The 72,089-nt window shown below is 40.3% G+C and overlaps 2 protein-coding genes across 2 annotated transcripts; one reads left to right on the top strand and one right to left on the bottom strand.

Moving 5' to 3' along the window:
* Positions 1 to 12,010: 12,010 nt before the first annotated feature.
* slc40a1 (solute carrier family 40 member 1) lies at positions 12,011 to 25,754 on the top strand. The gene is made up of 8 exons (XM_042336147.1): positions 12,011 to 12,650; positions 12,894 to 12,961; positions 15,093 to 15,252; positions 17,576 to 17,691; positions 19,648 to 19,774; positions 20,994 to 21,239; positions 21,826 to 22,494; positions 22,993 to 25,754. The coding sequence occupies exons 1-8, from the start codon at positions 12,635 to 12,637 to the stop codon at positions 23,316 to 23,318; spliced, it is 1,728 nt and encodes a 575-aa protein (XP_042192081.1). The 5' UTR covers positions 12,011 to 12,634; the 3' UTR covers positions 23,319 to 25,754.
* Positions 25,755 to 37,541: 11,787 nt separating this feature from the next.
* wdr75 (WD repeat domain 75) lies at positions 37,542 to 50,443 on the bottom strand. Its single transcript, XM_042336427.1, has 21 exons — positions 50,347 to 50,443; positions 47,105 to 47,234; positions 46,915 to 46,980; positions 46,728 to 46,827; positions 46,443 to 46,567; positions 45,822 to 45,892; positions 45,533 to 45,649; positions 44,855 to 44,943; positions 44,252 to 44,410; positions 44,067 to 44,126; positions 43,866 to 43,981; positions 43,347 to 43,522; positions 42,551 to 42,714; positions 42,026 to 42,206; positions 41,402 to 41,496; positions 41,194 to 41,289; positions 40,368 to 40,537; positions 40,210 to 40,269; positions 39,179 to 39,307; positions 38,986 to 39,077; positions 37,542 to 38,322 (listed from the first exon to the last, which is right to left on the bottom strand). The coding sequence occupies exons 1-21, from the start codon at positions 50,421 to 50,423 to the stop codon at positions 38,118 to 38,120; spliced, it is 2,478 nt and encodes an 825-aa protein (XP_042192361.1). The 5' UTR covers positions 50,424 to 50,443; the 3' UTR covers positions 37,542 to 38,117.
* Positions 50,444 to 72,089: the final 21,646 nt, after the last annotated feature.

Consider the following 72,089-nt stretch of genomic DNA (forward strand, 5'->3'; position numbering starts at 1 on the left):
ACGTATTGATTCTAAAGGTGACTTTGCTCTGAATGTTTCTGCCGTGTTTATAAACTCATTAGACATTCTCTTTTAGTGTTTTAAATCCGATTGAAGTTTGGCATTAGCAAAGCTCAGAAAACTGGTCATCTGCTTTTCTTATCATCTGGGAAATGGTGTTTATGAATAGAGGGGAAAGTAAAACTGATTTCTATTTTATTAAGGAAATGTGTAATTTGATCTTTATTTCTTTACTTTAATTGAACAAGTTGGCTATAGTTTCAAGAAGCATTTATTTCATAAATTATCTCCTGAGTGCTAAAATATTTATAATAGTGATTTCAAAGGAAGTCTCAGGCTTGATTCTTCAGGGTGAGTCTTACACAGGAAATGGCGATATTTCTAATAATAATAATAATCCTTGGATTTAATATAGTGCCTCATCATGTCTTTGAGATGTCTCAAAACACTTCACACAACATACTGTAAAGTCAATTGACTGTATATTTTGTGGGCGAAACACTGCAGCCAATTGCACACAGCAGTGTCCCCCAAACAGTCATGGATTGAGTAATCAATTTATTATTTTTTTAAGGAATTATTACCCCCGGAAAAGTGATCTGCCAATGAACTAACAACCGGGTTCCAACTTACTGCTAGGTAAACAGAGGCGTATGGAGTAAGGAAACTTTCCCAATGTTTTGCCCTGCTGGGAATTGAACCCAGGTCTCTCGCTTGCGAAATGAGTGCTCTAACCACTGAGCTACAGCACTTATTTATCATTTGTACCATTACTACCATTTGTATCAAAAACCAGCATTGAGATCTAGGAAAGAAGAGCTCAGTGTCCAAATCATATGACATGGCCATAGCTATCATGTTGAGGAGAGGAGCACTGAGGAAGCAGCTTGTGTGATGTCTTCACACACTCGGCGTAAGATGGTTGTATTTTAACCCAAAGCTAGTTAACATTAGCGGTGTCAAAGGATCAATAAAAAGCCAAATTCATCCATGAATCATGAATTTATGGGTGGCCCGAAGCTGAATCTATTTATTGTATTTTATTTTTAATTGCAAGGAAATCATTCGAAGCTCATAAGCTTGTGTTTATTCATTAGTTACCTTTTCTAAGTGAAGCCGGGAAGGAAGGAGTGCTCCTTTAAAGCCACGGGGAGATCAATGCAGCTGTGGAATTGAAGTACAGCATTTTCGTTTCTGACATATTCTGTACACTTGTCAGTGCTATTAACTTTATCTTTATAAAATCAGTTTTCAGATGTGAATGTTTCCAAGCTGTCTGACTCTGCCGGGCTGCAATCCTTTTGGCCTCTGATATTTCATAACAAAAGAAGGAAATGAGTGCAGCACAATTTTCTCATGACAAAGGAATGTAAATCTTGGATTTGTGAAATTGTTAGCAGAAGCTAGTGTCAATAGTGTAACATATTTAGAGAATTTAATTTTTCCCTAACTTAAATTGTTCATTGCTTTTGGAGGATTCATGATATAATAGGCTTCCCGCACAAGACTCAGACTATGTTAGTTCTGTTAGATCACTCTCAGTGATAAAGTTTAAAAATTCAGCTTTACACTACACTTGTTGCACTCCCTCAATGGATCAAATCACCTGTTTTTATTTCATACTTTCTAATAAATGTGTCCGCTTTTCCCTCCAACTATTAAGCTTTCGTTGCAATTCTACATCCCAGATGAGGTTTCCGTTTTTGGGGGAAATGTTTTAATAAAACTGATGGCACTAATTACAGGATAGATAAGTGTTTTGGCACAGTGGTTTATTATGTTCCAGGTGAAGGTCCCTGGGTTTTAAATATCCACCAGTAAAATAATTTAAATGGGTCAAAGTCATGTTCAAAGTCCCAATTTCAAATATGATGAAAAAGAATAAGATGTGACGATTGCACAATGATTACAATTAAATCTAGATAAACATTATCAAGATATCAACAATGATCTCCTAAAGCAAATTCAAGCCTAATCTATAACCTGAATATTCATTCATAGTGATAAGTTTGCAAGATGTGAAAGAATGTAGGATTTGGATTTGTACATTTCGATTTGTAAAATGCAAAAGATTTTAGAAGTTAAAGTCATGTTGCACTTTAGATAATTTAATGTCTTCTTAACTCAAACAACTCTGGCCATTTAAAAGAACTTCATCACCAAGTATGTATTGCTTGATAGCTCCTGATTCCCATGTGAAACTGCTGACAGATTGTAGTCTCAATGGGACAGTGACTATGTCAACTTCGAAACAATCCACTGAGATTAAAAATAATAATTTGATCACTCAATTCTGTGAAGCGCTTTGAGACGTCTCGAAGACGTGATAAGGCGCTGTATCAAATGCAAGGATTATTATTATAATTTGTAATATTTCTCAGTGAGATTCATTAATAAAGAATCTAAGGCAAGCAAATTGTAACTCTCCCATTAACCAGAAATGCTGGTCATCACACCAGAAACTCTCCTCCAACACAATCTACAGTACATGCAGAGCAGAGAATTCAATGAGAATTACAAGGACAGTGGCACCTTTGCTATTGCAGTTATACTATAGATATTCTTTCCTACAGTAGACAGTATGTTGTTCATTTTGAACTGAGCTTTAGTCTGAGCTGAACAAGCCGAGATTTATTCAATTCAGAATGCAGCTTTCAAAGCTCCAAGCAACAGGTGGTTTCGGATTCTTTTATACGTCCAGGATTCCTGCGGTTAAAGAGAGTTAACTTCTATTAAGTTAAATGTTCTTGGGCGGTCAACTCAAAAACCTTTGAGGTTTTCAACATCATTAAAAAGCTAGATGCAGGCCCAGCTTTATAACCACTTAAAAAAATGCATTGTCATTGAGTAATAATAATAACAATAATCCTTGCATTTGGTATAGCACCTTATCATGTGACAGAAGTACTGTAAAGTGTTGAATTGACTGTATATTTTGTAGGCAAAAGTGTTGGGTAAGGAAAGTCACGTGTACAGAGCTCTCATTTCCTTGAACTTAGTGCTGACTGGTAGTGATTCAGCAATAGTGAATCAAATCACTAGTTGTAATATGATTACCACACTCAAGGGGTAAAATTCCACCAGGATCTAGATTTACTTTAATGATGTAGCATTTTAGAATGTCCAGAATTTTGCAAAATCTTAGCTTTAATTTTGAAGCTGGTTTTCTGTAATTTAATACAGTCGTCCTGAAGCTCAGTTGTTAGAGCACTCGCCTTGCAAGCGAGAGACCTAGGTTCAATTCCCATCAGGGCGAAACGTTGGGCAAGTTTCCTTACTCCACACGTCTCAGTTCACCTAGCTATAAGTAGGAACCTGATTGTTAGTCGATTGGTGGATCGCTTTTCCGGGGGTAATAATCCCTTCAAAAATAAATAAAATAATAATTTGGTCACTCAATCCACCACTGTTTGTGGGACAAAAACAGACTTCACATTTACAACTGAATTCAACAATTTGCTAAAATTTGGATGGTCTAAAATGCTACATAAAGTAAGTCTAAGCCTAGGTGGAATTTCTCCCCATATCTGCATAAAGTCACAGTCAAATGTGCAAACCATATGACCCAATAAATATCGACCACTACAACCAACAGTATAATACAACTTGTACATTTCTTAAAACTGCTATATGAACATGTGAATTAAACAGAGGCTGTGTCCTTTTTAGTGCAGAATGTAAAATTAGTGCTCATTTCATAATACCTATTGTTCAAGTAGATTGTAATGTTTTAACTTATTTCTGAACTCTGGAAAATCTCAAAAATTGTTTGACAAGTCATTTAGAACTGCTTCTCTGAGTAAATATAGTAGCAGGTGTCTCAAATCCACGCCTGTCTCTGTCTCACAGGCCTGGTAAACCATTACCCAGCAATTTTATTCTCCTGCATTGAGCTGCTTCCTTCCTGTGCCTCAAGAAAGAATTATTCAAAGACTTATAAAAATTACAGATTTCACAAAAATGTATTAAATTATTTGAATGTTTAATGTTAAGCTTTCAGTTTCAATGATGCCTAAGTTATTAGAAAATTGTGACATTTCTGGTTGTATTGCATATCTGCTGTTCAGTGAAATAAAACTATCAAGGGATTTGTTTCTTGCTTCTCCCAGTAATGCTCTCCCCTCATCCCCTGAAAGCATTGATTCTCACTGCGATATACTTCCACAGGTGCTGTTCACAAGCCATAACCCACTCTTGTCCTTTTGTGCGAGTCAAAACTCAAGACTATTTGACTATTCATAGGCGCTTAACAGACAAACTCAATTCTATCCTCATCTACTAATGCTCAAATACATCCACTTTTCAGTAGGTATCACCAGATTGTAATCCCGATGAGAAAACCCTGAGTGAATCAAGCGCTGGAGATGCTATGCCACGCGAAGGATGCTATATAAATACAAGTTGTTGTTGTTGAATGTTCACTCCCTAGCCCAGAGATGCTGAGTACCCTCCCTACTACTGTATTAACTCAGATCAACTAACTCAGGTTAGAGGTTTTTTTTGGGTCAGCCGGGGTCTGACACATACGGAAACCTCACACCATGCTTAGGAATATCCAAACCAAACTGAAATTTCCATGCATCCCACTTGCACATGGGAATTCCAGAGTTAGATTGTTGGAATGGAATGCGCACTCTCTCTCTGGAGGGACACATCCCGCTTATCTAATTCCAGGAAGTATTAGGCGCAGGTTGGCCAGAGGTCAGAGCGTGTGTTGCGGTATTACGGGAGTTTAACCAGCTAAAACTGCACAGCTTGCCATCGATAGCACTGTCTGGCAAGCTTTCCAGCTGCTTGTCCAGCTCATACCATTAGGGCTTTGGCTTTACGTGTTAACAGGAGCTGAGCGGGAAGATTCCCTGCCCCCAGTTACTGGTCTGCCCCTCCCAAGTCCTGCGGATGAGCCAGACTGGCTGTGCTGTCATCACCAGTGGTATGAACAACCCTGGACCGGCCTGGCTCAGGAAACAAACTACTCATAGGATAAAGCTGAGATCTAGGTCTGGGGGCCTGATTCACTTTTGGCAATAGATTTACTGAGTGATTAAGGTGCCTGTAAGAACCCCTTGAAATGGAAACTTGTTCATAAAAAATATAAAATCCAATGATTTAAATTGCATTAAGCTGTATCATTGTATGTGATATTGTGATACAAAATGAAGCACTCCTCTCCCGGATCTTCTTCCTCCACAAACAAAATGTTTGGCAAAGGAAACTGTGGCTCAGCACCAAGTAAGCCACAGCTTAAAGTTCGTCGCACGTGATCAGGTCTGCATATGGTTTCAATGTGCATTTCTGAAAGGTCCAAAGAGATACAACAGTCATAAAATGCTGTTGCATTACTGAGATAACAATTTACATTGTAAATGTACACTTTCCGATAAGGCAATTTTCCACATGAAGAGCTTATTGTCAATGATGCAGGAAGACATTTTCACTAACAGCAGATATTGCTATTACAGGCAGGTCTGAAATAGGCACTGTTGACGACAGACCACCCAACTTGGTTTGTTGGTAGATCTGGGAGGGGCAGAAAGGTCACTGGGAATAGCAATGCTTAACACTTGGCTCCTTTTAATTTTGCAAGCCAAAGCTCTAATGGGATAGCTGGATAAGCAGCAGAAAGCTTGCCAGACAATGCTTGCAATGGCAAGTTCTGCTGGTTTAGCTGGATCTGAAGTTCCGTCTGCCTGTTTAAGTACATAATAACAATCCATGGCACCATTTCAAAGGTTGTCCCACTCTCCTGGTTCAAATCTCCCAGAAGAAAATATTCATTTCACAGTTATTTGTTGGACAGTGCTGTGCTCAATTTGGCTGTCATGCTGGACTGGAAATTTATAATCAGTTCACTTTACAGAAAACTCTGTCAAGTGTTTTGAGATGTTTCAACGGGGCAAAGCACTATGTCAAATGCAGTGATTATTATTATTATTATTATCCCAGATCTGCTCAGAAAGCAAATCCAATTTTCTGCGGAGGCAAACAAACCACAGGGTTGTTGAACAGAGACTGCAAACAAAATGTCTTAGTAGCTGGCCTCTTGACACTGTTAGACATTACTGCCAAATCTGCTCTCTTAAGCAATCAACTTTCACCTACTTAACTCTTTGAGAGCTAGTATTAAACTCCTTTTGGAAGAAAACATCATTTTGAAAATAAGAAGTGGAGAAAGGGAATGTACAGACTTCACCAGCAAAAGCTGTTGACTTCATTTGAGGTCTATCGTTGTATATTTACAGGAAAATAAATCAGGACAGAAGTTAAAGTTTTTTTTAAAATGCGGAGATTAATTTAATCAGAAAATGTTCTGTACATTTCTGTCATTCTATTCTGTAATCCAAATTGTGGTGAACCCTCTCAAGAATGTGGGAGCCACATATAAAATATGTTGTGGCATAATCCAGATCATAGAGCTGTTATATTGGTACAAGAAGCACAAACAATGAGTTATAAAACAAAATATTTCAGGAAGATGATACCGTATCAGAAACTTATATCAATACATTTAAAATTGTTACATATTATACTACTTCAGAGATCAATATGTTTCAAAATACAAAAACTGACTGACAATTCTGAGCACTCAATTTTGAAAAATAAATTGAGTAAAATATATTTTTCCAAGAAATGTAGAAAATGTTTGTTTAAAAGTGCTGTAGAAATAAGGTAAATGGTTCAAATGCATTATATGCATTGCTAGCTTTCTGTTGTGTACCATGTGTCCGTAGAACTGGAAACGAGTTGTGGACTGTGTTTTGTACACAAGTTGTTGTCCAATGTCCTTCAGCAGTAAAAGAGGTTTTAGTTTATTTTTAAGTTGATGCATTTTTATCATACAACATGATGACAGTACGTTCTGATCTTCAATTAAAGGACAACACAGATTGATGGAATGTTCTTAACAAAATGAGGCCAAAGTGGTTTTAAACAACTGTCTGTCACCCTTTGGGGCACATCTCCTTTGGGGATACACTGTCAGGATATGGTACAAAGAATAGAAGGGTAATAGAGAATAGAAGTTAAACCCCGATTTTGGAGTAAACAAAGAAATAAATCACATCCAGTCTGTTTTTTTGTGAGGACTGTAATGTGAACCTAGTACTGAGCTGTAAGGAAAGGACTCAGACTTCAGGCATGTTGAAAAACACATACCTCAGCAAATCAAAACCACAGAGTCTGGCTAGTGCACTCACTGCCTATCTATAGGATGTATGTGTATCAAATACTATATGAACATAAAGAAAACTGACTGAATCCTATATGTAAATGCTTGTTAAAATTAATTTTAAAAAGCTGTTTTCTTACCTTATCTGATGATACCTTATCTGTACCAAGAAAACAACAAAACCACAGTATCACTGAGTGACATATTAAGGAATTTTTTTTCATTCTTATTCTATATTCCCCTCCTCTTCTCTTTGAGTGACTAACTCTTGCTGGATACAACTGTAAGGGAAGCTGGAAGAAGTCGGCCGAATGTCACCTTGGCCAAATGTCGTTCTTCATGAGTTAGCCAATGTTGACAAATTGTTTCACTGTGAAGTATATCACATTTGAAGCCAAAGATGCCCTTATTGGCATTGTAATCAGCAACCAACACTGGCTGATTTTTCCTTTACTTGCCCAGCGTCAATAAGGTCAGTTGAAGCTTCCCAATTGCTGCCGAGGTTGAGAAAATGTCACAATATGCGAAAGAAATCGCACACAGTTTAAAACGTATACTATGTCTAATTTCCATTCAAATACCCCTAAATAATGGATGAAATTAGCAGAAATAATATCGAAAAGTGGTGTCTATGTCACAACCCAGGCTAAAATATATTTTAGATTTAAAAGTTGTTTTTTTATTCCCAGGAGTGTGTCTAAAGGTAATGCCAACTTCTTCATTTCTTTAGTTTTATTTGCATTTTATTACAGATTCTAATTATGACTTATTCTTTATTTTCTCTACCATGGCAATTCTATAATCCATCCAGATCATTAGAAATTATGAACAAAGATGTTCATATCTTTGTGGTATAATGGGTTAGAACATTAAAATGATGATTTGAAATTGAATCTTATCAATAACTACATAAATTAAAATGCAACAGTGTGTTATTCCCTTCTCATACTGAAGTATTGGAACCAATAATAATAGATGTGCCTTTGGGCTATCAACACATTGCACTTAGCAGAGAACTGTTTAACCCTGGAACCCATTTAACAATTACATATTAAGAAACACACAATACATAAATCAGATGCAATGCTAATCACATGCTCTTTGATTTAGTCACTTTGATATCGGAAGCAACTAAAGCTTGTATTCATCGCAAGTGTGTTCAGCAAAGTGCACTTCAGCTAACAATGCCAGACACTTTATATCTGCTCCTGCTACGGAATAACAGGCAAAAAATGTGCTCATGAACATTAGGTGACCCTTCATCAATGTAATACAAAATGACACACTTCCCACAGAGAAGGGATAAATGAGACAGTAAATCAGACAATTTACACATCTCTCAGTAACAGTTTATTTATTCGATAGCTTTGGGGGCACTTGCCTGCAAAGCATTGCATTCAAGAAAACGTGCTAGGAGGAGAATAATGGGAAGAGAATCCGCTGAACAAGGTATAGAATACATCCAGTAGCGTTTCTTAGTACAATAAACTCCTGATAATTTGTCACCCCCAAGGGAAAAGTGATGAGTTATCAGGAGTGATGAGTTAGGCATATGAATCAATACAATATATGTTTAAACGTGGCTGGGATATTGACAGTGTGATGATTTAAGTGGTGGTGATAAGTTAAGACACGGTCTTGTTTCAGGAATTTACTATATGTTTAATTGTTGTTAAATGACAAGCCCCACGTGGATGTATAGCAATGGCTGACATCTTGCACAGATGTACATCACTGTAAAAAAATACAGTAAATCAAAGGCAGGGGAAAGCACACCATTAAACTGACATTATTTCTTGTTATTTACAGTGTGAGCTGGTAAAGAAGTGTTTCATAATTTTGAGATGCAGGTCAATTGAGATATTGATTCCTCTCTAGGCAATGAGGTGCACAGTTGAGTGAAGTAATGACATTAGATGGTTACGTTGGATTTCAAGAGAAAAATCAATGTTATCTTAGCCTCAAAGACCAGATGACCTTAAAATGTGTGAGCTTTTTGTTTTGAATCTGCTAAAGTATTTCCCACAAAACAAGGGTATTTACTGACTGTGCTAACCGTGATTTGCAGTATTAGGAGAGGAGAGAAGATGCAGATTAATCGATCATTTTCATCCTGTGCCTAAGCAGTGAGTGGCAGACTGTTAACCTTCAAGAGATGCGGTTTCTCACATGTTTAGAGCAGTGAAGTCAGATTCCCCCCCACCCCATCCAATCAATGCCTCCGTCTTTCATCAAGTTGACTATTTGAACCTCCCTCGAGTCCAAATGAATTGATGTAATATTGAACCTCTTCAGTTTGTATTGGTAAAACATGCTGACAGGGCAGTGGGAACTGATATGGTCAAGAAATAAACATGGGAACATTTTAATTTTTCCACCTGCAGCTGTGTCCACCATGTGCGTCAATATTTGCTGTGACATCCACTTTGGACAGCAGTGACAGATTGTCAATCCTCATTCTAGCACTTGGAGCTGTGTTCTTTGCGCTGAATGAACTCACATCGAAATAAGATTAAACTAAGATCAATGCCCTCAATAAGTTACACTTGCTGAATAAGTTCAATAAGTGACAGTATTTATGTCATGAATGACATCTTTAATTTTTTTACACGTAACAATTCACAAAATAATGAATTATTGATAATACAGCACTGCAATCAGCAGAACAATATTAAAGATTCAGTACCACATTTTTGTAACATACATGCAACAGATAATTTGTTAGATTCACCTACAGTATAGATGGCCGGGAGTAATTTATTTCATATTATTTCAATCGGCCGGCCGCGTTTCGCTCCCAAAAAATAAGAACAACGATAACCAACAATAACCCTTGCATTCGACGGAGCGCGCTTTTCGCGTCTCCTCGGCGTCTCAGAGCGCTTCGCGGACACAGACTGTAAAGCGAGCTGACCGCGCACTTAATAATAGTAATAATAATAATCCTTGCATTTGATATAGCGCTTTTCACGTCGGGAGGACGTCCCAAAGCGCTTCACAGAACACACTGTAAAGTGAATTGACTGTATATTTGTGGGCGAACGCGGCAGCCAATTGCGCACAGCAATGTCCCACAAACAGTCGTAGATTGAAAATGACCAATTTCTTATTGTTTTTGGTTTTGGAGGGATTATTATTAGGCTCTGTGTGGAGTAAGGAAACTTGCCCAAGGTTTCGCCCTCTGCCTGGAATTAAACTCAGGTCTCTCACCTGCGGGCGAAAAGCACGACGGATGGGCTTTACGGCACGTTTACGCGAAAGGCTTCGAGACACCCCACTCCCACTCCCCACTCCCCTCTCCCACTCCCCACTCCCCACTCCCCTCTCCCCACTCCCCACTCCCCTCTCTCCCACTCCCCACTCCCCTCTCCCACTCCCCACTCCCCACACCCCACTCCCATTCCCCTCTCCCACTCCCCTCTCCCACTCCCCACTCCCCTCTCCCACTCCCCTCTCCCACTCCCCACTCCCCTCTCCCCACTCCCTCTCCCACTCCCCCACTCCCTCTCCCACTCCCCACTCCCCTCTCCCACTCCCACTCCCCACTCCCACTCCCCACTCCCCTCTCCCCACTCCCACTCCCACTCCCACTCCCACTCCCCTCTCCCACTCCCCACTCCCACTCCCCACTCCCCTCTCCCCTCTCCCACTCCCCTCTCCCACTCCCCACTCCCCACTCCCACTCCCCTCTCCCCACTCCCCTCTCCCCTCTCCCACTCCCCACTCCCCACTCCCCACTCCCTACTCCCTCTCCCACTCCCATTCCCACTCCCCACTCCCACTCCCCTCTCCCACTCCCCTCTCCCTCTCCCACTCCCCTCTCCCACTCCCTCCCCTCTCCCTCTCCCCACTCCACTCCCACTCCCCACTCCCTCTCCCACTCTCCCACTCCCTCTCCCTCTCCCACTCCCTCTCCCACACCCCTCTCCCACTCCCCACTCCCACTCCCCACTCCCCTCTCCCACTCCCAACTCCCACTCCCCTCTCCCACTCCCCACACCCCACTCCCACTCCCCTCTCCCACTCCCCACTCCCCTCTCCCACTCCCACTCCCCACTCCCCTCTCCCACTCCCCTCTCCCACTCCCCACTCCCCTCTCCCCTCTCCCACTCCCCTCTCCCCTCTCCCACTCCCCTCTCCCACTCCCCACTCCCCTCTCCCCCACTCCCCTCTCCCACACCCCTCTCCCACTCCCCACTCCCCTCTCCCACTCCCCTCTCCCACTCCCCACTCCCCTCTCCCACTCCCCACTCCCTCTCCCCCACTCCCCTCTCCCACACCCCTCTCCCACTCCCCACTCCCCTCTCCCACTCCCCACTCCCCTCTCCCACTCCCCTCTCCCACTCCCCTCTCCCCTCTCCCCCTCTCCCACTCCCCTCTCCCACTCCCCTCTCCCCTCTCCCTCTCCCCTCTCCCCTCTCCCACTCCCCACTCCCCTCTCCCCTCTCCCCTCTCCCACTCCCCTCTCCCCTCTCCCCTCTCCCACTCCCCACTCCCCTCTCCCCTCTCCCCCTCTCTCCCTCTCCCTCTCCCCTCTCCCCCTCTCTCTCTCCTCTCCCCCTCTCCCACTCCCCCTCCCCCTCTCCCACTCCCCTCTCCCTCTCCCTCTCCCCTCTCCCACTCCCCTCTCCCCCTCTCCCACTCCCCTCTCCCCCTCTCCCACTCCCCACACCCCTCTCCCACTCCCCACTCCCCTCTCCCTCTCCCACTCCCCTCTCCCCTCTCCCACTCCCCTCTCCCCCTCTCCCACTCCCCTCTCCCCCTCTCCCACTCCCCAAGGCAATATTAACAATTGCAAAGATTGACGTGAGTGCTGTGGGGAAGGAGAAGTGGAAACAGTAGCAACTGATGCAGTTAATTCAGTGTGTGTGTGTGTGTGTGTGTGTGGCTCTGCAGTGACAGGGGGTAGGATTTGGCAAGTCCTGCAGAATTGGTTTCATTTTAAATAGCAGACGATCACGGGGTCGGGCTCTGCCCACCCCTGGAATTACCTTTGAACACCACAAGCCTCACATCTTCCCTCCTCCTCCTCCTCCTCCTCCACCACCACCACCACCACCATCCATCCATCCCACCAAATGATGTGAGCTGCGCTGGTTTAAAGAGCCATGGACGCGTCGGGAAGCCCAGAGCGAAACTTCACCATCGCATTTTAGCGGACAATTCGTTCAGACTTCAGCTACAGTGTTAGCTAAGTCTGGAAAACACCATCCGACCACAGTGCTTGGCATTTTCAGCCACTGTTTCCTTTTTTGGGGTTTTTTTTTCTCTCTCTAATAATATCTAATCATTACCATCGAAGAAAAAGAAACAGAAGAAAAAGAAAAGAAAAAGAAAAGAAAAAAAAAAAACACCTTACAACAAGGACCAGAAGTAAAAATCAGGCGGATCGAAACCCGGACGACGCACACCTGCGCAAAGTAACAAGACCGTACCCCCCACCCCCCACCTTTCTTGACCTACGAGATGGCTGGAATGAGAGGTAATTGGGAGTGAGTTCGCGTGAGTTATTATTTGCACGCCCGCTTCCGTTTCGAACCGTGGACTGGGTAACTTTTCTGGGGCATTATTTTAGCCTCGTTAAAAATATTTGCGATCCGCAAACCGCTCGCCGTGTGTTTCGCCAAATACGTATTTGCCGGTCGGTGCAGGTCTGATGTCTTGTAATTGTTTTCTTCCCCCCCCCACCCCTCCCTCTCTTTCTCTCTCTCTCTCTCTCTGGCAGCCTCTTTCGTGAGAATTAACACCTCCAACAGGTTTCTAATTTACCTGTGTCATGGATTGTCGACCTGGGTAAGTTGGTTTCGCACCTCATAGGTAGGGGACAGCTGTCATTTTGCTTTCTTGCCAACGATAACACTTGCTATTGATGTTCCGCCTTTCGTGACTTATAATGTCGTTTTTTTTTTTTTGGCGTGGTCAGCCGGGTGTCTGACACGTGCGGAAACCCAGCACCGTGCTTAAGAGTATCCAGACCAAGCTGAGAATTTCAATGCATCCCACCTACACACGGAAATCTCAAAGGTAGATTGTCGGAATGGAATGCTCCCCTTCTCCCTGGAGGGACACATCCTGCTTACCTAATTCTGGAAAGTGTTAGGCGCAGGTTGGCAAGAGCGTCGGAGGTCAGAATGTGTGTTGGTCTAACCATTTTATAATATAAGTGAACCTGAAGGTGACTACTTCCCAAGCTGCATTGTTTTTTTGTGGAGCAGACTGTCACCAAATGGTTGAAGCACCCAGAAGTGGCCAGGCCCCTGACTCCACAGGAGGTACCGTACAGGAATTGAGCATTGACTTCATTGGCAAGGATTAATACTGTATATGGGTTTGGTGCGAAAGCAGGAGAGAGGTGAAAATGGTCAGGGGGCTTGTCCTGCATATGAGCTCAAGCAAAAGGTTGCAAACAGTGGACTTTTCGTATTAGTTCCTGATAAAAACAGCGAATGATCTATCAATACAATGTCGGTAGTCTGTAGAGGTGTAGTGAGTGGAAGGTGAAAGGTGGGAAAAATAATGAATTCAGAGGGAAACAGGACTGGACAACTGTGGTGGAACAAAAAGAATATCAGCCAGTGTGTTGATTCGTGGAACTTGTTCACCTGACTAGATATGGCTCCAGTTCTTTTAGGTACACTGACACAGAACTGTTTACTCCCTGTTTTAAGAGAGCTCGACTCCTAGACAATCTGACATTATTGTGAAGTATACACCACGCATCATTGAAATCAAAAATTCCCTAAAGTATTCAAAACCAAAATCTTTCACTGGAAAACAGTATTAATCTTTTAATATTAACTTACAGGAACTTTCTAACTTCAAATAGCAAATTGGTCAATTCAATTACACAGTTTGACCCAAAAGAGAGTTTATCTTATGTTGATAGTAATAACGGATTCTCCCCCCAGATCTGACACAATCACTCACCTCTGATTGTGTACAGCACAGGATCCTCTGTGATTAAAATTCCTACCCTCCACTAAGTTATGCTAGTTGTCATGGGCACATCGTAACTCAAGGCAAGTCACTAGAAGTAAGCTAACTTTCTGCTAATTGCAGGAGTAAGCTCCTGCTGGAACATGTTTTTAAATAACCAAGTGACATTTAAAAACGGCACAGACCCAAGTGCGTGTCTATTTTATCTCACCTTGATATGCGTGACACCACAAGGTAAAGCAAATTGGTAAACAGATTGTTATCCCACTTTGTGTTAAAGTCCAAGGTGTTGAGGAAACAAGAATCTAATCAAAAAGAAGCTTTTCTGCCACTGTCTAGCAGGAGGTGACCCACTAAAAAGAATTCAGCCAGTGTGTTGAAAGTTTAGATTCTTGGCTCTTGCTGGCCTGACCAGATTTGGCTCCAGCTCCTTTAGGTACACTAACACAGAGCTATTTCGTCCATATTCTACGAGAGCTCGACTCCTAGACAGGCTGACATTATACAAATAGTGCCATGGGATTTTTAACATCCACTTGAAGGCAGACGGGACCGGTTTAAAGTCTCATCCAAAAGGCGGATTGTATATTACAATTTGTATATTCAAATGATACTGTAACAATTGTGCACTCATCCAGTACTTGGAATGCGTGAATACCACTTTAGTTTGCAATCACATTAAAAGTTAACAGCATATTTTCTAGGAGAGGCAGTAGCTATTCCACCATTAATATACCCAACAGTTTAGTCATGTTTCAATAAAATGAAGACAAAAACCTTTTGACAAGATATAGGAACAGGAAAAAAAATATTCACCATTAAGTCGTGTTCTTGTTCATTTTTTTCCTCTTTTTAGGCCTATCATTTTAGTCTGCCGTGGTATGAGGAGGATAAGAGGGTAAAACTCTTCCAGGCTGTTCAGTATCAAATGTATTTTAGTAACCTTTAATTTATAAATTGTGCTAAATGGATATTGTGTTTGTTACAGGGAGACAGGATGTGGCACTTTGCTGTGTCTATGTTTCTCATGAAGCTCTATGGCGATAGTCTCCTTCTGACTGCTGTCTATGGGCTGATAGTTGCAGGATCTGTCCTATTGTTGGGAGCTAGCATTGGAGATTGGGTGGACAAAACTGCAAGGCTTAAAGGTATGGTCTACATCGGTTACGTGTAAAACCTCTGTAGTATTCTTTAATTTTGTGCTGTACTTTTGAAAAATTCCACCTCTAGCTTTATTTCTTTGGAATTGTGTATGTCGCTTGTATAATAAAAAGATCAATTTTCTTTTTTCACTCTTTGTCTCGCTCTCTGGAATATTTAAGCAACAAACCATTCATTGCAAAAACACTGTAGGCTGCCTACATTTCGAAAGCTTTGAGTGGTTCACATGACTTAAAGGGCTTGCAGGAGAGTAGTTCAATTAAAATACTATTCAGATAAATGTATCACTTACCATCTAGCACATTCACGAGGGAGAATTATTAGACTATGTTAAAGGAATGGCAAACTCTGGCAGTGAGAAATGTAGAGGGCAAGAATCTTGGAGACATGGAGCAGACTTGGGGGAGATGTTAGAGAAATAGAGTAAGGCTGAGAAGGCCACTTTGATATAAAGATGTTTCAGGAAGTTATGTAGAGTTGGAAACGGGAACATGGACACAGAGAAGATTGGGCAATGTTAAATGGACATGGAGAATGATGGGGTAATCAAAGAAATACTACAGACTAGACCAGTTAGAGTTTACTGTTCTCTTTGAATTTATTTCATGGGTTATGGATGCTATAAAATCAAAAAAGGCAGTCACACCAAGCTTGCGCATTCCATATACCACAATTTGTGACTGCAAGAGAGAAATGGGAATTAGAAAACATCCAATCAACAGGAATTCCCCATTGTGGATTCAATTGTATAGTTCCATTCACTTGTCATTTCATTTCAGCATTAGTTTGTAAATCGTAGAATCTAATTAGTGCAAATATCAGACTATAGGCTCTTTAAAAGCCCTATTCATCAGAATGTTCTTGTGATTCTCTCAATGACAAGCACAACTCCAAACAAGATCCATATTTACATAACATTGTATTTAGCAATACTAAATGTAGCAGCGGATAGATTGAATTTAACAGTTAACACATATCAGTTAACAGACTGTCACTTGGCAGCTTTAACTTTATGAGGGCATGTCTGGAATATTCTGCCTTTTGGTTAAAAACACTGCAGTATATTTTCCTACTTGTGACCTGTGCTAACGCTGATGCTTATTAAGGGATGCACTGTTCAAATCGCACGTTTTATTCATCGGAATTCACTCGCCATATTATATGCTTGAGTCCTGAGAAAGAATGGCTACATAGTGAAATTATTTACTTAAAATGATCATTTCGCTGGCTAAGATCGGACTGGGAGAAAATTACTCTCTGCTATGGAGACAAATTACACCATGCCCTTTGGCCAATGGTTCACAATGCCCTGTTATTTTCTATTAAACATTTTGAGCAGCAGAGGATATAAATTGCGTTAATGGCTGCGCGTCTCGGAAACAAAATTCATACATTGGGGTCTTTTGTCGATTGACTAAATAAAAGCAATGATTTCCCATTCTGACATTTAGATGTTTTTTCCAGCGATCAGTGAAAAATAATATTGTTGGTGCCATTTTATCAAAGGGAAATCACCTCACCCCCAGCTCCTCCAAGGCTCTGCAGTTCAGCAATCCTGAAACTCTGCTCCTGATCTAGTGATCCAATGGCTCAGATCTAAAGTGCACACATGTGGACATTGGCTGAGGACAGCTTTGGGGTTAGCTGTTTATAGGCCCCATGTACTCCCTAATGTGGTCCAATAATGGTTTAACACTCACTGTCTGGCCTCCCAACTGATGAATGGCCACTTAGGAGCTGCTGCTGCGGCCAGGTCACCATATCCAAGGAAAAGCCAGTGACTTTTGTAAAATAGCTGAGGAGAAGAGAGGAGGAAATGGATGATAATCAATCACTGTTCAACACTGCCAAATGCCTTTTGCTTGGCTTAACTCCCAATTGCACCGTATTTCCTAAAGACACAAAGGGAACAAAATCTTTCCATAAATTTATTGTGTGGCACCACTTTCTTAGTACTTACCACTCAAGCAAACAATGTTCTTGCTTTCATTGTGTTTGCCAAAATTTAATTTCTTTCTTGCAAGCAAGAAAATTGTACCATGCGGCTTAGATAATCTAAAGAATCCAATGGCTGTAACTATAAAACAGTGCTTTTCTAAATAAGTACTTGTTATGTTGCGAGATACTTTATATTTGTTACTATGTGCTTACAATCACAAAAATATACTTACACTTAATAATAATAATGCATTTTCTAATTGAAAGCTTTATTTAGAGGTTCACAAAATTTTGAATTTCCAAACGCTTTGTGAACATTTATATTCCTTTCAGTTTACTGACTTTAATTCTTTTCTCTGGTTCCGGAGACAGTTGCTCAGACATCCCTGATTATCCAGAATGTCTCCGTCATCATTTGTGGCGTGAATCTTATGGTAGTTTTCCATTTTGATTGGGAGATTCGCACCATGTACAACGGCTGGCTACTTGTAAGTCTTTATTTCTTAGTCGTTCTTGGTGACCTGTTTCCTCTTTAAAATTTGCAATTGTGCCAATCCCTCATCAGAATAATAACATACAGTGAATGATACCAAACATTTATGCCCATTATTTCATCTTTCTCATCACTTTTCCTCAAACTGCTGCCTCCTGGTTGGGAACAATCCTACAAGGCCAGTAGCCACTTAGCACTTCACCCAAGCACTTCATTTCATGTGTGATCCCACTTGGGAAATGTCTGACCTTAGAGCTGATCCTGATACTTTTCTCCCCAATGTTCCATACACATGAGCTTCTCGTCAAGGGTCACTGGATAGTAATTGTAAGCAGGGACCCTGGCAGATTTTCCCCCTCTTTAGCAAAAGAGGCGCAATTGTACTCCGATGATTACCTTGAGCCAGGTGCGCGATAGAGGGGATAAGGGGGAGATTGCTAAATGCGCAGTCAAAGAGGGTTTTTAGAAGTGTTTTGAAAATGGCGAAAGAGGACATGAGGTGATATTTCCAGAGACAAAGCGGGGGAAAGTGGCAGAAAGCTCGCCAACGATCTTAGATAAGTGTGGGTGGGAAACGTGGAGGAGGCCTGAGTTAGCATAGTGGAGAGAATGGGCAGAGCAGGAGGATCATAGAAAACCTCAGAGTTAATGTGGAGCAAATACGTGAAAGCATTCGGAGGTCAGAACAAAGGTTAATCAGCTTGGGTATAGTGAGCCAGTGGCAATAATGAAATATCAAGCTTTGTAGTTGAAGTTCTTCAAACATATTAGTGTTTGTCTCAGGGACTTCCAGAGTTCCGAAACCCATGATTCTGATCATTAAAATTGTTTCTGATAATAAATGTATAATTTAAAAAAATGTTTTATTGGGTTGAAACAGCTTCAGTAAGACAATTGCCCTGTTTAATAACGAAGTAGATGTCAGTGTGGATTATAATAACTATGATCTGTCTAATGTTCTTGCAAACTAGCAGTCTCTATGATTATTGCACTGGTTTTAGGAATTCTTTTGTGGGTGGTTTTATTGGGTGATTGGTTTATTGCTGCCAGAAGTTTATTGCTTGCAATCAAGAAATCCGTGCTATGAAACTTTCCGTGTAATTTGGACTGTTAAAGACGGCAACAGGTATACAAATATGCCACGTTTATTTCAGTCACAAGTATAAGGGAGTAGCCCAAAAGGCATCATTGCTATGAATCATGAATCATGATACTTTGACACCGGGTTTGATTGTACATGTTGCTGATGATAACCCATAAGGCTGCCTTAAAACCTGTTATCCTTATCACACCTCTGCTCTCAAGCTGGATCTCATACAGGAGAGATTGCCCCGAGCAAAAGAAATAAAGCCCTGTTAACCCCTTAAAACCATTGATAGCAAATGCCAACCATGTGTGGCTAAGTCAGGTAAAGGCCCAGATTGTTAGTTAAATCCTGGAATAAGCAAATACTAAAGCATAAACTTAAAAAGAAGTACTAGAAAAATAAACTAAATTACATCAAAAGAACTCAGAACACAGTCAGGATACTTTGTTCTTTAAATTGAACATGTGGTTCTATTATCTTCTGTGTCCTCCCATGATATAAACAATGAAATAATATAATGGAAACGCTTACATTTAATGTGGTTCATTGTATCCAAATGTCTCAAATGCTTCACACATGAGTTAGTTTGAAGTGTAATGGCTGTTGCTGTGAACGTAAATACAGCAGCTAATCTGCACCACAAGCAGTAAAAGTTACCTGTTGAATTTAATTGAGGGAGGAATAACGGGTCAGGAAAAAAACTGCATTTCCTTAAAATAGTGTCACAGGATCTATAACAAAATATCAGAACAGGCAAAATGGGTCTATTGTTTTGATGTCTCATCTGAGTCCTCTCCATATCAAAGTGCATAGTCTATTTAATTTATCTGAGAATCTAATCCTTTTTTTTGTCACAATTCACAGACTCTTTCCTACATATCAGTCATATCCATGGCCAACATTGCGAATCTGGCAAGCACTGCTATGTCAATCACCATTCAGAGGGATTGGATCGTAGTAATTGCAGGTGGAGATAGCAACGTCCTCTCAGGTAAAGAGAACATACTTTAATATGCATTATTAGACGAATAGCATGCAACCAGGAGCTGAACAGCACTTGTGACCATTCCTGATGAATCTGGGGACATCTGAGAGATAACAAAGCAATAAAAAAGCGCATCAGCACGTAATAACTCATAGATACCAAATAGTAACTATGGTCAACGGAATCTTGTTAGGTATTAGGTATCCAGTGTTGGTTAGGTATTATTATCTAGCATGCTGGCAATTGTTATAACCTTATATGTCTGATTATCTGTTAATAAGTAAAACAAGCTATTGCTACCAATAACGTTTATTGCAGCACCATTTGATGTTTACTTTGCTTTGGGTCTCTCTTGTTTGTAACTTGCATCATTTTGTGAAATATCAATCAATTATTCTGCAAGTCAAGGCCTCAGTCTTTCACAGTAAATTTGCTTAACTGTAATGGTTGTTGACTTTTCCAGGAAAAGAGTAAAATGAATTATTTTGTTGAATCAGTATATTACATGTGTTGTAATGCCTGATTGATCCCTTTAGCAACATTTTTTAGCTATTATTTTTTGTCTTACTCTTTTAAGCTTCACTTGTAAACCTGGATATTAACATTTGCAGCAGCTTGAAATGGAATTATTCCACTACCCAATCAATTCAATTCAATCTGACAGGAGTTATGAGCTAAAATCTAATTATTACTAGTTGCATAGTGCTTCATAAAATACACCCAGGACACACAGTTACCAAAAGGCGATGCTGAAGTATGCATGTTTCCTTGCACTTGCTTGGATGTTCTGGATAAAACACAAAAGCCTCTTCTGAATCTTGAAATCAGAGTCAAATTCTACAAAATCAAATTGTAACTGTTAACACCATACACATGCTGAGCCTAAGTAACAAAGACCATCATGTCAGTTATGAAAAGCTTACTTATTAAAGGCCTTTATACAGGTGAGGCTAATCACGTGCATTATAACGGCATTTTCAGTTCAATCAACCAAAAATATTGTTTCCGTTGTCTCCCTCTATGGATAAGTTGAATCTAACCTCAGTTCTTCAACAAACTGTGAAGAATTAAGGTTAGATTCAGCTGATGGGAAACCACGAATCTTGTTGCACTCACAATTGTTAAGCACATTACTGCATGTTGGTATTAATGTCAGATGTTTTGTACAAGCAGAAACTCTACCCAACCAATATAAATTTTGTGGCCTGTCTTTCTATCCTCACAGTGATGAATGCCACCATTCGCATCATTGATCAGTTGACAAATATTGCGGCTCCGTTGGCAGTTGGCAATATAATGACATTTGGCTCCATTAAGATCGGCTGTGGTTTTATCGCTGGTTGGAATTTGTTCTCGATGTTCATGGAGTATTTTCTGCTGAGGAACATTTACCAAAAAACTCCTGCGCTGGCCATCAAAGGAGGTCAGAAGGCAGAGGAACAGGAGAAGGATTCACTGAACATACAAAGAGGTACTTGGGAAAGCTCAATAACATATCAATGACTAATGACTAGACAAAATTTGCCACACATGAACATCTCGATTCTTGGGTAGTTCATTGCTGCAAACTCTTCATGATTGTATGAGAGAAGGTTTGGAGGGGTGGAAGCTCATATAACTATATAACTAGCGTGGGCTAGTTGTGCCGAATGGTCTGTTTCCATGCGATATTTGGCTAATTTAACGTTGAGTTTCAATTTGATTCCCTTATTATGTCACACAACATTATGAAGCTTACTCGCTTGAATGCTGACAGTGCATATGTACAGAAGTTTTAAAACCTACACTTCTTAACATCTTAATGGAGAAAATGTTAGCGAAGGCAATTAATTATGTACATAGAATGTGAGAAAATTGTGAAATAATAGTAATAGCTAAACACTTTGAGTAGAAACTTCTTTTCTTAAAATAAGTGGGAAATGATGTCCTGGAATTTATAGCATATTACCGCTGGACTGATAATAGGATGCGCAAAAGGCATATTGTAAAAGGTTTGATCACTCCTTCCACCTAAGATGGTTTGAGAGTTACCGATAGTTATTGATGTGTGTTTCCAGATATTGATTTGAGGCAGATCAACACAGGTGAGAAACCAAAACCCACAAATCCGGCTGAAGCTGTCTATCTGATGAGTGAGAAACCCCAAGAAATTGAAAAACATGCAGAAAAAGAGCAGAGTGCCTGTGGCAAAGTTCGGGAGCATTTCCAGACATTCAAGAATGGTTGGAAGGCATATTACAATCAGTCAGTGTTTTTGGCAGGCCTGGCCCTTTCATTCCTCTACATGACTGTCCTTGGATTCGACTGCATTACCAGTGGATATGCCATCACCCAAGGTTTGAAAGAATATGTTGTCAGCATATTGATGGCAGTCTCTGCTATCGCTGGAATTACTGGATCAATTGGCTTCACGTGGGTTTCCCGAAAATGTGGCTTAATTCGCACAGGATTCATTTCTGGTGTCACTCAGTTATCCTGTCTGATTTTGAGTGTAGTTTCTGTCTTCATGCCTGGCAGTCCTTTGGATTTGTCCATCTCACCCTTTGACGGCTTCACCAATAGGTTTTTGGATGGAAATAATTTGACCAAATCTGTCCTCCCGACCACGGCGTCAGCACTCGGATTTGCCAACACAACAGCCACCCAGAGCGATGAGCACAGCTTCAGGCCAGAGTCTTATATCTCAGTGAGCTTGCTCTTTGCTGGAGTCATTGCAGCAAGAATTGGTAAGTTCAGAATCAGCTGAAAGTTTTAACCAGAGAGACATGTGACTCTTATACAGGCAGTTGCATCTTCAAAGAAAGTAATAAGGGGTTGGATTTTGATATGTTCATTCTTGGCAATAATATTTGTTTGAATGTACGATTTAATTTAATACAATTTAAACATAAATTTCAAATGAATGTGCAATGGGTGTCTTTTTGGTAGAGATTAAGTATTTACTCTTGATTGTCATGGTTCAGTGTACTTCATTCATAGTTTCTCTGTTATATAGTTTCGCCCACAAAATATACAGTCAATTCACTTTACAGTATGTTCTGTGATGCACTTTGAGATGTCTGGAAGACGTGATAAGGCGCTATGTCAAATGCAAGGATTATTATTATGGGTGGAATTGTCAACCGTGCATAACCATTAATCTTACAATACCTTTGTTTTAAGTAACATCAAGCTGTTCCACATACACTGGAAAAGCTGCTGATGACTTTTAATGATCTTTTCAGGCCTCTGGGCGTTCGACCTTACCGTGACACAACTCCTTCAAGAAAACGTGGCTGAATCGGAAAGAGGAATCGTTAACGGAGTCCAGAATTCCTTGAATTACCTCCTGGACCTGATGCATTTCATCATGGTGATATTAGCTCCAAATCCAGAAAGCTTTGGGCTTCTTGTACTCATCTCAGTTTCCTTTGTTGCCATGGGTCATGCAATGTATTTCAAGTTTGCTTATAAATCACTGAGAAGTCAGCTGTTTGCATGCACCTCCAAAGAGCTGACATCCCAGACCCCAAATCCCCAAACACCCGATTGTGAGGCAGTTAGCACCTGAGTAGCAATTAAAGAGATACTATCCCTCCTTATGTTTTGCATTTTATAACCATTAGTCTTGCATAGTCGCAATACCTACTGTTTAAGTAGCTTGTAGCCATCCCTTGTAGGATACATGATGGAGGTCTTCAAGTACTGCATTTACTTTAGTGCTTGTAGATTTATTTTCTGTTACATAGTGTGCTAAGCAATGATTTGCAAATACAGCTCATGAAAATGCCTTTATAATGCATGTTTCATACCTTCGTAGAGTCCTTTTGTAGACTCAGTGGTGTTCAACCTACTGTGAGACGTGCCATTACAAGTGCTCAGGTCTACTGTGGATGATTCTGGCCAGCAATGTTCCAACGCAACTAAATCTGACAAATTAAAGTCTTTGTTGTTGCAGAATTGGATATCGACCAAGTTGGAATATACAGCGTATTAAACCAAAGGGTTAAAGTTGCAGTTATTTTAGGCTGAGCATTTGCATATCTGTATTGTGCCACTAGAAAAATAAAGCTTTAACGTAGATCTTGATAGGACTTACTGCTACAATAGCTTCTCTGTTTTGCTTTCGACATTTAGTATTCTTTTGGTAGATTTTGAAGCATAAAAATCTCTGGACAGAGTTCTGTAGTTTTGGATCCAGCTGTAATTTGCCTTCTTATCTAAGGTGTAATTGGCAAGCAGACAGAGTCATGAAACTTAGCTTATTCCTAGCAATGGAGAGTGACTTAACAACCAGCCTCAACAATTGGCTGGAAACAGCACCGTTGTTTTTTAGGGGGATTCTTATTCTTTGGAATATTGCACAAAATGTTCTTGCCATAAACCACTTACTAACAGTCTGCCCCTTTTCCATCTCAGTTGACCAGACTGACTGTCAGAAGATTGCAGTCTCTAAATCATAGGCGATTCTCATAACATCAAGAAATCCTGCAGTGACAGATTAACACATCGTGTTATTTACTGATTCTGTAAGAAAGCAAAAGGCACTGGTCCCAAAAGCAGACAGGCAATTTGTGAACCAGATTGTGCAAACCTTCAAAATGCTGCAGTATATTAAGTGGATGTGGTATTGGTTTAGCTCAGTGGTGGCCAACGTTTATGGTCGGCCAATAAAATAAATGTTCTTGATTAAATGCTTCTTGATTTATGACATAAAATTCAATCAAGAAAGGCCTGGAAACGCATTGATTAATTGAACCCGGACCTACTCTAAACTAATGCGAATTTCGGGGTGGGATTGCTTCTTGACGATCCCATGGGCCGATTCTAGCCCTCGGGCCAAGGGTTGGCACCACTGGTTTAGCTTTTAAGTTTGGTTTTAAAATAATATTAAAAGGGATACAGTCTCTTTAACATCTATTCTATGCTATGAAACAGTACCTTTAATAGCATTTTTACATACTCGCTACTTCTTGGTGCTAATTTCATTACAAGGAAGTGTTTGGTAAACTGCCAGTAACATACTTCAAAGCAAAGTGGGGTTTTATATGTGATAACCTGTTCAAAACAATCGAAGGGAGACCGGTTTTTCCCAACCAAATTCTTTTTGATACCAAAATTGAAGGAGGTGCTTTAATAAATTTGTGATATTATAGGCAGGCGGGAAATTACTTGTGTCTTTTCTTGAACATTGCAGGGAAATGTGTACCTTAGGAAACAGTTGATGTGTTAAAGCTAAATTTAAATAGAAAAATGTGTTTAAAATCAATTTGTTACATTGTCTTATCTCTTGTTGGAATAAGGTGGATTCCCAAACATTCAAAAGGGATCTTTGCAAAAAAATGATAAACTGTTCTTGATAATCATGCTTCTTGACAATATCGCCTCAAAACAGTTGCCATAAATATGATTTTTTTAATATAAATGAGTACAGCGATACTGTGATTACTTACCCAGTGAACATTCGGGAAGCGCAAATATTTTACATGAGATATTCTTATTTCTCTAGTATCTGTCATAGTGGAACTTGAATGCGCTAGTGTCTAAGTTTGATCCCAGAATGTTAACCGAGTATTATAGCACATACGGTCCGAAATTAGCCAATTTCAAATCAGATAATATCGTATTTTGCGGTGAGCTCAATTGAAAGCCAACTTGGTATAATAACATGTTATGATTTGATTTTGCACAAAACATTGCAGAAACAAAGTGAATATCTAAATTTCCCGATTTGCATTAACAATTTTTTTTGGGCCAGCGTGTGTTTTTGTTTTGACAAGGTTCTGCATCGTGATTCAATTCGAAATTCAATTTCTAGATGAACCAAAGAGATGTATCAGCCAATGTTTTGAAATTGATTTTATCTTTTGCGACATTGTATTAATTTTAATGCCCCTGATACAGACTGAAAATTTTTAACAAAATGTTGTTGTGTGACGGTTGAACACTCCAAAGCTACGGTTCCTGAAATTACAAGCACTGTGGAAATAAATTGTTGCTAAAATAACATGCGTTGATTGTGGCAATGTCTTTCTGTTTGTTTTACTGAAACACCGCGAGCCATTCAAACTGCCTTCACCCTTACGAATTCTCTCCTTCTACCTCCGCGCTCTTTCCCCCTCCCTATTTGTTTTTAAATTCAGCCTAAAAATTTACCTTTTCGACAATGCCTTTGGTCACCTCCTCTCACCCCTTTCTCTTTTGCTCAGAGTCCCACATCGTCATTGGTAAAGTGCTCTGAGATGTTATCTTATATGAAGGGTACCTCATAAATGGACATTGTTGTGTTGGTGCAAAAACATGGTCATTTCATATCAGTCATTCCTTCCTTCGATATTACTGCACCATATGGATACTGACACTTGCATGAAGATTCTTCTGTAAGGCCTAGTTTCTGATCACTGAGATAATTGGGCCACAATGTCATATTTAAAAGAGAAGTAGATTTAGTTTAATTGTTATGTCATTTTAAATGATATGCGGGAAGATCTACTGCTATTTCACCGCTGTCTTTCAGTCCTGCCGTGCTCCTGTGCTATATATTTTTAATGCTGCAGTTTAGATGCAGTTATTTTGAGGGTATAACGCTCTGAATATCAGTTTAACACACTTACAATGGGAAATTCCTTTCATTAAAATGAAGTAAATGTAATGCAATAAAGAGCATCCACTCCCCTGGGGTAAAACCACTTATTTGGTGTCACAAACTGAAATAGTTTTCCAAAAACCTCTATCTCATTCCTAATATTTTTTTGCGCTGTTTCTGATATAATTGTATCATTTCTGCCCACATTTTGTACAATAGTTACTGCTTCTCTTTATATATATATATATGTAAACACTTCTGGTCATCTCAGGGAGGTTCCTTTCAGTATCCTATATTCAGTCACTATCATTTGCCTGTCTGAACTGAATTGTAGAGAGTGTTGTGCCGAGACTAGATCCCTACTTCCAGAGGTAACATTCTGACCCAATGTTCATTCTGAGTACAATTTTTGAAATCATGTAAATAAACTAGAAAGTGCCAACAACAGATACTGGTGCAGGTGCCCAAACAACAAATATTGATTCCCTTTCATTGCAAATATCAAAAAGTCACCGATGATCCGAATCTATCCGAAAGAGTAAAGTAACCCTACACACTGGGGAGAAGCTGACAATTCACTCACATCCTCTGATCACTGCATTCACAAAAACAAATCAACACACAGTCAGGATCCTGCTAACCAGGGCACAAAGCTTATTTTTTTAATAGTTATTAAAGGGTTGGCTCCACAAGGGCTACAATGGCCCTTTACGTCTATTGCAACAACCAGAAACTTTAAATTAAAAAAAACAGAGCTGAGCACCATTAATAACCATAAGAGTTAGGAGACTTGTCCCAGAATTTGAACCCGACTTATAATAATACAATATAATAATCCTTGCATTTGATATAGCACTTTTCACGCCTTCTTGATGTCTCAAAGCGCTTCACAGAATATGCTGTAAAGTGAATTGACTGTATATTTGTGGGCAAAACGCGGCAGCCAATTGCACACAGCAGCGTCCCACAAATAGTCGTGGATTGAAAATGACCAATTTATTATCGTTTTGTTTTTTGGAGGGATTATTATTAGGCGTGTGGAGTAAGGAAACTTGCCCAAGGTTTCGCCCTTCCTGGAATTGAACCAAGGTGTCTCCCTTGCAAGGCGAGTGCTCTGACCACTGAGCTACAGGACTCCACAGTGTCAATGACAATGTCCTCAGTTAATGTGTCCCTCAGACCTTTTTGAGTGTGATCTCTGAAATGGAAACAAAACTAGGAAATGCCAACAGAAAATTGTGGTGCAGGTTTACCAACAACAGACAAATACCAACAACATTGACGCCTGATCCTTTTGAAGTGACCCTGTAACCTTCAGCACACATGCTTCTGAGCAAGCTAACATTGCACCAATCATAAAAGCACACGTTTCGTTAGCTGCTTTGGATCTTCTACTGCACACACATTACCTGTGAGTTTTTTTCTGACGCCGCCTTCANTTTTTTCTCCCCAATTTTTTTTCTCTGCAATTGCAACCTCAATTCAGCTGCTTGGTTATGTCTTACTGAATTCCCAATAATAATAATAATCCTTGCATCTGATATAGTGCCTTATCACGTCGTTGAGACATCTCAAAACGCTTCACAGAATACACTGCAAAGTGGATTGACTGTGTATTTTGTGGGTGAAATAAGATACACCGAAATGGTTAATAAAGCATTTTACAAGGACCAGGAGAGGCATTTTAATAGTGTTGCCATGAAGGAGGCTGAATAAGGCAAATAAATAATTACACTGTGTTTTAAATTGGGAGAAGAATCAGACAGGAGACATAAATTCCTGTAACCAGCATCTCATGCTTAACCTTGGGATTGGAACGGTTGCACAATCGCTCCTGCGCGTTCCACTTGTTCGTGAACTAAAGATGAAAAAAATGTTATTGGTCATTTTTCAATTTTTTAAGAACCAGAACTTAAAGAAATTGCAGCTAGTTGCACTCTCAGTCATCTCTGATACTGCCTGTTCACCGTCACATCCCCTCCCATGTGCTTCTGAAGTCACAAGAGTTGCAGTGCTTCTGCTTCTCATTTTAACTGTTAACTGTTGACCTTTCCTGACCCTTTTGTAAAAAAAACACCATGTTTCATTGATACTACACACATTAAATCATGTGCAATTCATGTGGCATTTTTGTGATCATGGTTATAATACTTACATTACATTCAACCAAAGCAAGTTTGCTCTCATCCAGGACTTGATGTCTCACAGACATTCTGTCAGGACAGCAGTGGTCCTGGAGTTGAGGGTGGAGGCAGAGAGATAGAGTTGGGTGTCATCTGCATACATGTGGAAGTTGACCCCATGTCTGCGGATGATGTCACCAAGAGGGAACATGTAGATATTGAAGAGGAGGGGACCAAGGACAGAGCCCTGAGGAACACTACATAAGACAGTGTGTGGCCTGGAGGAGAAACTGTTTGTGGAGATGATGTGGAGGTGGTGTGAGAGGTACAATCCGAACCAGTCAAGGACAGAGCCGTGAAGGTTGAGGTGAGAGGAGAGGAGGTGGATGAGGATAGAGTGGTCGACGGTATCAGCCTCGTAAGGTGAGATAAAAAGCAAAGGAAACCAATTAAACCCAATAGTTGTATTCCTATTTTGGAGAATTAATTGTAAAAAAAGACAAAATAAAGATAATATTTTCACTTTGCAACAATCCCCAAGAATTTACTCTGAAATCTGAGATTCAGAATTCCAAGTGAGATTACAAACTGGATTTGTGCTAAAGGTTACAGTGTCACTTTATACTAAAGAGCTTGCTTTAGAGTTTCATCCCGTTCATAAGATTCAGACACATTTCACTATTCACAATAAACAGAATAAAACTCCAATATGAGACTTGGTATAATTATTTCACCCACAAAACATACAGTCAGTTCACTTTACAGAATACTCTGTGAACGCTTTGTGACGTCTCGAAGATGCAATAAGACGCTGTATCAAATGCGAGGATTATTATTATTTCTTTGGTGCATAAAACTTATTATTTAGCTTTTAACGTTTTGTGTGAGGGCTTTTTCGTAGCTCATGCACTCCTCTTATCTCCCTATTTTCTATCCGCACAAGTTGTACTGGTACATATACAGATCCACTGCCAATACTTCTCTTGGCTGGTTGCCAAGACTCACTCAACCACTGCCATATCCAACATTCCAGCTTCCTTATGCACAGGTACTTTGTCTCTGTCCAGTGCCTCCTCACAGCAGTGGGGCTAATAATGTTAACATAACGGATTGTCGTTGTCAGCCACCGTTCTATTTTGAAAGTGACATTTTTGCGATAATTTATCAAGGCAATGCAATAAAGAACGATATCTTAGGAAGGTTTTTGAGCATGTGAATAGGGATTCGATAAACTGAAACAAAATACTTACGTGGTTATCTGATTAAAGTATTAAACTTACAATGTAAATTAAATTATTGGAAGCACTGATTATGGACCACAGTGCTCACAAGATGGTGACAGGTTCATGCTAAGAATGCCATTTTTTGCCAATTTCATCAATTTCATAATCCTTACCCCACAGTCCTCTTAGCACAACATCAAGCTGTTTCTTAAATGGCAGTTCTGGAGTTCCAGCAGTCCTTATAGCACAACTTGTCCCTTCATGGTACACTTCAGCTCCACTGTCAATTGAGTAGAGGAAAAATTAAATGGATTGCACTATTTCAGTCCACTTCTCAACAGTAGCCCACAGAGAAAAGCTAGCAGAAGCTTTAATGCAAGGAAAGGAAAGATTTGTGTTTGTGGGATGAGTTAAAGATGCCCAAAAATGTGCATACATTTTATCTTTTATTTCATTTTTTCTGAATCCTTAAGTTCACCAATAAAATAGAACACCGGCAGGGTGAAACCTTGAATAAGTTTCCTTACTCCACACGCCAGATAATAATCCCTCAAGAAAAAAACAATAATAAATTGGTCACTTCAATCCACGACTGTTTGTGGGACACTGCTGTACACAATTGGCTGCCGCTTTTCGTCCAACAAATATACAGTCAATTCACTTTACAGTATATTCTGTGAAGCGCTTTGAGACTTTTAGAAGACGTGAAAAATGCTATATCAAAAATGCAAGGACTATTAGATTTATCCATAAGACATAATCCATGAGCAAGTGAGACCTGATAATTTGCTAATTCCCGTAGTGTTTGGAACAAGGGTTACTGAGAAAAAACTGACTTAAATTGAGGAAATGAACCCAATGCCTGTTTGTTTTTGCAAAATCAATTTTGTGATAAAGCACACATGACCATTCTGCAGTAAAAACGTGCATCTCAGGTTTCAGTACATTTGGAAACAAGAAGTGAACATTGTCAAGCAATGGTATCTTGTGATGGATTACTTGTTTACTCAACCCAGAAACTGTAAACATAGGGTAATGGGGATCGAGATTACGTTAGACTCACATGATCAGCAATCAACAACAACAACTTGCATTTATATAGCGCCCTTCACGCGAGGTAGCGTCCCGGAGAGCTTCAAAATATGCCCACAGCTCCACAGGAATTCCAACTGTGATGTTGTTAAAGGTGTACAGTTTTGCATCCATGTTTGAGAGTTTTCTGGTAGATAATAAAAAGTGCATAAGGGCGGCTACCAAGTTGAAGGCTATTGAGTACTACTACTACTAATAATAGGTGAGGTCTTGCATGGCGAGAAGCTCAAAATAATTCAAATGAAGATACAAATAAGAAATTATATTTTTTATAGGGCCTTTCACATCGGGAAGACGTCCCAAGACACTGGACAGTCAAGGATTTGGAATGTCTGACAGAAGTATCGCCTTAGCACAAACTCTCAGACTGTGACTCGAATAGAGATCTTCCTAAAATAATGAAGTATCCTGGATATTAACTATTTTTGTAATGAGGTTAGCATCAGGAGGATATCTTAAAAGTCTTCTCGGGATCCATTGTAAGGTGTGCTGATTTACAGTGTACTGTTGGCAAACACAGCTGGCAATTTACACAGAGCAATGTCCCACAAACAAAAATGCTCTCCCATTATTTACAAATTGTTCCCAGACTATCTTTGCAAGGGTTTGATTGTTAAGGAAAGTTAGTGATTCTTTCAGAGATATAATCCAATTTTTGTTTCTGACAAATCATTGATGCATGAGATTGTGAAAACAACAGTACTGCCCATTGGATTTTAAGTTTAAAAACACTCAATTGTTTGGATAGACTATCAATTGTAAAACAAAATGTAAAGCAAAATTCCAATTTAAAAATAATAACTAAATCACATTTCTGGCAGTTTAAATCTTTAGCAAATCAGACAGATCATCGGTAAAGCTGTTGAATGTGCAGTTATTTTCCAAACTTTGCTCTACCAAATTAAGTCGTGACCTCCAAACCTATCACAAAGTACTCAAAAACAGGAACTGTAACTAGCTGAGTCATTATGCATTATAGAAAACAAAACCATTAGTGTCCCTAGAAGACCTGTAGGTACTCGAGCAGACGTGTGCAAATAACATTAACTATTCATATGGTTGTTATCAGCTAACTTCTTCAGCAATAGTATTTCAGGAGAAATAAAATAAAAATAAAACTGCCTGAATAAAACTTTTAAACTTGTAGAGGAAACTCGGCAGCAAAATTGTGCACAGTAATGTCCTCAAAGAACCTTGGTGCGAATGACCGGTTTTATCTGGGGGATTATCGACCAGGACACCAGGTGTAACTCCTTTCTCTTTTCGCATATTGCCGTGGGATCCACCTGAAGAGGCAAATGAGACTCGGTTTAAATGGCTTAGACTAGGGTAGACCAATCAGTGGCCCGCATTTGTATGAATTTTTCCGTTGCCTATTTTAAAGTTTGTATTGTTACTAAACTGCAGTGAAGTTGAGTAATAGTTCCACAATTTGTAACAGAGGATTTCTATATGATTCTTACGAGTTATGTTTCTGGAAGGGAAACACAAAAATATTGCTTATGCAAAGGGTTGGACCACCCTAATCTAAACAGTGATTTCAAAAGTCCTCACGTGGGGTTTGAACTCACAATCTCCTGACTCAGAGGTGAGAGTGCTACCAACCAAGCCATGCTGACACCCAAAAAATACACCTTGGCTTATCTCAGATTGTGAGTACTTATTCAACAGCTGTTTTTGCCTTTTCAATTCTAGATCTTTCCGCTTGTTTGCACTGAACAAGCTTTTGTGTCTCTTATTCTATCCAAACAAGTAATGTAGCAGTCATCATGAGGTTTCAATGGAATTCTTTCCCAGCCTAAAATATAGGATGCATTCTTATTTCATCCCTACAAACAGGATTTGTTTCAATTTAAATCAGCTGCTTCCTTTCCCAGCCATTACATCTCTACGTCTGTTGAGTTCTGGGTTTAGATACATGTTTCAGAAGCTATTAAATAAAGCTATAATATAGTCAAATTACAAAATTATAATGGAAATCTTTTGGCGACTGCTTAAACAGCCCTTTTAGAAATTATGGACAATCCTACACGTGTTTAAGTGAGTAATACAATAAAGTGTTCCGTGAATGCTCTGGCCTCTCTCTGCATGAGGTATAAACTAGGCTCGGTCACGCACAGTAGATAGTTTGTATCAAAACAAGCAAACAAACATTGTTCTCTTTATGCTATGAAAGTTCCAGCAAATGCCATTCTTTACCATATTCAATGATGTATTGGCGTAGGTTCTCACTTCAACTGAGGTAGAACAGCTGAAGGCAGCATGTAACAGGATCAGACACGTCAGGTCTGTACTGCTCATCACTACATCTCAAAAAGCTCAAGCAATCTGTAGGACAACTTAACGGCACCAATTATTATTCTGTCAAAATATAAGATATCTGTACCCAAAAGGTTTTAGTGATAAATGTTTTTATTTTCTTTCCGTCGATAGGTTGTATCAAAACAAGCAAACAAACATTGTTCTCGTTATGCTTTGAAAGTTCCAGCAAATGCCATTCTTTACCATATTCAATGATGTATTGGCGTAGGTTCTCACGTCTGCGAGAATGCGAGAAATTCATTTTGCTCCTATGTGCGGCACCATTGGCGGTTGGGCCTTCAGCCTCTCTGCTCCCACCCTTAGGAACTCCATCCCACAGTCCCTTCGCCTTTCTCCCTCCCTTACCTCCTTCAAGCCCAACTCAAAACCCTCCTCTTCGACCATGCCTTCGGTCACCCTCCTACCCCTAATGTTCCTGCCGTCCACCTCTCCTGATCCCAACCCCCTGCTCGGATTAAAATCCCTGACTGTCCAGCGCCTTGGAACGTCCTCCCGATGTGAAAAGCTCCACCCAAACAAAATTTGTTGTTGTTGCTGTTGATGAGATGCACTTAAAATGATTGGTGCATTCTCAAAGTTATTGTTTTTAGCATCAAGAGGAATTTGATCTCTCTTGTATCCCAAGACATGTACCAACTTCAGACAGTAGTAAAGGTGTGATCTCCTCCCAGGATTCCAGTGTGCCCCTCTGAATCAAGCATCAGATGTGTCCCGTGAACAGTCTGGAGATGATTTTATCCTCTGGTGGTTAACTTCTCTTCTGCCATTACAGAAAGTCTCTCTCCACATCAGCATTCTTGGGGAAAATGAAGCTGGATCCTAGTCCTGCTTTGGTGGGGAGGAATAATCCTAATAGGTGTTGCGCCTTATTTAAAAAATGCAATTTCTGACTGGAATGTATTGTGCAATTCTTACTCCTGAAAGAATAGTTGAGAGAGCACAGTTTTTTTCCCGAATGGTCTTGTGTTTTAGTAATACAAACACGTGGTTAATTGATGCAACGTGTCAACACAAATTCATCCCACCAGTCATGCCCTCAGTCACATTTATGGTTCATTCCAGCATCAGAAATACTGTATTGTACAGACCATCGAGCTCTTTGCAGCAAATTTCATCAGCATAAAAGCTACATGTTAGATCTGATACCTGTAATGATGAATGGAAATCTGCTTTATCTCAATCACAAGATTAACAATGAGGATCTGTTAACAAATCACTGAATTGACACTTAAATTATCTTAATACATTTGGTTAAAATGTTAAAATGGAAAACAGTCCTGATGTGAAGCAACATGGCAGAAATGATATTTACTCTTAGAATTAAGATTATTTCTTTCAAACATATTTCAAATTTGTTTATTTTATCACCCTGGTACTTTCAGTGTTTGTTGTAGCATAGTTGGTGAGTAATCTCTAATTTGATTCAGTGGAAACCCTAAATATTCCCGCATAGGGAAAACAGGAAAAGCAGAAGCTGCAGTGGGAAAATCAGCTCAGAAAGATCTTACCTGAGGTTGGAGGCAATACATGTATTATTCATGAGTCGTGCTTAATTAAAATTCCGACCAGTACTCCAAGTAAATGAAAATATTTTTAAAGGGAGTGTGCTTCCGAGTGCTGGAATTACACCAGATGAGAGGCGATTCTCTTCTATTGCTCAGCTCAATCGGTTTTGGGGGAGGCCGGTGAGTTCTCCAATGGACTACTTCCCACATTTATATTCCAATTGTAAACCAGCACACTATGTAATTAGAGCTGGCTTTTGTATAAAACTCTGAATCAGTGTAGCTCAATCTCAGGGTCTGAAGAAAACGAACACAAGGGTTCAAACAAAATGCTAATACGTTCTCAACCAGGACCACTCCATGATTATTTTTCAATAGTGGCAGATCAGCCACTTGGAAAGAAAATGCAAATAAAATCCACGAAGATCAAGATAAACACTCAATCAGTTTTGATTTCACATCATGTTCAGCTAAATAAAGACTAGTAACAAGTGCACAAAGTTTACAGGATATTTTTGGTCAGTGCATTAACCACACCTTGTATATCATATAACTTTAATTCGCCACAGAAACAAAGAAGTGTTTTATGAACTTTGTATTTTTTACAGAAACAAAGAAGTGTTTTATGAACTTTGTTTGTTTTACAACACTGTTGCCATAGTATTCAACTCTGCATTCCTGTATTTGACCACTACCTTTTTCATGAGTTGAATGCTGAGAAATTTGGGGAAAAAAGTGGAACAAAGTAGAGGCCATAAAAAGTCCATTGTTTGAGACCCAAAGTTGCAAATCCAATGCACTACCAGTCTCAAAACACCAGTGAACTTTTCATATATAAAAAGTCCTAACTGGAAACGATAATAAAGTAATGAGGCATACTTTATTGTGATTGTTCTTCAGTTGTAGGGCAAACATGTGTTTATGTGGTGACAGGACATTCAATATGTGAACACCATATGTGATAACTCATGTTCATTTCCGTGGCTTCTGGTGGTGACGCTTAGTCACTGGTTGATTTATTTAAGCGTTTCAAGATGCTACACTGCGTGAAGGGGGCTACATAATTGCAAGGTTTTCTTGTTACCACTACTACTGCCCATTGGACAGTGCTAATGCTTTGTCTATTCATACACATGAATTGCTTAAGAGAATAATGTTGAACACGCACAGTAACTGGTCTACAGATTGTCAATGTGTTAAGGCTGACACTGGGAATCTGATGATGGGGAAGGAAGGGGCAAGGTGGAGGGATAAAGGAAGAGTGTTCCAGAGTTTCAGGGAGTTGGTGGAACGGAGGGCATGAGGGACACGCAGGAGGCCGGAACCAGACGATCAGAGGCAGAGAATAGTGGGTTGGGCAGTAACCAGGTTGGAGAGGTAGGGAGGTGCCAGGGCATGAATATATTCAAACACAAGTGAGTTTCCCCATTTTGAAATCAATCCGTTCGGCAATAGGGAGCCAGTGGAGCATTGCTAAGACTGGTGTGATCGGGTTATGGGGTTTAGTACAAGTGAGTATGTGGGCGGCAGAGTTTTGGATAAGCTAGATTTTTTGCATGGTGGAGCTGGGTAGACCGACGAGATCGGAGGGTATTTGATTAGTCGAGGTGGGAAGTGACAAACGCACGGTGGGTTTCAGCTATGGCCGGGGTAAGAATTTCTCTTGATTCAGCCTCAACGGGCACTGTATTGATGCTAACATGAGGAGAAAACACATCCCGAGGTTTGGTGTGCAGGTGGTGTTCATAGAACACAAATACTTTCAGATACTTTCCATGACAGCAGGACAAGAGGTTATGGGACCCGGACATTCAAGGGCAATTTTTAGAACATACACCCGGTAATATTTCTTTGAACCAGTTTTAATGAATTACCAGGAACGATGGTGAAGCCAGGACAAGACACTCATTAAAATAACACTGTAATGCTATGATGTTAGGGTTGGTATTCTAGAATGAGATCTAGAATGAGATAAAATAGGCATGAGATATTGTGATCTTATTTTCAGGTATTTTTAAACAAATACAACTTAGTGCAAAAACCATCTTGTTTAGTACTGCATCAGTGGGACCATTCCATACTACCCAGGTATTCATAATCTTTTGACTAGACCCAACCAATTTCGCCAAATAGTTCTCTGTATGGTGTATAAATGTTACTGTGTTTACATTAAATATAAGTACTTATATCCGCCATTTGACCACAAAACATTCCACTTACAGAATATCTTGTGAGGTGCTTTTAGATGTCCTCCCAATATGAAGTGTTATACCAAATGTAAGGATTATTATGAAATGTTTTGTGTTTAACATCACACTGGCAATCCGCACAAGATATTCTAAAGCCGAGAATTTTCTGTGCCTGCTTTTCGTTTTGCAAAAGTACTCAGGACGAAAATATAAGTTACAGATAGCCTCGGTTAGAGTCTTAACTCTAAAACTCTTGGAGTCCTGTAGCTCAGTGGTTAGAGCACTCGCTTTGCAAGTGAGAGACCTGAGTTCAATTCCAGGCAGGGAGCGAAACCTTGGGCAAGTTTCCTTACTCCACACACCTAATAATAATCCCTCCAAAACCAAAAACAATAATAAATTGGTCATTTTCAATCTACGACTGTTTGTGGGACAATGCTGTGCGCAATTGGCTTCCACGTTCGCCCACAAATATACAGTCAATTCACTTTACAGTGTGTTCTGTAGGACGTCCTCCCGACGTGAAAAGCGCTATATCAAATGCAAGGATTATTATTAACTATCTGAAGGCTATTTTTGTCACAAAAATTAAAATAAAATATGTAAACATAAGAAGTCATAAAGCAGATTGATATCACATTCCATGGATGTTCCAAGTTAAATCTGCTTACACAAGGCTTACTTCTGCATTCTAAACCGGATGTTGCTCTATCTATTTCAAATATTTTTCAGCAACCAAACCACACATTTGAAAATAGTTATATACAAAAGCTTTAATTTATCATCGACACAAACTTTAAAAAGATTGAACAAGGCAAAGCCGTCTATAGATTTTTCTCCATTTTCAAATGGTAATGTACTGTTATAAGTTATTATTGATATTCCTTTACTATTTGTGAGTCAATGACAAGTAAAAAGATGTATTGTACAAAAACACATCATTTTGAGATTGTGTGGAGTAACAAACAAACATTTGGAGCAATTTTTCAAGAGTTAATATTTCTAATATTTTATATCTTGCTGGTTTATTCCAACAATTCCCATCTTTCCATTAGATTTATTCTTTTACTCTGTACTTCCAGCTAAATATAGATTTCATGTTGCAAACTATATACCAATGTTGAAAACAGTAGAGTTGAGCACACCCAAGCTATTTAAAACACAGATACTATATTCTGAAACTATTTATATAGAAATCCAAGACTGCCAGTTTTTCCGAACCTCAGACATAACTACACAAATCTACATTCCATATTTGCTTGCAAGCGTAGCTGCAACGGGTCGGTATAGCTAGTAAAAAAAAATTCTCTTAATCTCGCAACTTTGCAGCCTACAGAGTGAAGACCCAATTGAAATCAATCTTCCGAATTTTCTTCAGTTCTTTCTCCTCTGATTTGGACAATTTAGGGAGCAGTTCATCCGAAGAGGATGCTGTCCTTGTTTCTGCTTGAGTTTCGTTGGGATGTATCTCGATGTCAGAATCATCTTCCTCTTCCTTGCTCTCCATTTCCACGTCTTCCTTCTCTTCCTCTGAGCTGATATTAAAGAATTTAGGAACATATAAGCATCTTATAATAATTCTTACATTTGATTATGGCACCCTAGATGTCAGAACGTCTCAAAGCTTACACAGGATATGCTATAAAATGTAATGATTTAACTTTTACAAGTGACTATGTTTATTTTCTATTAAATCTTTTGTCCGTACATTTCCTAGTAGCTTCCCTTTACCTCCTATAATTTTATTTATTGTACTTTGGTTTCATCTTATTAATACAAAGCTATCCTCTCATTTTATGTTAAAATTTTATTTTCTCTTAATATACTTTTTCTTATTCACCCATTTTTTACAGACCTCCCTCTGATTATTTTTTTGCTACAATTCAGTTCTCTCTCTCTCTTGTTCCCTTCTCTCACTAATCATCTGACTTCAACCCACCGATCAATCTCTCTATGTGATTTTTTAAGAAACCTAAGGATCCAAGTCAGCTCAACAGTGAAGACTCGTAGTCACTAATTTATTTTATATCTAGTTGAATCAATATTAATTTTATACAACAATGGTCCTTAAGGGCTGTCCTGAACCCTGGATATAGCTCCAAGATGCATCATTTGAATTGAGAGCAATTTGTTCATTTTGACATTTGGACAAATAGTTTAATAAAATGAATCAAAGCCAAATGACACCTCTATCTTACCTTTTTCCTGCCTTGGATATCAGCAACGAATTCATAAACATCGAACAAAGGTAAGTAGCATTTGGTAGAACGTGAGCTGGAGTGTGAAGCATCTAGAGAAGAAAATAATGCATTTATAAAGTTTTCTAACAACCTGTAAAATAGTTAAGCCACTCAGTCCCCACCAAGTTTTTTCTTCACAAGGCTAACTCACCTCTTTTATTGTGACAGATCCTTCGGGCAAAGCAATTTTCTCTGCTTCTGATCCAATTCCTTGCGACTGCCTTTGTTTTCCCACAATCATGTGGAACGGAGTCATAGGAATATATTCGTCTATCACCAGCTGGAAGTTGAATATTGTAAATAACGATATTTTAAAAGGGAGATAAACATGAGCTTCCTATTTCTGAGATGTCAAACTTAACATTAGAAAATAAACATAACCGAGTACAACTTAAATATCTGTAAATTGTTTGTCCCTGAACTCAAGAACTATTACCAATGCTGCAAAATCATTTTAGTTGGTTCTGTGGGTTAATGATTTAACCCCCTGCAAAATCCTGCAGTTTAGGAGTCCTGTAGCTCAGTGGTTAGAACACTTGCCTTGCAAACGAGGGACCTGGGTTGATTCCCAGCAGGGTGAAACCTTGGGCAAGTTTCCTAACTTCTCATGCCTGATAATAATCGCTCAAGAAAAAAAACACAATAATTTGGTGACTCAAACCACGACTGTTTGTGGGACACTGCTGTGTGCAATTGGCTTCTGTGTTTCGCCCATAAAATATACAGTCAATTCACTTTACAGTATATTCTGTGAAGCGCTTTGAGATCTCTAGAAGACGTGAAAAGTGCTATATCAAATACAAGGATTATTATTATTTATTATAAAATCACAATAATGTCTACAAAGACTCTAAATCAAACCAGTTCCAGCATTTCTATCAAGTTACATCAAGAAAGCCGGTATTATACTTCTAGTATTTGTTACTTTAGAGCAAGATAAGGCTGAAATTCACTTCCTTGGGATGTCCTCGCGATGTGCTATACAAATGTCATTTGTTGTTGTTATTGTGGTGATTTAGAGGAGTGGTTCACAGACCATTTTAGCTTGGTCATTTTAGTTTTGAATGTAATAATTTGAACCATCACTCTCCAGTATTCAATTATTTCAAAATACTTTTTATTTATCTGGCAAAATAAAAAAGAAAAACGCCTCCTCTCAAATATGGACAAGAATATAAATACCTGCTTGCTGGATGATGTCAATTTTTCTTCTGGTAATTTTGTACTAAACGTCATGAGGTCCTTTTAAAAAAAGAAAAATAAGCATCAGACAACCAAAAGTGGTTCATACTGACTAGTATTTTTATCGTGGCAAATTCTAACAATGAAATGTGTTTTACCTGTGATTTTGTGATGAAATAGAGCTGAGATTTGCAAAGCCATTGCTTGCTCTCAGTGTTGTACTCCTCAGGCAAGTCTCTGGGAACAAAGAGAGCCCACTGGACCTTGCTATAACACACATTCTTCTGCATGTACAATGGTCTTGGCTCATTTGGCTTGAAAATAAACACTAGCACAAAAACAGATTCAAGGAATTAACAAGGAAATAGGAACTTCAAACCTTAATATTGAAGGAGTAAGGCAACTATAAGGTTGTTACTAAAATACATGCTAAACAAGCTATATAAGATTATAACATCTCACTAATCCCATCAATGGAAAAATGAGTCTTACACCAACATAAACAAAGGGCATTTTTGTGCAAAAGCAATTTTAACTAGACAGATTTAGTGGTAAACTAATTCAGTTTGAATTAAAATGCATTTCATGGAATTTGTTGATTTCAGTAGAAGTGTTACTCAATGCAGTAACCATCCCACTGGCATACACAAGAGTGTGGACAGAAAAGGACTGTTTGCGTATGATGTCCTCATAGTCAAATACTCGGCCGGTACTTGACATGCTATTTGGGCGAGGTACCAGGGGGTAGATAGACCCATGTCCCAGCAAGAGGCAATACCTCCAGAGGTGGAGAGAAAACAAAGCATGGGGAGGGGAGGCGGGGGTGGGAGGGAGAGGAAATGAGAATAACATAGAACAAAAGCCCGATCAAGTACATTTCCATGTTTTAGTTTGTTGTATATGGAAGAAAAGATAAAACATTTGCACACATATGAAATTCGCAAATGCAGATACACTGCTGCTGAATGGAACCGTCACACTTACAATCAACATTGTTAGAGAGTCCAGAAAAGGCAGCAACATTCTCAGAGAGTGGATCCACTTGCAACACCATTATATTCAGCTGTGCACTCCATTCCACTGCAGAAAACACAAGCCATTGAACGCTGAACATATGAAATCAAAACATAAGCGTGAAGTCAACTTTTGAAATCCATGTAATATTCTGATTGCAGGAGATGTTTGCACTTACGCATACAACTTAAAAGGTTCCAGCAGCAGAGAAACCCATTGTCTGTTGTAGCGAGGAGGTACTTGGCACAGCTTAGTCTTCCAAAGGCAAGGTCTCTGAAAGATTACAATGAGCTGCGTTAATTTCAGAGGAATGCTCACACTTGATCGATTATGCTCAGCTAACTAACCAATCATCTGTCTCATTTTTCAGTTGAAGAATGTGGTATCAGAAAGCACAATTATCAGTGGAAATTCCCACCCATCACAGGTCATCTAAACATTCGAGAACAAACACATTTACATCGAAACAGTCTGCTTTCAAAAGTAAAACATGAATTCTGGAGAGTATAAAACAAACTTTTTTTTCCTTGCTCTTATACATCAAACATATTTCTGAATTCTTTTCATTAAAACAAAATATATCTATTCAGCAGAAACTGTTGGGATGCTTGTAAAATTGGTCGTGTTCTGTACCTCAGGTCTGCACAGATACATGAAGTGGTTGGGAACTAACACAATGGGAAATTTGACCTGGATTCTATAAAGAGCAGAATACTAAAAATAAAAGAAACATGCTTAGAAACATCCAAAAGATTAGCAACAAAAATAGTCTTGGCCTATTACTCCCTGTTGAAGGACTCACCGTATTTTACTAGGGGGATGGCAAAAGGTGCACTTGAGATCCCAAGTTTCAGGGTCCCACAGAGTAATAATTTGTTCAAAGCAGACAGCAAGCAGTGAACCATCCTCAGAGAAACTGCACTTTGTGGCCTGGAGGTGGTGGTAGGTGCCAACAAAATCACAGCTCCAGCATACACTCTGTCCTGGACAATGAGGACAGACACATAACATATGTTAAGAGATAAAGTGCCATAATCTTACAAGATTTGCCACTACTCAGGATAGCAAATTGGTTGTCTTACTCAATAAGACAGGCATTCAAGTAGCAATTATGGAAAGCAAAATGCACCCCTTTCTTCCATGATACAGTACACCATCAACACTAAACAAATATCTATGCAACACCATCTCCTATTGGTGAAATTCTTGTACTGCACCCGATCCCAGAGCAGGAAATAGGTCTTTAACAAGTCAAAATAATCAGAGGTACAAATGTGATTACTCAGACTTGTCTGCAAGCCTTGTGCATTAATGGCTGCATACTTACTGTATATATCAGAATTGTCCACTAAAACCCAGACTTTAAACCTGTTGTCCAATCCAGCTGTCACCAATGTTGGTGGCCCATTTCTGCAAATAGACGAACTCTGGAAGCAGAGAGCTGCAATATGGTCGTCATGTGGTGTAGTTATTGTGGTATTGAGAACAAAGCTGTCAAAAACAAACATTCTAATAACTAAACATGGCAAAGCTAAGAAACACAATTGATCTGACACAGATGACTTTACTGCAAGGCGACTATGTGAGACATTATGGGATATATGGGATATTAAGTTATTTTCACATTTGCAGATTGATCTTTCACTTGGGAAAACTATATTTAAAATGATACAAGAGTAAAAAGATCAGCTACAGCTATGCTCCTGTGAAGAGCAGATTGTCTTATTCAAAGCAACTACGAAATAGGTCTGCTTATTAAAGATATCACAGTCAATGGTGCCATATCCTCAGATTTTTCGATAGAAACATTAATAAATTCAGTGATAATAGTGGCAATTCTATTGTAATTAAAAGATTTGTTGATCAATAAAGCAAAGCTTAAACGATTATTAGCATCTTCTACCAGGTAAGATTTCAGTTAGGATCTAATAGCGATGTGAAGCCAACTGATTCCCACAGCTTTAGCAAATATAGACATAACATTTAAAAATTTGACACCAACCGTAAAACATTCAATAGTTAGAAACATTTAAAAGCCATCATTGGAAATTCATTGTCATAGTCTCCAAAATACTTCTTTTGAAACAAAATTATATTTTGGCTTTTGATAGGGAAAATCTCACCTTTGTTTCTCCTCGTCATAGACCCAAAACTTCATTTGCAGCTCAAGTTCGGTTGCTTTGTCCTTCCTTTCTTCTACAGTAACTAACCATTTACCCTCAAAATCAAAGGCTGCCTTGACCAGCTCAGCCTGGTTCAGACCTGACTGATGAATGTACTCCTGTTGCACTATGTCTAGCTGTGAATGAATGCACAACGACAAATAAATTTCACTTTCCGCATCCGTTTCCCGTATCTCACTCATTTGATAAACGTTGGGATAGATTGAAGTTTAATATTGTGGATACTCTGAACGTATCCCAGTCAGAAAGATCTGAGTATTATATACACACTGCGTTCAATACCTTAAAATAAAGTACTCATGAACTACAGCAGAAAACAGGGACTGTAAAGCTCTCCAAGGTTGCAGCTGCAAGGTCCTACTTATGATTATTAAATACAGAACATAGTTTGTTTCAAACAACCTAGACTTGCACAAAAGAAAACAAAGCCATGTCTGATAATGCCATCATTTCACTTACATTATATAACTGCTGATCGTTCTGAAGTGAATAAAACTGCAACTGTCCTGGTTTTCCATTCAGAACCAGAGCTTTGCTTCGTGGGTCAATCATTAAACCAGTCTTAACGTTTTGTCCTTAAAAAGAAGAAAATAGGAATTGGGTAAACCAGCAACCAATATTTTTTACAACACAGTTAGTCCAAGCAAATCAGATACGTACCTTTGACTAAACCCTGAATTATAGCAGAAACGTTCATGCTGCTTTGGATAGTCATGATTTCTGAAAAACATCAGAATAAAACACATAAGTTAACGAGTGATCAAAAGTCTAGAGTGTTTGTTGGTCAATTTACATTGTATGAAGTGTGAAGATATTGTTTGTTCGAGTACAAAATATAGTCTTACTGTTATCACTGTGAGATGTAGAACACAAGAGACCATCAGGTGAAACTGCGATATGTTCAATGGCTGACCCAAGACGAGGTAGGAAGTCCTTCTTTGTTTCAACTCCATAAAGCCACTGAACCAGCACAGACTCCATCCCACCAGTTAACAGGTACGTACCTGGAAATAAAAAAAGGAAAACTGAAAGTCAGCTACAATTACTTTGCGGCTTTCTACAAACAGCTGTAAATACTGTCAAACCGTAAAGCAACAAACAGTTCCATATTCTGCTGTACGTCACAAAATGATAAAACAGATATTAGAGATTCTCTGATTTTCCCTCCCACTTTCTCCTCCTCTTAGCAAACAACTGCATACTTTCTTCAGTCAAGACTTCAGAACAATTTAATTCCTGAATATCTTTACCAATCCTAGTCTTTAGGTCAACTCCACCAAGGCAAGCTACATCAGCAGAAGAGAAAACATTGTTTAAACCTAAAACAAAGTACTATCTATAATTTCCAGTCCACTTAGATTGTTTGAACTCAAAACTCTTCAAAAGCTCGAGGGAAAGTGGATGATTGGCCCAACTGTAAAACCCAAGATTAAACTTTTTCCTTCTACCTTCTGCTGAGAAGATCAGGTCATTGACTGCATCGTGATGCCAATGGTGAGCAGAGTAGGTGTACTCCCTTTCGTGATCAAAATTCCGCCTGCAAAGAAACGAAAAAATAAAAATTGATCCCTCACTCCATCCGTATTTTGCTCGCAACATACACAGTCAATCCACTTCACGCTATATCCTGTGAAGCGCTTTGAGACATCTCACCGACATGATAAGGCGCTAATCAAATGCAAGGATCATTATTTTTTATTAATAAACACAAGTATGTTTATTACTCTTTAATAAGACACCAATGAATACTTTAGTAATGCCGGCTAGTAACACAAAAAAACTCAATGTTTCCAATTAAAATGTGTGAATGAAAATCACCACGGAATCCAGTTATCTATTTTAAATCTCACCTTAACAATGTTATGTTATTGTTCTGAATTTAAAACCCATGGAAACAGTGAAGCATTAACTCAAACACATTAACTTACTTCCATCACATTCTCACTACACAATTACAGTATTAGCATTCAAGGCTTGGATGTACCATGAAAACAAAGATTGTTTTCTTTTCCACTTGTACATTTGTTTATCCATGTAGCAGAACTAAATAAAAAATATTTGAGAATGGTTTCTTGGAAATGAATCGTTTTAAACACAATAAAAGACTGAAGGATAGGGTTCCATACCAAAGTCGCACTTTGCCGTCTTTGTGCCCTGTTGCTATGCAGTCCTCTCGTGGATGACAAGTTACACACTTAAATACATTATTTGCTCCATTACGACTTTTGATACTCAGGGGAAACCTTGAAAAGATCAACAGAAACATTCACTATGTGATTTTCCCCAATTATCAATATGTTGTGTTTGATGGGTTGAATGAAGATGGAATCAGTGAACAGTAAACAATCAGGAATAGTATTATATGGAAAAGTACTAGAAAACTCAATTTAAATAGGACTTTAACCAAAAGTTTACCTGTAATATTTTTTATTTTTGAAGAAATACACACGGAGTTCCAAAGCTTTCACTGAAGCAACATATTCACCCTGTCAACAGAGGTTTGGAAAGTTACCTGTGGCAAATATTTTTACACAATATGTAACAGGATATGCAATTGCTACACATTTCAGCTTAGTTTCTCTATATGTAATTTAGAATCATAAAATGAACAAATAGTTTGGCAACATGGCACTCAAACAAATTAGAGCCAACGACATGGTAACTATGACTTCAGTTTATCTTAAATTCAGAACAATCCTCTTAACACTGCAAATCTAGATCAACGAGGTTAAACCATGTACAATAAAAAGCTCAGTGTTTTCACTAATAAGACAAATTCACCTGTTGGTGTGAAAGTAATGCCATTATTGAACACTTGCCAAAATATATCCTCTCCCCAAAATAGTATTACATGGGAAAATATTAGAGAAGTGAATGCAAATAGGCACTGCATTGAAAATTCCGAGTGGCCATGAGTTACTGTCACTATACACTGTATTTCATGTGAATATCATTGTATAAGTTTCAGACAAGCATTTTTCAATAACATTTATAAATGTGCTAAAATAAAAAGATAAAAAGAATAAAAAGTCTTACCTCTCTGCCGAAAGCTATTGATGTTGGTGACTGATGGACATCTTTGAAAATGACACTCAAGATTTGTGCTTCAACTTCTTGTGCAGACGATTTGGGCAGATCGACCGATACCAATTGGAAATTACCTGGAAGAGAAAAGATTGACGGTAAATCTAAAATGGATTTGAACATTAAAAAGTACCACTTCTCGAAGAGCTCTTCAACAGCAACCTAACATTATTAATAATAAAAAAAACTCTAGTCTCTGTATCTCAGTCTCTATGTCCCCAATGTGATTTGTTTTACCTGAGGATTCATCACTATCTTTTGGAACGATCGCAAAGATGGACGCTCCTTTACTAGCAGAGGTGTACAGTGCAAGCAGCTTCGAACCCACTACGAATGTCTACAGAGAAATAGAATGGTAAGTATAATTATCGCACATATTTAGGAGATTGTAAAGCAATTGCGTAGGCTCCAAATTGCTACTTACCTTCATCAAGATTCCATCTGTGAAGTCCCAGAGTTTAATAGTGCCATCCAATGAGCTGGAATATAGCTGTAAATAAATAATCAAATTCCAAATTAACAATTTTACAAATATCAAACAGAAACAAACATAATCTATGCGACCTTGGTATATAACGCCAAATGGCACAGTATTAATTTAATCATTTGTTTACCTGCAAATTGTTTTTGGGATTGAGATGAATGCCAGTGACAAGATCGTTATGACCATGTAGGACGTGCACACATTCTTCTGTAGCTGTGCTATACACCTTCACTTGGTCCCCTGATGCACATAGCAAATACCTGGAAAAATAAAGTACATTCAATTTGCAGTTACTAGGATAAAAAAGCAAAAACAAAACCACTAAGAAATCAAGGAGATTCAGTTCATCTAGTCTGTACTGTTTCAGTACAGGCTGTAAAAGCAGCAAATATTTCTTACTTTGGATTTTATTGTGAATAAAGAGATTCACTCAGCAAAGACCAGAAATGACTGTACTTAATGTAAACCAATAAAGCTTAAACTTCATTATGATCCACACACCAATTATAACTATACATCATTGCAACATAAAATTGATGTCTTCTCACACCTACTATCAGATCAATTTGGAAAGAATGAACAGTGAAGGGAAAGCAGGATGCATCTATTTCACAGGGATGCTGCAATTTGCCGAGCAGCTCAGACTAAGAATGGTAGGGATGATAGGAGGGAAATGCCCCCTTCTTATCTCTCCTGGGGTTAAGAGTCTCTGACATTTTAGGTCTCTCTGGTGGGAGGACTCAGGTCTAGAGTTATCTGTGACAATTCCATTCTCTCTTGTGGAGGTCTGGGGGAGGTGGGGGTCTCTCTGGTCGGGGAGGGGGGGTGGTATGAGCACTGACAGAACAAGCAAGGGCATTTCAGTCTTGAGAGAAGACGACTCAGAGGGGACCTCATGGAAATGGTCCATTTTTGTACGAGATGGAAAAGGTAAACCCTGATCAATACTTTTATCTCGATAGTAGAACACAATAGGACACAGATTTAAAGTTGTAAACGGCAATTTCAGGGCAGACACCAGGAAGTTTTTTTTCTTTCCGCAGAGAGTGGAACAGGTTGCCAGAAAAAATGGTAGAGGCCAGGAAAACGGACTGATTTACAAAGCAGGGTGATGCAGTGATGGTGGGGATGGTAGGGTGGGTGTTCTGGAGGGATGTGATCGGATGGGCTGAAGGGCTTTTCTTCATCCGATCTTGTACCACGAGTGGGGGGGGGGGGGGGGGGACACATCACTCCATGATTCATTTCAGGGCAGAGCCACCCCCCCACCCACCCACACACCAACTTGGAACATTCGGCAGCAGGAGGGGGAGAGGGAGAAGCTCTCTCATGGGGTGGGGTGGAGAACTCCGGGTGGGGGGAGCTCTCGGGGTGGGGGGGGAGAGGTCTCGGGGTGGGGGGGGAGAGGTCTCGGGGTGGGGGGGAGAGGTCTCGGGGTGGGGGGGGGAGAGGTCTCGGGGTGGGGGGGGGAGAGGTCTCGGGGTGGGGTGGGGGAGGGCTCGGGGTGGGGGAGGGCTCGGGGTGGGGGGGGAGAGGTCGGGGGGGGGGGGGAGGTCTCAGGGGGGGGGGGAGGTCTCGGGGTGGGGGGGGAGAGGGGGGGGGGGGAGAGGTCAGGGTGGGGGGGAGAGGGCTCGGGGTGGGGGGGGAGGGCTCGGGGTGGGGGGGGAGAGGGTGGGGGGGGAGAGGTCAGGGTGGGGGGGAGAGGGCTCGGGGTGGGGGGGGGAGGGCTCGGGGGGGGGGAGGGCTCGGGGTGGGGGAGGGCTCGGGGTGGGGGCAGAGGTCAGGGTGGGGGGGAGAGGGAGAGGTCTCATGGAGGGGGGGGGAGAGGTCTCGGGGTGGGGGGAGGAGAGGGCTCGGGGTGCGGGGGGGGAAGAGGGCTCGGGGTGGGGAGAGGTCAGGGTGGGGGGAGAGGGAGAGGTCTCATGGAGGGGGGGGGGAGAGGTCTCGGGGTGGGGGGGGGAGAGGGCTCGGGGTGGGGGGGGGAGAGGGCTCGGGGTGGGGGGAGAGGTCAGGGTGGGGGAGAGGGGTGGGGGGAGAGGGAGAGGTCTCGGGGTGGGGGGGAGAGGTCTCGGGGTGGGGGGAGAGGGAGATGTCTCGGGGTGGGGGGGGGAGAGGGCTCGGGGTGGGGGGAGAGAGGGCTCGGGGTGGGGTGAGGGGAGAGGGCTCGGGTGGGGTGAGGGGAGAGGGCTCGGGGTGGGGTGAGGGGAGAGGGCTCGGGGTGGAGGGGGGTAGAGGGCTCGGGGTGGGGGGGGGAGAGGTCTCGGGGTGGGGGAGAGGGCTCGGGTGGGGGAGAGGGCTCGGGGTGGGGGGGGGGAGGGTCTCGGGGTGGGGGGGGAGAGGGCTCGGGGTGGGGGGGGAGAGGGCTCGGGGTGGGGGGGGGAGAGGGCTCGGGGTGGGGGGGGAGAGGTCTCGGGGTGGGGGGGGGGAGGGCTCGGGGTGGGGTGAGGGGAGAGGGCTCGGGGTGGGGGGAGAGGGCTCAGGGGGGGAGAGGGCTCCGGGTGGGGGGGAGGGCTCGGGGTGGGGGGGGAGAAGGCTCGGGGTGGGGGGGAGAGGTCTCGGGGTGGGGGGGGAGAGGGCTCGGGGTGGGGTGGGGGGAGAGGGCTCCGGGTGGAGGGAGAGGGCTCGGGGTGGGGGGGGGGGGAGAGGGCTCGGGTGGGGGGGAGAGGGCTCGGGGGGGAGAGGGCTCGGGGTGGGGGGGAGAGGGCTCGGGTGGGGTGGGGAGAGGGCTCGGGGTGGGGGGGGGGAGGGCTCGGGGTGGGGGGAGAGGGCTCGGGTGGGGGGAGAAGGCTCGGGGGGGGGGAGAAGGCTCGGGGTGGGGGGGGAGAGGTCTCGGGGTGGGGGGGAGAGGGCTCGGGGTGGGGGGAGAGGGCTCGGGGTGGGTGGGGGGGAGAGGGCTCGGGGTGGGGGGAGAGGGCTCGGGTGGGGGGAGAGGGCTCGGGTGGGGGAGAGGGGGCGGGAGGGGAGAGGGCTCGGGGTGGGGGGGGAGAGGGCTCGGGGTGGGGTGAGGGGGGAGAGGGCTCGGGGTGGGGTGAGGGGGGGAGGGCTCGGGGTGGGGGGGAGAGGGCTCGGGGTGGGGGGAGGGCTCGGGGTGGGGTGAGGGGGGGAGAGGGCTCGGGTGGGAGAGGTGGGGGGAGAGGGCTCGGGGTGGGGGGGGAGAGGGCTCGGGGTGGGGGGGGAGAGGGCTCGGGGTGGGGTGGGGGGGGAGAGGGCTCGGGGGGTGAGGGGGGGGAGAGGGCTCGGGGTTGGGTGAGGGGGGGGACCTGGGTGTCTGGGGGCCGGATCCTGCCCTCGGCCTCTCTCAGGCCCGGGGGCCGCTGACCACACTCCCGGGCCGAGAGTCCGCACAGTGTCGGGTCTCTCTCTCTCACTGACCTGGAGTCGGTGCTGAAGACGGGCCGCCGAGAGCTGATGCGGCCTCCGCCACTGCGCACCACGCGCACAGCCGCCATCTTACTGTGACCCCTGACCTCGGCACCGCGCCTGCGCACACAGCTCGAGACACAGAGACTGAGACACAGCGACAGAGACTGAGACACTGACCCTGAGACACAGAGACTGAGACACAGCGACAGAGACTGAGACACTGACACTGAGACACAGAGACTGAGAGACTGAGACTGAGAGACTGAGACACAGAGACTGAGAGACTGAGACACAGAGACTGAGACACAGAGACTGAGACTGAGACATAGAGACTGAGAGACTGAGACACAGAGACTGAGAGACTGAGACACAGAGACTGAGACACAGAGACTGAGACACAGAGACTGAGACACTGAGACACAGAGACTGAGACACAGAGACTGAGAGACTGAGACACAGAGACTGAGAGACTGACACAGACTGAGACACAGACTGAGACTGTGACACAGAGACTGAGACACAGACTGACTGAGAGACTGAGACACAGAGACTGAGAGACAGAGACTGAGACAGACACAGAGACTGAGACACTGAGACTGAGACACAGAGACTGAGACCAATTTTATTTATTTTTCTTGAGGGATTATTATCAGGCGCGTGGAGTAAGGAAACTTGCCCAAGGTTTTACTCTGCCGGGAATCGAACCCGGGTCTCTCGCTTGTGAGGCGAGTGCTTTAACCACTGACCTACAGGACTCCATGTAGCGCCTTATCATGTCATCAAAGAGCTTGATGGGATTTTATTGTGAAGTGTAGCGCCTGTGTATTTTGTATGTGAACGCAGCAGCCAATTAGTACACAGCGATGTCCCACAAACAGCTACCAAGTGAATGACTAGTTTTATTTGAGGGTTTGTTGTCCAGGACACCAGGATAAATTCCAACCTTTTCGAATAGTGCCATGGGATCTTTAATGTCCAACTGAGCAAGGCAGTTGGGATCTTGGATTAATGTCTCATCTAGAGGATTGCACCTCTAACAATGCAATATACCTCCAGCGCTGCATTGGTGTGTACTGAGTGTCTAGACTGAGCTTAAGTCCTGATGTGGGGCTTCAACTCACAACCTTCTGAGGAATACAGAGATTCAGAGAGATTGAAATATACAGAGATTCAGTGGTATATAATAATATACTTTGATTTAAAAAATCTCTTAGGGTAATTGTACTGTGGTCATAAATGAAAGGAACACAAGAGGGCAGTAACAGCACAATAAACACTTTTATATTGTAGAATGTACAGTAACTTATTACTTTAAAAAAAAGTTTCATTTGTCATCCCAGTTAACGTATTGAACTGATAAAGTGATTTGGAAATTTATTCTACAGAGTCTTACAAGGGAATGGAAACATTAAATATTTTTGTTTTGTTAAATGTGGGGAGATGTCTTTTCTGATGTGAACAGGCAGAAACACCAAAGCATGTTATCTATTTCATGTCACTCTGTCAACATAAACAAGGTGCCTCATAAGACGTGTTGAAGCAGACCTGAGTTCCATGGTGAAATAGCTGCAAAAATAAGTACTGTACAGCTTATAATAATGACACTTAAACATTGCATCGTTTGATAGATGATTTCCTTATTTGGTTGGGAGGCTTTCTTTTTTTGCAGAGGGATCACCACTGATGCAGAACAGCTGTGGTTGGTATGGATGCCTGTAAACCGATCCTAGTTTGTCAAAGGGAAGATGCAGCAGAATAGTCCCACAACTTTACTCACAACTAGACACCAATTATCGTGGTCGCCCCTACTGCGTACAAACGGGTTGAAGAAGGATATCACAGCAGTGATTTGTTTTGCTTTCAGAGTGATATGATGTTCAGGTCAGAGTTAAGTAAATTATGTCTCATCAACATGTTGAGGATTTTTCATCCATTTCAGAAAATAAATCCATGTGGGATAGATGGACTCTGGTTCGTGAGTTAGACTGCAGGCCACTACTCTTCATCAAAGTCTTTTTAATCCATCCCATATTTATTCTTGTTTGTGGATGTACAGATACATTGTGTGAAAAAAAACAACCAGGCAAGGAAATTCATACATCAATGTGGCTATTGTTAAATCAATTGCCCTTATTCCTCTGTTCAGCAGAAGGTCTAGTTTGTTGTCTCAAGCAGCTGAAACTAGATCAGACTTGAAACGTTTATTGTCTACTTTTTACTATCTACTAGTGTAGGCTGCTGCTCTTGCTGACACTCTGGAGACCACTATAAATAAGGCAGTAACATTTCCTTAAAGCTGCAAAACATAGGGTCAATGTATACATAAAATGTGTATGGTTAGGAAGACATCATGATCATGGAGTCGTGTACCTTATTGGTTAGAGTGCTCGCCTCACGAGCGAGAGGACCTGGGTTTGATTTCCGGCAGGGTGAAACGTTGGCCAAGTTTCCTTACTCCACATACCTCTGTATACCTCGTGTATGTTGAAAAGTAGATATCTTTGTCCGACAGTTAAGCTAGTAGTCTGATGGGTCTGGTGGGATTTGTAAAAGGTTAAAGTCATCTGTTTGGCTTTGCAGTCTGAGGGGTGGAACAGTCCAAATACTGTAATTGTCTCCGTAGTGCACATAAGGCCTTCCAAACTCAGTCCGCGATTGTCTGCTCAGTGTCAGTAACATAGAGAACTCCTACGAGACTGAAGGAAAATGTTGGGAGTTAGTTTTGCAGTAAATGTGTGATCTGCCAAATACTTACGTTTGTGGATTCCTGACTCGTTATTTCCACAGTGTCAAAGTAAATGTCAGCTACGATTGTATTTTTTTTAGAAAAAGTTAATAAAACTTTTCACCCTATTGTTACTGAAGCAATCAATGGGGTCCTGGTCTCTTTAACAACAATTAGTAATTTGTTTAGACTCTTGTGCCCACATCATTCTGAATTGCCTTTCTTCCCCGGGCTGCAGACATTGGTTCTTTGTTGCTCCCTGGATTGTGGTACCCGCGGTACAATTAATGACCTGGAACTTCCGTTGCAGAAATGTTGATTAAATCTTTGGACTACTTGTATCCTAGGTTCAAAACTTCCCCCAGCCACAAACAGTTTGTGTAAAATTCTACTGAACTCCACCAATTATGTTATTGCATGGTTATTTATCCCAACAGCAACTGTACATTTCAACTGCAAGACTGTGAAGAGAGGGGGGAAATTATGTTATCGCCACCTGCAGAAGCAACAACAACAACAAATTAGCACCTTTCAAGTCAGTAGTATGCCCCAAGGCGCTAAAGCCATTGAATGCGGGAGGGAATTCATTTTTTTTTCAATGGCAAAGTACATTCTTACATAATCAAACAAATCAAAGAAACTGTGCTGGCTAAGGGCAAATTATTATTCAGTAACCTGCAGAGTCATTAGTTACACATCCATTAAAGGGCTACTGCCTTGCACGGCTGTACATTAAGCACACTTTGATGATGTTCACATATGAAGAGATGTTCTATTATTCGTACACATCATTGTTGTCTCTCAATGCTGTTGGCCTGGCTCAGTTAGTAGGACTCTTGCTTCTGAGTCAGAAGGTGATGTGCTTAAGCCCCGCATTGGCATATTTGAGCTCACTATCTAGGCTGACACTCCATTGCTAGGGCAATGCTGCATTGTCAGAGTTGCCATACTTTGGATGAGACATTAAACTGAGATCTTGATTGCTTTTCAGATGAATATTAAAAATCCTTTGCACTATTCAAAAAGAGAAGGGAGTTTCTGTTTGTGTCCTGGCCAACAACCTCCCAGATAGAATTAGTCATTCACTCCATGGTTACTTGCGTGGCTTTGGTATGTAAAAATAACTATGTGCACCTCCAACAATGCAGCAATCCCCCACATCACAACCTCATCACCACTTTTGAATTCCTTAACTAGTTAAATAACAGCCAATTTATCCTTCTCATCACTCTGAACAGGCTCCTCCCCACTCCCCCATTACACACTCAGCACAAAGTCCATGACAAACCTAACTGTACATGTTTGTCCTTGAAGCTCTGTTTAGTTTCAGCTTTCAGATCTATCGCCAGAGATACTGTAGGAATGTTTGGTTGTTAAGAAGAGTACAGATGGTGAGAGGGAGTAAAGAGGTCTGTTTCGTTCAGTTGAAGGACTGCTATTTAAAAGGGAAAAGGTGCATTTTTCAAAATACGGCATTTATATACTTCTTAGCTACCTAATAGCAAGCTGATCCTTCTCGGCTGTGCAATTCTAATGTACCCTAAAAGTTCTCTTCTTCACCCACAGAACAATCTTAAAAGATTCAGACGTGCAGTTTAAGCTGAAAAATGTAGGCATGCAGCCAGAACTGAATGCAGTTTTGTCAGGCAGGCATTGACATTTTTTAAAAAAGTGCATACATTTGAAGGCCATTTGAAACAAAGATTCTGTTTAATCTCTTCATGTAAACAAGTTTATTGCTCTGGTTATAAACGAATATAAATAGACTCATAGATATCTGGCAGTTAATGGGTTGATTACAGCTTCATTATATTAAATACACAATGGTCTTTTGTAAGTGGTTTTACTGTACGCAGGATAACTGCAAACCCTGAACGTACTACTAATTTATGGTAACAAATACTAAGGCATGTCTTACTAAATGTTAAACTGCAGTTGGGTGTTAACTGCAGTCATACAAACATATATAAAAATATATTTTAATAAATCTGTTCTTAAGAAGCATGCAATAATTGTTGGTGAAAGTCACTATACAAATGTAATCTTGTTGTTTGTTTTAATTAAGTATTTGCTGCATCAAGGTTATATGGGAAATAGACATACAGTGTCTGAGCTGAACTGTTGAAACAGAATAACTTCCATTTATGCAGCATCGTTCACATTGACTAACATCTTGGAGCGCTTCAAAGAAAGAGGTGACATAGATACGGTTGAAGGTAGGCTTTTAGGTGGCACTTGAAGACAGATTGAAAGAGGAACAAGATGGACAGATTGAGGGAGGAAGTTCCAGAGGATGAGAGCACAGTGCCTGAGGGTGTAGCCCCTGATAGTGGGGTGGATGGGTCATGCAGCAAACCCAAATTTGCCAAGCAGAGAGGGTGAGCAGAAGAGTGGGCTGGAGAAGATCACAGGGATAGGGAAGTGCCCCGGATTGAAGGAATTTATGACTGAGGATGTTGAAGTCTGCCCATTAGGAGACAGAGAGGCAGTGGACCTGGTAACAACAGAGATGATACGCTTGCAGAATTTTGTGTGGGTAAGGACTCAGGCAGTGGAGCTTTGAATGAGCCTTGATAATGGAGTTGAGAAGGCCTGCATTTGAAAAGTCAAGGTGATGAAGGTGTGAATGAGGGTGTTTTTGAAGCTGGAGTCAAATCCTGAGCTTCAGGAAAATCCCTTTCAGTAATGGCAACATTGCCTATAATGCCAGTAAATGTTATTTTATATAATGTAAAAACCTGTGTCAGATTATTACTGACCTCCAAAGTGAAACAAGCACAAAAAACTCATAATATTTCAGCCACTTATTCAATATTCAATTATTTTCCCAGTAGGTATTTCCTTTTCTACTGCCCTGCATAACAAATAACAGGTAAAACAATGTGGAATAGACTAATATTTTGTTCTGATTCTTATGATTGTATAATAAATATTTTGGTCTGGCATGGTATGTTTTAAACGACCTATTAGGACAGAGTGTCATCATGCAGTCAGGACAATAAGAGTTCAGAAGCTTCTGGCCATAAGAAATGGTTAATGGAGAATACACAAGTCTTCTGGTGCTCTGATAGTATTTCTGATCTGAGTGTTGCTCAATGAAACAATGTTATGTCCAGTATTTTGAAACTGAGAGTGAATTGGGCTCCTCATCTAAGAATGTTTCAATGGTATATTTAATGACTTGTTGCTGGAATGCTTGATAACAGATACATTAAATGGGCCTCTGTTAAGTATATATTCACTTGCCATTATCTCTTTTTCAAAGTCCCAGATCATTTAAAGTGATATAATAATAATTTGGTGACAGGTCTCTGTAGCTTTTCCAGGAAAGTCATCGATAACAACTGAATGCAAGTTGAAAAATGTTATGAAAAAAATTATAATGTTATAATTAAAATTATAAATTATAACGTTATGAAAAAAGTTTTTAATGTGAAATATAATATACGTTGCTAAATAATAAATTTAGACACATGTGGAATTTCTCCTAACAAGGAGATAGTAACCCCAGATGTGTACATGGTTTGCCAATGAATGACTTCAATGCATTTCTGTATCGCAGGGAGCGTTGATTAGATTTTATATGATCTGAACAGGACTATTTCTCCATCTTGATGTTCTCCCACCCCTCTGAAAGCAGGAAGGTCTGTAAAAATTGTGGATTGTGATCGCTACCAATCTCTTTTGGTTTATAATGTTATTGTACTTTATAGTTTGTATTTTATACAATAGGTAGAATGCTGAGTCCATTATATAATTCATATATCTGGAATATTTGCTGCAATTTTTATCCTCTACAATGCCTTTACTTTGCACTTGATCAAACTGATTTGCTGTCAAGTTTGCTCTCTTCAACTCCAGCCACAGGATCCCATGCACATTGGAAGAAAATATGGGCACCTATGACAGATGGATGAGCCAGAAAAATTAAATGCAGAGTTGAGTTAAATTGTTAACAGCAGTAAACTGCTGTGATCTACTTTAAGAGGAATGAAGCGTGTCTCAACTTATCTCTGTGTTGAAATCAAAGTCTACCTTGCTTAAAATCTCAAAAATCTACCTGTCTGATAATTTGTCAGTTTTGTGGTTTATCTGTACACTTTTATGTTAACTCTTCGAATCCTAAATGTTGCTTCAAAAAATATTTCTGTAGGTGTAAGTATTTCTGTATAATGCATTCGGCAATGCCCTGCTCTGAAGCACTGCTGTAGCTAACCATTTTGCTTGGGTTTTATTTGGAATAATAATAATCCTTGCATTTGATATGGTGCCTTATTACATCATTGAGACATCCCATGTCCTTCACAGGATATACTGGAAAGTGGATAGACTGTATTGGAAAAGAGAATGGAGTTTCTCCCGGGTAACCTGGCCAACAATCCTGCAGATAAAATTGGCCATTTGTGAGACACTGCTGTGTGCAAATTGGCTGCTGAATTCACCTCCAACAAATTTGGAAGGCAAGTTTAATATGCATTACTTCTTTTATTTTGCTTACTTTAACTTGGAGTTGATGAACTAGCACAGACACAAATCTCCGGCATTTGTATCAGATGCTGTGCTCAAAATATGATCAGCTAAGAGCTGTTTGGAAGCAGATTCAATAGTAGCTTTCATAAGGAATTGGATAGGCATTTGAAAAGGAAAATTTGCAAGGCTACGGGGTAAAAGCAGGAAGAGTGGGACTAGTTGGATAGCTCTTTCAAAGACCCGGCACGATGGGCTGAATTGCCTCCTTCTGTGCTGTAAGATTCTATGATTAGCAGGAAGAGAAATATAGTTTCATCCAGCTTTAGAATATTTGATAACAATGGGTTCTGTGGTAAATTCAGTCAAATCTACTGTTTAATAGAATAATGTTGTTGGGATCTTTAACATCCCCCTGATTAGGCAGTCAGAATAAATATATCAATATAAACGTTTGGAGATGTGTAAGGAGGTGGACAATCCACACAGCTAGGCTCACCAACCTCAAACAACTTAACATTTTAACTTGACGTCAAAGAGCCCTTCTTTAAAATCCATTTAAAATTCAGCAATCAACAATGGATACGATCAAAGAGTATGGGACGTCCGCCCAATATGAAAGGGGCTTCTGATCCACATATCACAACGGCATTCAGAAACCAGTTTGCTGTTATTCTTAACCAAATCTGTATGGATGGAGTTTTGTTCTCTTCACATACGTGGGATTGAAGCAACACCATTTCCAGGTATTTGTGAAGTTCTCCATTTCTGTTTGCTTTGCGTTCAGAATTCTCTTTGGTTCTCCCGAGCACTCACTGAAAGTAATGACTCTATGAGCGCAGAAAGAACTTGCTGCTCAAGATTTATTGCCCTGTTTGGTTCCAAATTCTCAAATGGAGCTAAAAATAACTGGCCTTAAATTGGATGGACTTTTCAGAAATTTACAACCTTTTTTAAAGCCATTAAAAATATCTAAAATATTTAAAGAAAAATATAGAACATCTTGTTGAATCCGAAATGTCAACAATAGAGGCATTGTGTATGACCAGAAAACAGAAGAAGTCTGATTTCACCCTAAATATACACATTAAGCTACCCTCACAGCACTAAGGTGCTTCACAGGATTTACTGCGGAGTGACTGTATATTTTGTCCACTCGGCATAACAATGAAATTATCGGTTGCAGAGTGCAATAGCTCAAGAACGGATTCAAATCGAATCATAATGGAGAACGTTAATACAATTTCTAAAGGTTTCTTGCCTTTAAAATTGCCAGGAAGAAAAATTCTAGGTCTGTAAGATAACTCTGCTTTTGTTTGAATACCGATTCCTGGTATTGCCCATGTGATCAGCGCAAGGGTATGGATATGGGAATAGAGCGAATGGCATTCATCTTAGTAGGAAGTAGAAATTAAGACGAGTGGATAATGTAATTCTGGTGGTAAAGTGAACAGAATGTAAACTTAATTGATATTTCAAATGCATTATGTATAACATTTCTGTGGTTATCATAAAAACTAACCAAGCAATTTTGCTCGCTCTAAGACTTTTATTTGGATACACGAGGGCAAAGCTTAACAATTTAAATGCATGTAAATTGTATAAATAAACTGGGTAATGTATCTACACACAGCTACGGGCAACTGGTAGATTATTACTGGAAGAATAATGGAATCCTTTTCCACAGTACGTGCATTGTAATCTGTGACCACAAAAACTGCCCACTGCATTACTTTATCAGAAATATTATCACATTGAAAAGTACCATGGATCATATTTATTGTTTTTGGTGCAGTACGTGTAACTTAATGCTGACTTTCTTCCCAGAAGCATTTTCTTAGCTGGTTTGAATTAACTCTAGTCCATTTATTTTTCAGGTTTTATGTTTGAATTTATGTCTAACGTTGAACAAAAAACTCGTAAGTCGAGCATTGCGTCATTTTTAAACTCGAGTTTATGAGGTAATAAATATGTTACTTTCCTTTTCTCTGGGGTTTGGTAGGGTGGGGCTGGTAGTTGAGTTTTATGATAATAATTTCTCCAGAATTGATGGAGCAGGTTCCTCCGAGCAGCTGCCCGCAAACAATCCCAATTCTCTCCTCTACTATTTGGTCCACATAGAGTGTGGTGGCAATGAAGCATTCTCCCAATATTACTTTGGAATTCCAGCCTGTACCATGAGCTTAAAATCCTTGGCACATGACTTGAGTCCACACCTTCTGACCCAGAGGCAAGACCACCTGCTGACACCTTGAGCAAGGTCCAAAATGCATTTGATCATCACAAGATTGGTCTGGATGAAGAAGGCCCTTTGGCTCATCTGATCTTATCCCTCTAGAACACTCACCCTAACAACAACAAAATTACATTTGTATAGTGCCTTTCCCATCGGGAGGATGTCCCAAGGCACTAAACAATCAATGTCTCAGACCCGAGCTGGGGTTGGCATCGGGGAGGGTGGAGGGCAGGGAGGAGAAGGAGGATGACCGAAGGCATGGTCGAGGGGTGAGGTGGAGGGACTGCGGGATGGAGTTCCAGAGGGTGGGGACAGAAGGCCCGCCTGCCAATGGTGGTGCAGGCAAGGTGGGGGAAATGAAGCAGACCGGAGCCCGCTGAGCGGAGGGAGTGGGCAGGTTGGTAGGGGGTTATAAAGTTGCAGAGGTAGTGGGGAGCAAGGCGATGGAGAGCTTTGAAGGTGAGGACCAGAATCTTGAACTGTATCCACTGAGTGATGGGAAGCCAGTAGAGTTGGGGGAGGATGGGGGTGATAGGGTCGTGGAGGCTGGTGTAGGAGAAGAAATTAGCTGCATAGTTCTGCATGATCTGCAGCTTATGGAGGGAGGAGTTGCGGAGCCCAACAAGCAGGGAGTTTGCACAGTCGAACCTGAATGCGTGTATGAAGGTCTCATACCACCCCTCATATCGCTGCACCAAGCTGCTTTTTAAATGAATCCTGTGTCCTAACCTCAACCACCTTCCCTAGCAACCTGTTCCACTTGTTGATTACCTTCTGCGTAAAGAAAAAAATTCTGTTTTCATCCTGAAATTGCCCTTTACAACTCTATATGTCCTTTTGTTCTAATGTCTTTAATAGATCCTAAAGTATTGATTTGGGTTTACCTTTTCAATCTCGTTTAAAATTCCTTACACCTCTCTGAGTGACCGAAGACTGAAGAGCCCTAGCTTGATTAATCATTGCTCACATCGCCCATTCCTCAAACACTGGGGATCATCCTTATTGCTGCCCTTTTTTTAAAAACAAAATATACTTTTTTGTTGTTGATATATATATATATATATATATTCCAGGCAGGGCGAAACCTTGGGCAAGTTTCCTTACTCCACACGCCTAATAATAATCCCTCCAAAAAACCCCAAACAATAATAAAATTGGTCATTTTCAATCTACGACTGTTTGTGGGACATTGCTGTGCGCAATTGGCTGCCGCGTTCGCCCACAAATATACAGTCAATTCACTTTACAGTATATTCTGTGAAGCGCTTTGGGACGTCCTCCCGACGTGAAAAGCGCTATATCAAATGCAAGGATTATTATTATTATTATTATTATTATATATATTTACGCTTATCTCAGACAGTATCAATCTGTTACAGAAAAGAAGATGCAACATGTTACTATCCCGTTACAGGATGCAACAGACCTTTGTGGCGATGGGGGCATTTGTACGGCGCAGTTACAAATGGGGTCTTGTACCCCCCCCCCTCCCAATCCCTCCCCTCTTGGTGGGGAGTGCGGACAGGTTCGCAGCACGCAGGTTGTGCACAAATTTATTTTTGGGGGGCGGACGCTCCCTTTAAGACGTCGGGAATCGCCCCTGTGTGCACTACATCCATAAACGCGCCTGCACACACCCTGATAAGGCGCACTTACCGCCATCGGATGGCGCCCCGGTGTGCACTGTATGTGCACATGTTTACCCAAACAGATGCCCGGAAACCTCTCAAACACAAACCCATACACACACACTACATACCCAACCAGTCCCACTCCTGTCACTTCTGCGTCCCCTGCCGGGGTTCTGTTCCCTTTTTCTATAGGGAACAGTTGCATGGGTGGGCTAATCCAGGCTCTGCCTTTACGTTACTCACTGACGCTCCCCCCTTTATGGGGAGTGGGGTGGGCAGACAGACATACATTCGCAACACTCTTTATTACATCTCGAGCGTCCCTCTGTACTTTTACATGGTTACAAACATGTTCATTCACACCTCTAGGGTCTGGGCAGTCCCCTTATGTCACGGCGACCAAAACTGTATGCAATATTCAGCTCTTTAGCATACAGTTCACTTTAAGATGAACATGACTTACTTATTTTTGATGCTGTGACCTCTGTTACTGTTTCAGAACACAGCAATATTCCTCTGATCTCTAAAACTTGAGGGGGGACTTGCTTGCAAGCAAAGAGTCCCATTCCTGTTTGGAAATGACGGAGAAGAGTCCTGCTATATTATCAGCATGGAACAAACGTGTGATAGAACTTGTATAAGAAGACAAGTTAGATCAGAACAGTTGCTCTTTCATGAAATTCTGCATTTTTTTTGATACCTGTTTGTCTTCATGTTTCCAAACACTGCGTTGGTAAAATTATGCAAACCAGTATTGTAAATGTCCAGATGAGACACTTAATTCGTTTTAAAATGCACTGTGTTATATTATATACAGAGCACTGATGAACTATTTTAAAATTGTCCCATCTTGCTCTCTCTTTCTGCCACAAGATGCTATTCCATTTAGACTAATTTTGTGCCAGAGCTATTCAGTACAAGAATGTATGAACCTAAATACCAAATATGGTGGAGTTGTAACTGAGGAAAGGAGTCATTATGGCAAAGCAACAACAATTTTCCATTGTATAGAGATTCAGAAGGACATCTCAAAGCACTTTACAGTGCTGAGGATGGGGATCTTGGATCCAAATCCTTTGATTATTAGTTTGGCAATAAATTCTGAGTATATTATTAAAACTAGAGTTGTTGAGTAAAATTAAATTAAGATTAGAAGTTATAAAATAATAAGGGGTGGAACCTCTTTTCATGTTTCTGCTAGTGATGGTTTATTCCAATTTTGTCTTGTGAATGATGCAGTTGTTTACTTTTAAAGCACTTGGACTCCACAGAATCCACATTTTAACAGTATGTGCTGCTGATTAATATCTTCAGTTCAAATATGCAGTGCATGAAAGACCAAATACTGCACAGAGAGAGTAAGAGAAGGTTCAGTATAATCTTGGAATTTCAGTGATCTTTATGAAACCGTAGCTTTGTAACTCTCTCTCAAGAGTGTGCATTATTTATTATATCATGTATATAATATATTTGCTGCTGTTTAGGTTCATTGTGTACTATTGCAATGGATAGGATTAATGTCTTATTCCATATGTGACGGAAAGCAAAATGAAGGCAGCAATCCAATTTATCATGTAATCTCCAGTGCACAGCAATACTTTCCAACAAATGTGGATAGGGTTTCATCACACACAATCTGATAACATTTCACTCTTCAGGTCTTCCAAAATGAATACTTTAGAAGAGCCCTTAAAGTTGCTGCGATGAATGCGAGTGCAGGGTAATGTGTTTTGTTTTCTAAATGGAAGGGATCTAATTCCAAAGCTCTGGACTGTAGTTTGTGCCCTTGAGCATGTTCTCCGCACAAGCCCACACAGCAGGGAGAGGAAGAGCACTTAAAATCTTGAAAGCGAGCCACACAAGCAAATTGATGTGGCATTTTTTCTAAGCCAATCTTTTTTCTATCCATTTTGGGTTACTCATAGAATCAAAAAGGTTTCATTTGTGACTTTAGATGATAAACGGCAGATAATTAAATAAAAATTGCCAACTCTTATGATTATCGCAGAACAATCCATCCATTTTATTCATGTTGCTTGAATGTCAGGAATTCTGTGCATTATGATAGAATTGCATCTTCATAAATAACGGACCTAAAAAACATGTTTAATTAGTTTCAAAACAAAGTTTGCATTACTACCCAACATTTCTAAATATTTGTGCGAAATGGGATTTAGATGAGCATTAACAGAAAAATAGCAGTGAGTGGCTCAGCACATGCCAGAGGGAGAGACATACATTATCTGAAGCAGGTCGGATAACAGAGTAAACAGAGAGGTTGGCATCCCTCGTGGAATTTTTATCTGCATCATTCGGAGAGCCTGTCAGGAAGTGGGGAAGCAGCTAACTACAGAAGTTAAACAAAAACAACCAAGATAAAGGAGGAGCAATATTGTGCAGTAAGTGGATGGGGAATATCTAGAATGCTAGATGATACTAGCAATTGTATCTGCATGAGGATTGCAGAGGAATAACTGTATAATTGGTTAGTATTGCCACTATTTATTTGGGACCAGTAGAAACTTTAAACTAGGCAGTGAATTCCAACAACACTCTGACCTCAATACTACTATTTATATTTGATATATATAGAGCCTTTTGCTTTACAATGTCAAAGCGCACCAGCAAATTCCCACACATGCAGTCATGAGGTGAACGACCAATGAATCTGGAAGATTGAGGGCCAATACACTGGGACAAGCTCCCTTCTCTTTTTAAATACACTGATTTTTGCTATTGTGTAATTGTATTGCAAATGTGCTCGCGACTTTCGACAAACAGAAATGAGACGACCCGATGAGATTTATTCTTTTTTGGTTAATTTGGGTGAGGAAAATAATTTGGGCCAATACACCAAAACTTGGCATAGGAAAAAAGTATCCAAAGGCGTGTTTTTTTTTTAAACTGAATTAGAGAAGTGCGTCCTTGAACAAAATGAACATCTCTTTATTTCTCAGAAGAGACAAATACAATTAGGTTTTTATTGTAATGTTAAGAGATGACATCCATTTGCTTTGTTGGCTGAGTTCCCCTTTTTTTGTCTCTCTTGCCAAAGCAGGGAGTGGTGGATGGTTGCAAGTTCATCACACTCCCATTTGAGGCCTCAGATCCCTGAATAAAATGCATTAGTTCTTGGTCACACCCACCACATTTTTCAAACACAGACATAGTCCGTTTGCAGCTTGTGAACCATAAGCTTAAAATTTATAATGAATAGATGTGTTCAGTAAGTTGGAAAATGCAATTCTTCTGAGCTTGGCTGATTTGATCCTACAAGGATTGAGCTTGAAAAAGATTTCTCTTCTTCCATGAGAAACTCAAACATAAACTGACCTAAGAAGAAGAAAAAAAACACAATGAAGAGTTTAGCTAATTCTTTACTTACATTCCAGTCAAATTGTAATAAAAGTAATGCTCAGTTTGCCAAAATCTGTTAGGGTTGGATCACAAACTGTAAACCCCATAACAAGAGTCAACTTGCGATCCTTAATACCACATCCTCTCCAGTAAGCTAAATCCGAAACACGAACAGCAGACCCCCTAACAATAACGCAAAGTTGTTTGATAGGTTAGCATTCCCTCTTCGTGGCTTGATTCAGAGTTATCGAATGGCATATGGCAGTAATTCAATTGGAGCTATTTATTTTCCCATGGAAATGTTGGCAAATACGCTGGTTTCTGTATCAGGTTTAGGCAGTTGGTTGCCTGCCTTCTGCTCCCTTTGTTCTCAGATCCATGTACATTTCCACTGTGGAGTCAATTGTGGTTTTAAAAAAAATGCTAGAATGAGGAATGCTAGAATGAAGAGGAATTAGGGATACTTTTACCAACATATTCTCATTGCTCCACTGGTAAATATAAAAATGTAGTAATGTGATGCTATTATTAGGTTATATTACTGGCTGTACAGCAATGATTAGCAGTCATGCAGAGACTTAAAATAGATGATGCATTTACTTTTAACCCCTCCCAGTTCCATGAGGGGGGGTGGGGGAAGACGTGGGTGGATAGTTCTATGGATTTATACCCTTCGTAGAACATTAATAGAGTTCCATTAATGGATTAGCGGAGTCCTGTAGCTGAGTGGTTAGAGCAATTGCCTCGCAAGTGAGAGATCTTGGTTTGATTCCCAGGCAGGGCGAAACATTGGGCAAGTTTTCGTACTCCACATGCCTCTGTTTACCTTGCAGTAAGTAGGAATCCGGCTGTTAGTAGATTGGCGTATCACTTTTCCGGGGGTAATAATTCCTAAAAAAAAAATTGGTCACTTCAATCCATGACTGTTTGTGGGAAACTGCTGTGCGCAATTGGCTGCCATGTTTCACCCATAAGATATACAGTTAAGTCACTTTACAGTATATTCTGTGAAGTGCTTTGGGATGTCTCGAAGATGTGATAAGAAGCCATATCAAATGCAAGGCTTATTATTATTATTATTATTATTATTAATACATCACAAGGTGGGAAAAGATCAGTAAGCCCATAATGCCTGGGCCCATTTTCTAAACTTTCCATTGTTCACCATCTCTGTTACCCCCAATCCTCACTACCATCATACACCTCTTTAATTGCCGCTTCAAAATATAGTGAAATTGGTTCCATGCATTACTCATCCTCTGCAGAAATCTAAACTTGTCCATTCACCCTCCCCTTTTGACATTAATCTATTATTGGAGTCCATCTTATCTCTTTCCTTGAGCTTGTGGAATTTTAAATAAGATCAACTCTTAATTCTTAACACTGGAAGGCACAATATAAGGCCAAGGGTTTCCTTGTGTAGCTCAACTTCCAATTAGGATCAACTAATGTAGTCGGTGGATAAGTACAAAGAAGAGTCCAATTAGCAGTTAGCCTTGAAATCACTCAACGCCGCTTTATACCTATAGAATTTTTCAGCTTATTGAATAATGCTGTTGTTGGGGAAATGTCCCTCTGGTGCATGAGGGCTCCTCCTCCTGATTCTCAACTATTTGTTTGGATTGTATTCATTGGCACAGTCACAGAGGAAGCTGATAGCAGTATATAGCGTCAAGCCTGCCACCATGCTCTCCAAGACAGAGAGAGAGCACTTTCAAGCCACTGAAACTGCAGTAAAGTCTGGCCCGATTCATGCTGCACGAGTGCTCTACTGAACAAGTTTGCCAAAGATTGCAGGAAGCAAATGCTCTTACGTTCAGCAAAGAAGCGTTCAGCTGTTTTGATTGTTTATTTCAACAAACGAGCAAGATCTTCTTCTTTGGTCTCTTTTCAGTACCTCTTGCCAGATGTTCTGCTGCGCTGGAAAATAAATGAGGCCTCATTATACGACTAACTAAGAGGAGTCCTTCTTTTGTCAGATGGCTTTGCAATGAGTCATAATGTCCTATGATCCCAGCTTTTCTAGNTTTTTTTCCATTCCCAGCAAATTGCTCTCCATGGGCTGTGCAGAACCAGTTGCATACATGTAAAAGTTTTGCAGAAGAACAAAATGTTTAAAGCCTGTGTGGTATTTTCTGCTAGTTGCTTGTTACAGTTATTATTATTACGTATACACACAGCTGCTTAATACATTGACTCCCATTTAATCAAACATTTGGAGTCAAGGTCACTCAGGGTCAAGTGAAAGGGAGAGTTCTTGTGGGACACAGTTAATTCAACAAATGCAAGCATAGCAATGCCTTATTTGCCATACGTAATGACGTCACTTCCTAGTGACTGATCAGATTTATATTTCACTTCAACTCTTCTGCAGGCGGATCAGATTTTTCCATGGTGCTACAATCTAACTTTTTCCTGACAACTGACGGAGAACTTTAGTGGCTGGGAAAAGCAAGTCACATTTTGATTGCTTTTACAGCCTTCAACTTTGATCTGAGTGGGTATCAGGCCAAACCGAAAACCAATTGTTGGCCTCAGGGGAAAAGAATGATGTTTCCACTTGTGGACCTACATGATATTGTCAAAAGTTTAACAGATATAGCAGAAGGTAGACGCAGTTTTAAGACAGTTATTCCATTGATAAGTAACCTTTTTCCCTTCCCCCAACTTTTACAAAAGCAACTTTCCATGCGACAAGCATTGATATTGTGAATTTAGTGACAAATAATGCCCAGGTAGTACTTGAAGTTTTCATCAGGGGAACTGAGAAGGCCCATAATTAATTCATGTGGGGTCTTTACAGTCAGCAAATGGAGCAGACCTTCTTCCCATCAATCTCAGATGCCAAATAATACTTGTGCAATGCACACACTGTATTAGATGCTACTTATCTGAATTTAGCTTCCTTAGGTGTAAGACAATAAATAAGCCATTGTAAAGGTTGAAATTGTTCCTGATTATTAATGTTTAGCAGCTTTGATTTACTATGCGCTATGCAGAATTGATGATAGCTGAATCTTTTCAGCACAGACTGTTCCTTTCTCCCATTGGAGGAGGAAGCTGTAAGAAGACTTAAAGAACCACTTATTCAAATGATGTGTAAGAATTTTTGTCTGCAAAGTTAAACATCTGAAACTGTTCAGTGATTGCTTTTATGCTACAGATAGGTGAGATTTGATGTGCTTTAAGTCTAATTTTCAGAAGAAATATAACACCTCATCATATTACATCAGAATGAGACTCCCAGTGCTAATAGCCAGTCACAAAGAACTGTCAAAATCTCTTCACTCTGGAATTAATTTGGATGGAGGTCACGGAAGTATAAAGATGATTTTTCAACCTATTATGCTCCCAGAATTTCATTCGGGTATAACCTTGCAATGTTCCAAATTCATTGTCAGTGAGTGCTTTAACAGCTTAGTCCATCTTCATTTGTAAATGTCTTTAACTGGCAAATCGATAATATGTGAAAGTTGGGTCAATGAATACCAATGGAGAAAATATACATATTAAAATTTTGCCAGATAGAGTAAAACTATGGCTAATTTGCTTGTACTGCTTCTCACATCATAAATGTAGTAAACTAGGAGCCTTTATGACAAGCGGGAGTAGTTGATTTCTCTGGCTCCAGTATTATTCTTCTGAATGATAAGCTACAAAGAACATTGCATGAGCAACACTGCTGCCACCCTTGTGTATTAACCCTAACCCTAACCCTGAACTGGCTGAACAGGGCCTGGAAATATCATGTTTCATCCCAACTCTTTTAACATCACAAAGCTTTGTGCAAGGAACTGTTGAGCATAACGGAAACTATAACGTGACCCTGTATTCAACATTTCAGCAACAATTCAAGAAGGTTTTATTGGGCTGGTTGTAACAAAATGCTCATTCCCCCAGCACATTAGTGTGGCTGCAGTAGAAACCTAAGAATGTTATGACTGTGGAATGGAGCTGTTGGTTTCAATGATAGAGTAGAACGAATTTCCGGTGTACAATTTATATGAAGCAATGTAACATTTACATACCAGTGGTTTCAAATTATTTGCAGTATTTTATTTCTGGAAGCATCTAAAACATATGAGAGATGACTCTACCAAAAATCTTTTACCGAAAATCTATCCATGTTTACTGAATAGATGTTTAAAAATAAGAAGCAAACTCTTACATACTAAAATAGATGATATAGAGGATGCTTTGCTTTATATAAAAGAGGCACTTTTAATCTAATAAAAGGCAATACCACTGCTTAACAATAAAGAACTACAGTGGAGAGTCTGAAGGTGGATTATTTTATGCAAATAAAAGATGTCATCCATCTTTATAACTGAGTACTGGTAAATTCATGACAAGTATACTGGTTGTCAGAAGTGGAAAAATAGTTTGTGGTAAGCAGTTAGTTGCTGATGAATAACTCTGGTATTGGGACATTTTCAAGGTCCAGACAGACATGGAAAAAATGTATTCCAATCATCTGATAACTCCAGACCAGAAGTCACATATTAAGAATGTTCTGCTCACTACAGAAGATGATAGCAATTATCCTTCTCATAAATCTGCAAACCTTTCTTGCCCATAGTTTTACTGAGGAGTTCTTTCTTGCTCAAATCCAAAAAAAACACTGCTGTGAACGTTTTACATATGTGTCTGTGAACACATTCTAAACCCACTGCCTTGAACAGAGAGACTCAGTAACAGCTGCATTACTCAGAGCAGAAACATGCGTGCTCCTGCTACATTGCGCATGTGGGAATGAGCGATTTGTGGAATGATTGTAACATGATCTTATATTTCATATCTGTAAACCACAACTTTCTAAAATATTATCCTTTCTCTTGTGTAAGCACTGCATTTCCAATTGCTTGAAAGAAAATCCAATGTGTCCTTACATTGGTAGACGGTTCATAGCTGGGAAATGTTATTGATGAAAAGCAACAAAGATTTGTCAGGAAACGTAAACCATGGCAATAGGCGAATTAAGATACTGTAATTCCCAATTACAAATGTGAATCATACAGTGTTCAGCTGCAAATAATACAGTCATTTCACTTTACAGTATATCCTGTGAAGTGCTTTGAGACGTCCTCTCAACCTAAAAGGCGCTTATATCAAATGTAAGGATAATTATTATTAATAAATAAAGATGGTGGAAAATGTAGCAATTTAGCATCAGAACACATTTGGTTTCTAGAACAAAGATGTCTGCTACAAAAATAATTAATTTGGGTAATTTTTATTACTTAAGAATTGTATATTTTGATTTATGCTGAATATATTAGTAATGAAATACTTTATCGCCCATAGAATTTGTATTTGACTAATGTAATACCTTCCAGCTTTCTCACTAATCTTTAACCTATATAAGACTCACCACCTGTTCAAGATAAGAACACATTTTGGAATGTGTGGATTTTTGCAGATATTAGTATTTCTGTACAGATTACATCATTTTCATAAGAATCATTTCTTCCTACACTCACGTCATTTTTAGTTCCACAAATTGTGAATTGATTTGCTCATAGACAAATCTTTGGAATTAAACACTGGTCTAGATCTCGACTAATTCCTGCATTTCAGTCAGACATCATCAAATGTAGTGATTATTGCCTTAGTTGCTATCATGTGTATAATCCTCATGATGAGTGGAGGGATAATGTGAGCTCATTATAACATCGTTGGAGCTTATTTCATCTGCAACTGGAAAGTTTTCCAATCTGTTCTCTTCCCATTAACATCAATTATCTGAAGATATACGTCATTCCAAGACGTTAAAGTAAACTGAGCTCCACCAATTTTACAGCCCATCTGTAAAACTAGCCACTAGCTTTAAAAGCAATGATTGTTATAAGTTCCGAGAGGATCTTTAAGTCGAGCCTGCTGAACATATTGTCCACTATCACCGACCCCATGTGTATTCCATTGAAGAGCAGAACAGTTTTTTTTTCTATCAGTTCATTTATACACAGGCAAAATGTGAAACATCTGGACTCTTTTACTGGAGGCAGGAATCAACATTTCAATTTGGTTCTGTTTTGTCTGCGTAGTAAGTAATGAGTTAATCAAGGCGGCATTGGATGTCTCCTGTATTGATGTTGTAGGTGAACGGTGTTTCTAAATATTCTTATACTCTCCAGTATCCAATCTGAAAGTCAGCACCTCACTCTAAACAGACCAAATGGTGATTATATCAGTTAATATTCTTATGAACTCATTTTACACTTTATTTGAGGATGGCATTTACATATTTATTGACATCATAATATTAGATTTAATTCTCATTATTGTAAAAAGCTGTAAAGCACAAGCTTTCTAAATTCAAACCACGCGACTGGAAGCTAATTGGCACATACTGTCAGCCACTGTACTGAAAAGAAATTAGAGGAAATACAGTGCACCATTAAACACAGAAATTAACACTTTGCCAAATTAGTTTACACCAAGTGCTGTAAGCAGTACATTATAAAGGCCTTGGAAAGCTTTTATGTACCACTCATGGTGGCTGTCTTTGTTGTCCTTGAATCTTCTGGTTAGCTTGTTCATGGATTATAATTTGTATCCTATGGGACTTAGTATTAAGTGCCTTCAATAATGAAATCATAGGTTGTGCTAAGATTATGTTTGCTTTTGGTTTTGCCTGATAAATAGAAACAAACCTCGATGGCAAAATATTTAAAGCTGTCCAACAATAAGACGCTTAAAGTGAAGATTACCTCATCGTCTTGGCATTCGTCTCAAACCTGTGTGTAAGCTAGTGCAAGTAAAATTGGTCTTTTTATCTGTATCGTGTAGGCTGTTTAATAAACAGAAATGGAATGATATGTTGAACAGGCTGTTTGTTGTGCAAATGCACATCCCCAAAGGTGGCATGACCTGACAAGCTTGTATTGAACATAATAGATCAGCAGCACACTTGTAGGTGCACATTAAACATAACAGAAGTCATGTTGTGCAATGAACTGCTTTTCATCTGTTATAGATGCATTAAGTTTCCAATTTCATAGTTGTCTGATTGTCACTATATTTTCTGTTCACAGATCCATTTAAAACAGAATTACATGGCAGACTTTTTTTTAAACAAATCCTATTTTCAAACCCCAGGATCTATCAAAGCAGAAGACAGTAACCTGAAACTACTGTATGAACTTAACTTTAGTTTCAAACCTGGTGGACAAGATGGGCCTTAAATTTCACCTAGTCTTCGCATGTACAACCTTTTTATCTTAAGATATTAAGGATTGTGGAAAATTCCTGAATTCAGTCTTAATTTGGATGCTGGTTTTCGATAGTTCTTAAAAAGAACCAATTTCCAAATTAAGGCTGATTTTAATAATTTATC

Source organism: Callorhinchus milii, unplaced genomic scaffold, assembly GCF_018977255.1.
Source record: "Callorhinchus milii isolate IMCB2004 unplaced genomic scaffold, IMCB_Cmil_1.0 Scaffold6, whole genome shotgun sequence".
Taxonomy (NCBI): domain Eukaryota; kingdom Metazoa; phylum Chordata; class Chondrichthyes; order Chimaeriformes; family Callorhinchidae; genus Callorhinchus; species Callorhinchus milii.

Excerpts from the sequence above, each read along its gene's own strand:
- slc40a1 (XM_042336147.1), top strand. Across the intron at positions 15,253-17,575 it reads CAAAACTGCAAGGCTTAAAG|TTGCTCAGACATCCCTGATT; the intron begins GTATGGTCTACA and ends TTCCGGAGACAG. Across the intron at positions 17,692-19,647 it reads TGTACAACGGCTGGCTACTT|ACTCTTTCCTACATATCAGT; the intron begins GTAAGTCTTTAT and ends CACAATTCACAG.
- wdr75 (XM_042336427.1), bottom strand. The coding sequence starts at position 50,423 with ATGGCGGCTGTGCGCGTGGTGCGCAGTGGCGGAGGCCGCATCAGCTCT. Across the intron at positions 47,235-50,346 it reads GTCTTCAGCACCGACTCCAG|GTATTTGCTATGTGCATCAG; the intron begins GTCAGTGAGAGA and ends TTATTTTTCCAG. Across the intron at positions 46,981-47,104 it reads ATCCCAAAAACAATTTGCAG|CTATATTCCAGCTCATTGGA; the intron begins GTAAACAAATGA and ends ATTTATTTACAG.